This window comes from Herpailurus yagouaroundi, unplaced genomic scaffold (genome assembly GCF_014898765.1).
Source record: "Herpailurus yagouaroundi ecotype Mexico unplaced genomic scaffold, PumYag 182, whole genome shotgun sequence".
In the NCBI taxonomy this organism is placed as follows: Eukaryota; Metazoa; Chordata; class Mammalia; order Carnivora; family Felidae; genus Herpailurus; species Herpailurus yagouaroundi.
In genome coordinates, this window is record NW_024412413.1 from 52,672,316 (window position 1) to 52,744,404 (window position 72,089).

Below are 72,089 nucleotides of genomic sequence, written 5' to 3' on the forward strand. Positions count from 1 at the left end.
GTTTTGTTAGTATGGCCTGAGTTAGTTTATTTTTTTTTTAATTTTTTTGATGTTTTTATTTATTTCTGAGACAGAGAGAGACAGAGCATGAGCAGGGGAGGGGCAGAGAGAGAGGGAGACACAGAATCTGAAGCAGGTTCCAGGCTCCGAGTTGTTGGCACAGAGCCCGACGCGGGGCTCGAACTCACGAGCTGTGAGATCATGACCTGAGCTGAAGTTGGACGCCCAACCAACTGAGCCACCCAGGTGCCCCCCGAGTTATTGTTTAAATCATCTGTAAGAACTCTTCTTGCGTGTGTGTGTGAAAAAATATATATTTTTGCATCTAAAGTTCCTCCTCTCTCCTCCCGGAGGAAAGATAACCAGCCTTCGATAGTGATAATTGTACATCTGTGTCCAGCTTGTTCTCTCTCAGAGTCAGGGTAGTCTTCATTTTCTTTTTTTAATGTTTATTTATTTATTTTGAGACAGAGAGGGAGAGAGAGAGGGAGAGAGAGAGAATCCCAAGCAGGCTCTGCACTGTCAGTGCAGAGCCCAATGTGGGGCTTGAACTCACGAACTACGAGATTATGACCTGAGCCAAAATCAAGAGTCAAATCAAGCTTAACTGACCGAGCCACCCAGTTACCCCAATTGGTTGCTTTTTATAAGCCACTAAGTACAAGACAGGCCTTTTTGATTTTGTGAAGTCCTCTTGATGCACAGAATAAATGCTACCAGGAGGTTACACCCTACTCTTTGCTCTTCTGCTTGCAAGGTTGGGGGGTGTCCTTACCAGGGTTCCAGGGAACCATGGAACACTGGCAACAAATGGGATGCTATCTGGTGAGCAGCTCTCCCCTTTGTCCTCTTCTCCATGGGAGGGAGGTGGTTTTCTGGGTATTCCAGATGTGCTCACATCTGCCTCCTTATAGGAAGCTAAGACTTTTGTTCAGTCACCAAATTTCATTGAGTTAACTGCTAAAACCTGGGGCAAAAGGGGTGACAGGGAGAACCAGAGAAGGTCTTTAGTATAAAAGACCCCCCTGGGGCCCCTCCTTCCCTGTGATTCATCTCACACCTTCTTACGTATGGAGAGTCTAGATCTCGTATTTGTTTAAAAAAAGAGCGTGCGTGCATTTGGTGTGGAAGCTCCTTAAATAGGATTTTACATAAAGTCTCAGATATCGGCAATCAAACAGCGATATGCTGTTTGATTTCAAGAATCCTTCCTCCGTTTTTGCTCTCTTCAGCAACTATTCAGCTCTTCGTCTATATTACCGTATCTTAGGGTCATGGCATTTACAAAGCTGGAAAACTGGAAGGAGTCTTTGAGATCAAGTCCAATCCATACATCTTGCAGATGAGAAATCGTGCATCAGGGAGGTCGAGTGACTTGCTTAGGGCCGCAGCAGCAGCAGAAGGAGCAAGGTCTGACGCCCAGGTCCTCGGCTCTTCCCTTCCGAGCCCTGCTCCTGAGCTCGGTAGTTTCCACTTATAGCTGAGGTTTCTCAACTGGATTAGAAATGGCTCCAGGCCACTGAGTGTGGATTTCCTCACATGCCCCTCCCTGTTCTTTCCCTTCCAGACCGTACATTAGTGAGGTGCTTACGACATGTACTGAGTTCAGATTTGTTGACTTTCTACACTTCTTCCTAGTTCATGCTTTGGTGTAATTTACTGCTTTCTAAGGTGGGGAGACGGAGAAGAAGTAAAGGAGAGTTAGCCAATGTGACCTGGTGATAAAGCTACTACTTGAAGGCTTTCACTTATTGGTACTAAAAGATCCATCAGGGGTGCCTGGGTGGCTCAGTTGGTTAAGTGACGGACTCTTGATTTCGGCTCAGGTCATGATGTCACAGTTCGTGGGTTCGAGCCCTTCCTCGGGCTGCGAGCTGACAGTGCGGAGCCTGCTTGGGTTTCTCTCTCCCTGTCTCTCTGCCCCTCTTCTGCTCACTCTCTGTCTCTCTCAAAATAAACTTAAGAAAAATAAAATTAAAAAAATCAATCATTTGTCTTGCCTTGCCTTGAGACCATTTAAGTTTTCATATGGAGTTGGTTAGGAACCCTTGGCTTATTTCTGTGGCACCTTTAGAGTATAAGATATCAATAAGTGACAGAAAGAGTATAATCCTGAAGAGGTAACCTGATGTTAAGCAATCTTTTGTAGGTGGCCACAATCCATCAGTCTACATAAAAGGTTGGAGGAAAGATCCCAGGGATTAGCTTATTTCTAAGAGTCAATTCATTCTTTTTTTTTTTTTTTAAGTTTTTCGATTTATCTTGAGAGAGAGCACGAGTGCACAAGTAGGGGAGGAACAGAGAGAGAGGGTGAGAGAGAGAATCCAAAGCAGACTCCGCACTGTCAGTGCAGAGCCTGATGTGGGGCTTGAACCCACGAAGATCAGATATGTGCGAGATCATGACCTGAGCTAAAATCAAGAGTCGGACACTTAACCAACTGAGCCACCCAGGCGCCCCATGAGTCAATTCGTTCTTAATTCATCTAACTCAGATCCCACAGGGCTGTATTCATGTCAATTCAATAGGACAAACAGTTATTAAACTGCCCAGTACACAAAATCCTGTTTTAAGTATCGGAGACAGGATAGAAGATAATTCTTGCTTTTAAGGAGATGTAATTCTGTAAGGCATATATTTAAATAATCTCCTTAGGATGGGGTAATATCTCATCAAAAGGCTGTATTTTATAAGATCATAAGTAAAATGATTTCTGGATACAGGCTATTAATCTCCAAACTAAAGCGGATAGTAGCAAGTTCTGCTTTGGAAATAAATAACCAAACTTCCCAAGGATAGATGACCCACTAAAGAAGGCTATCTGTAAAATATGCTGTGAGGGCTTATATGTTCACATTCTCTGATGCGCACACCCCATAGCACTGTGGTGCAGAAATTAGGAGTGCTGGGTCAATAATTATGATGTAGGATAAACTTCTGGTTCTTCCCATATAATAGTTTTGGAAGGTGAAGTTACTTAACCTTTTGGAGGTAATTTACTCATCTTTAAAATGAAGGGATTGGAGGGATGCCTGGCTGGCTCAGTCAGAAGAGCATGGGACTCTTGACGTCAGGGTCGTGAGTCTGAGCTCCACATTCGGTATAGAGATCACTTAAAATAAATAGAATTAAAAAATAAAATAAAAAGAGGGGATTGGAGAAGATGATTTTTCTAAGTTCCCTGGGGGCTCTGACATCCAAATTATGCTGTTCCATATCTGAAGGATGAGATATATATATATATAAACAGAGGGACTTTTAACTTATTTTGACAGTAAAAGAGAATAAAATAAAATCTTTTTTTTTTTTTTTTTTAATTTTTTCTTCAACGTTTATTTTTGGGACAGAGAGAGACAGAGCGTGAACGGGGGAGGGGCAGAGAGAGAGGGAGACACAGAATCTGAAACAGGCTCCAGGCTCTGAGCCATCAGCCCAGAGCCCGACGTGGGGCTCGAACTCATGGACCGCGAGATCATGACCTGGCTGAAGTTGGACGCCCAACCGACTGTGCCACCCAGGCGCCCCTAAAATAAAATCTTAATTCAAGGGAAAATACATGCTTGAAATGTACTAGGCCTTACATTTTGTAAGTTTCTTAATCAGATACCTTTCTTCCTGATTATAGATCACAGTCATTTCTGGTTTTGGTTTTTATTTTAGAGAGAGAGCAAGCGCGAGCAGGGGAGAGGAGGAGACGGAGGGAGAGGGAAAGGGACAGAGAGAGAGAGAAAGAGAGAAAGAATCTTAAGCAGGCTCCACAATTAGCACAGAGCCGGACAAGAGGCTTGATCCCATGACTCTGGGATCATAACCTGAGGAGAAATCAAGAGTCAGACACTTAAACAACCAAGCCAGCCAGGTGCCCTGTCATGTTTTCGTTAAAAGAAGATGTGGGGGCGCCTGGCTGGCTCAGTGGGTACAGCATGCAACTCTTGATCTAGTGGTGGTGAGTTCAAGCCCCATGTTGGGTGTAGAGCTTACTTGAAAAAAAAAAATAAGAGAGGATCTGCTTCTAGATCATCGACTGTATCATCAGATTCTGTTTGATAATCTACCAGTGAAGGGGAAAATGTTAAGTACTCATATAAGACACAGAACTATATGGGCGTCAAAGGACACGTGATCACAACCGTAATCCTGTTGCAGGATGGAACCTGATAAAGAAAGTTTGCTTACCTTGCTCTAGGTGCTGTACTGGACCCTCCTCCTGCCCCAGAGGACAAAGGTGAAAGCCAGCTCCGGCTTCAGACACCAGACCAGGACTCCTTCCTTACTCCCTTCATTCCCTACCCCCTCCTCTGACCCTTTTAAAATATTTTTTTTTGTTTTGTTTTGTTTTGTTTTGTTTTGTTTTTACATTTATTTTTGAGAGACAGAGCATGAGCAGGGGAGGGGCAGAGAGAGACACACACACAAAATCAGAATCAGGCTCCAGGCTCCGAGCTGTCAGCACAGAGCCCAATGCGGGTCTCGAACCACAAACCATGGGATCATGACCTGAGCCAAAGTCAGACGCTTAACCAACTGAGCCACCCAGGCGCCCCACAACCCTTTTAAACTCCAGTCAGGCAGGGCTGAATAGAAAATGCAGAGTTTTATGGGGCACCTGGGTGGCTCAGTCGGTTGAGCATCCGACTTTGGCTCAGGTCATGATCTCGTGTCTGTGAGTTTGAGCCCTGTGTTGGGCTCTGTGCTGACAGCTCAGAGCCTGGAGCCTGCTTCACATTCTGCGTCTCCCTCTCTCTCTGCCCCTCCCTCTCTCTCTCTCTCTCTCTCTCAAAAATAAATAAACATTAAAAAAAATAAAGAAAATGCAGAGCTTTATATGGTAGTGTATTTAAAGTGTTTTAAAATCTCACATCAATACCTGACTATAAAACAAAAACAAAACCCAAAACCTGACTAAAATATGCTGCAGAAACTGACCCAAACCAAAGAAATATAAAGTCCATTGACCTTTTTAGTTTTCTAGGAAAAGGAGAAAGTCAGTCATTTAATCATTCTTTTCCGTTTGTTCTGAAGGATTTTAATTCTACAAGCAAATTAAGGTTCATTGAAAATAAAAGCTATTTTTGTTACTTTTTTTTTTAAAGCTAAACATTCTCCACCTTTCTCTAGAAAACTTTTCTGAACTTACATGCCTATGAAGCATAAAATTGGAATTACAGAAATGTTCATGGTTTTTAATCTCTCACCTTCAAATTGCTTTCATTTTCTCTGTTTTTCCTCAAATGACCATGTTAAATAATGCCTTAAGAGCTTTGTTTTTTTCTCCATAGTTGAGGGAGGCCCCACACTACTAACAGAAAAAAAAGTATCTGTAATGAAGCATTAGCTTGAGAAAACTTACCTCTACCTTGGCTCCAGACCAACTTGGATTTCCGATTCTTTGAGCAGGTCAGTGATTTGGGGAACCAGTAAAAGAGCCGGGCTATTCTTCTGAAGGTCTTGTTGAAGTCACTTCTTGTGGCCATAGCTAGAACTATGCATGTTCCAGAATGACTCCCTACAGAGGGCATGCATGGATGAGGAAAACACAGTAACACCCACATATGACACTTTGGCTGTGAACTCTATTCCAGCCAATATGTCTGGGGACCACCTGTTAGCCCTAAATCCCCTTCCCCTGTCATTCCTTTGGTTTGTCCTTTAGACCTTAGCCCTCATAACTAGAAACTGTATTAATAGATGTTCTTTCTAAAGAAAGAGTTTTAAGCTTCAGAAACTCTAACCTATTGTAACACTTGGTAATTTTTAAGCACAGACTCCCCACACCCTCCCGCCCCTCCCCCTTCATAAGAAGTTACATTCACAGAGGAACAAAGTAACCGGTATCCACTAAACTCAGCATCCGGGGGAATCTCAGCGGCAATCTGTGGGACTTGGTGGTGATTAACAAGCTGCCTCCCAAAGCAATAGCCTAGGTCACGTTTCCCTGTACGAATTAAAACATGTTTTATTTTGTACAAACTGAAATTTTTTTCCAGTGAAAAAACGGTATGTGTTTTAAACTGGGGCAGGAATGGATCCCAGAAAAAAAAAGTTTGACGGATCCTTACAAGCCAAGAAATGTGTAAAAGAACAAGATTTTTTCCCAGGGTCCTATTTTAGAATTTAGCCCTTTGGTGAATCTCTCTCTAGACCTTTGCCCTTATTGCATATTAGCTCAGCAGACACCAATGTCTAGCTGTCTATCAAGCAACTGGCACTGACGTTCCCGTCATCACACCTGAAGACACCAGTCTAACCACTGGTCCTTGCGCCTTCTGTTTATGCGGAAAGAAGCTTATCACAGCTTGCTTAGTCCCTAAACATCCTGATGTAACGTCTAGGCTGTGCTTGTTTGTTTTTAATGTTTATTTTTTGAGAGGGAGAGAGGGACAGAGCGTGAACAGGGGAGGGGCAGGGAGGGAGGGGGAGACACAGAACTTGAAGCAGGCTCCAGGCTCTGAGCTGTCAGCACAGAGCCCAGTGTGGGGCTCAAACTCACAAGCCGTGAGATCATGACCTTAGCCAAAGTCAGACGCTCAACCGACTGAGCCACACCAAGGCGCCCCTGGGGTATGTTTTATACATCACACTACATTTCTGGTGCTGACTTATACTCTAAGTAACCCAAATGCTATTACCAACTTTTATTTCCAGGTCGGTGTCTTTGTTTTCTATCCCATTTTCAGTATTCCTTAGGAAGTTGGATTTTGAGTGCTTCTCTAGGTGACAAGTGGGGAGGAAGTCCAACTAAAAACAACAGTGTAAGACTTTTGCAGGTTCTTCAGTTTTTTTGTTTTTGAAGTAATCTCTACTCCCAACATAGGGCTTGAACTCACGACCCCAAGATCAAGATTTGCACGCTCTTCCAACTGAGCCAGCCAGGCGCCCCAACTTTAGTCTTCTTAAAAGTGGGATGTAGGGTGGTGGATCCAGCTAAAACAAGAGTTTTACAACTTCTTTATATTTTCAACACTTCTCAGTTTTAAACATTTGAGTAAATTTCCCTCAACACCTCCTGAAAGACAAAGCATAATGCGTAATAGGCACTTCTGAGTGGAGTGAAATCAGAAATAAAAGGTTAGTCCTGATTGTGACTGTGATTCTGAAAGGAGAACAGACTTTTTTTTTTTTTTAACATTTATTCATTTTTGTGAGAGAGAAAGAGAGAAAGAGAAAGAGAGAGAGACAAAGTGCCAGCAGGGGAGGGGCAGAGAAAGAGGGAGATACAGAATCCAAATCTGAAGCAGGCTCCAGGCTCTGAGCTGTCAGCAGAGAGCCTGATAAGGGGCCCGAACTCACGAACTGTGAGATCATGATCTGAGACCAAGTCGGACACTTAACCCACTGAGCCACGCAGGCGCCCCAGGAGAATAGATTTTTGATATTTCAGTGGAGATTGTTTATTCCTACTGATAGTGCCTTTAATTCCAAACAACTTACTTATTTTTAGCATAGAACACGAAAGTGAACCTAGTCACTCAGAAACCTCTCTCTCAAAAACAAACAAACAAAAACAGGAAAACAAGAAAAATCCAAGATTATTATAATTTCTTTCTGGTTAATTTACTGACAAATATATTTTAAAGAAGAATTTTGAGGAAAAGATCTTTTGTATCTAAGAAGAGGCACCCTGCTTGACAAAGTGTAAGGAGGTCTATAAGCCACTAATACAGTATTTGGCAGTTTCCAAAATAATTGAACCTGGAACTCCAGAAGATGTTATGGGATTATTTTTCACATCTCTTCCCTAACCACTAATTCCTTTTTTATTTACTCAAAAATATCTTTTTTCCCATATGCTTTACGTTCACTTATTTCATTTTTATTTCTTCTGGTGTTAGAACTATAACCTGAGGCACCTGGGTGGCTCAGTCAGTTAAACGTCCAACTCTTGATTTAGGCTCAAGTCACATGTCACGATTTGTGAGATCAAGCCCCACCTTGGGATCTGCACTAACAGCACAGAGCTGCTTGGGATTCTCTCTCTCCCTCTCTCTCTCTGTTCCTTCCCAGCCTTTTCTCTCTCAAAATAAATAAATAAACATTAAAATAATAAAAAAAAAAAGAACTATAACTTATGTGAAAAACTAAATCCACTAACTATATACCGTTTTTATATCATTAATCCCTACCGTTTGAAAATATATCCTAATATGGAAAAAAGACTACTAGACTGGAGATGCAACTTATTAGGTTATTATTAGGTTAGCAGAGTAGCATCACCATGTATTTATTAACTTAAAATGTTCTGAAAGAGGGTTATATTTTTGAAGGTAAAATATTAAAAAGCAAGAATGCTTGGTTTCCATGTTGCTGTAATGGGGAATAAAACCTTAACTCTTGACCAATATTAACACGGAATGGATTTGCTCTTAACAATACAGCTCCTAAAATTTCAGTCCCCGCAGCAAGAGTTTGTTTATTGGAGATCTTTTCCAGAGGTGCTGAAAACTAAATCTGCAAACATATTAAGGAATCACATAACCTGGTGTTCAGTGATATGCAGATTTAAAAATGATACAATTAAATACACGTGTGTCAGATAGTCGGATGGAAAATTAAAATCAAGAGGGATTTAACAGATAGCCCCTCCCCCCCCACAAACTCTAAGCCCGGACAGGTGGTTGACAGAGACCATTTACCTACTTGTGCATGTATGTCTAGAATGCATACAGATGATGCTTAAAATTCTCCACTACGATAATGCATTGCGATTTCAAATTAAGTCCTAATCCATTTTCAGTTTTCCAATGCTCATGGGAGTCGAATTTATTCAGTCTTTGGGACGTGGTATCTTTGTGATACGCAGGTTGTGTACATGCACACTTCAATCATCTGGTAAATCAGAACCCATAACCAAAACCACACCCTTGTTGGAGAAATAATTCCTTGCTGAACATACTGGGTAGATTTTTCAAAGAGAATGTTCTGTTTAGATTTGTATACATTTATGGGAGAACTTATACTAAACTTGGAATCAGACTTAGAAGAGAAACAAAACTGTCCATATATCCAACAGTCTGAGAATAACTTACCATCACCATCGATATTCTTTCTTTCAAAAGACACCTTTTGTTTCTCAAACTGTTGTACACAGAAAAATACAAATTCTTTACATTAAAATTGAGAAATTTATTGATATTTTTTCATGATGGAGTAAGCAGAATTAAATTAAACAAGAAATATACAGCTTGAAACAGTGGAAATAACCCTAAAATTTTTTATGACAGTCATACACTTATGGCCAAAATAAAATGAATAGTTTTTAATAATTAAATCACTTTAAAAATTTTGCTCAATAATTTATCTGAAATTAAAGAGACGTGAGGATAACTGGGATCTGGGCACCTTGTAAAATGAAATAATGTCACTTTATCCTTCCCCCAAAATTGTGATCCTAGTAAAACAGTGGTTTGGTTCTGCTCTTCGCCCAGAGAAGCCACTTCTCCATCCTATCACTTACAAACCCGTCAACTATCAGTCTTTTCTGATTTGTAAGGATGACAATTTTGGTTCCATTTAAAAAATGTTTCCAGTAGGCAGGCGGAGAAACAACCCAGTTAGCCTTACTCCAGTATTTCAACATATCAGTCATGGCTTTCTTCTAGTGCTCACTGAGGTCAAATGTCCTCATATAATTATAAATGTTAAAAGGTAAAATTACATCTTAACAGCAGCCAAAAATTTATATATTTTCTTGTGTATTTACAATATTGTACATATTTACATGACCACATCAAATACTGAATTGTAGAAATAAGAGACCACTTATAGAGGCACTCATTTAATGAATGTCTCAGCATTATTTTCTTGTGCAAACTAAAACTGTTCTCGAACTTCCCAGAAAGCTAAAGACAGTCAACATTGCGAAGGCCGCCATCCATGGTTAAAGAGCCAAACCTAAAACACAGAAGAAAACAGGAAATCTCAGAAGATTCATTTATTTGGCCTGCAACATTTTAAAGAGTATATAGGGTACTTTTCAGATGAATAAACTGTTATTTAAGAGTTTAAGCAACTGGGGTGCCTGGGTGACTCAGTCGGTTAAGCAGCCGACTTCGGCTCAGGTCATGATCTCACGGTCCGTGAGTTCGAGCCCTGCGTCGGGCTCTGTGCTGACAGCTCAGAGCCTGGATGGAGCCTGTTTCAGATTCTGTGTCTCCCTCTCTCTGACCCTCCCCTGTTCATGCTCTGTCTCTCCCTGTCTCAAAAATAAGTAAAACGTTAAAAAAAAAAAATTAAAAAAAAAAAAAGTTCAAGCAGCTATGATGTCCCCAATTTTTACTGAAACACGGTGGTATTATTATAAATATGTGAAAAAAATACCAATTAGTGGCTTGGGAGACTTCTTAGGAGAAAAGGCTGAATGATGTGATCTAGAAAGTATTAGAAACAATTGGACAACTTCCTTTTGGTGGGGTGGGATTTAGAAAAGCGAAGATAAGGAGTTGGGAGTAGGTGAGACATACTTAACGGAGAGTAAATTATGTAAAGTTAAGTAAAGCGACCTTGCTACAATGGAATGTTATTTTGGGGACTAGTGGGAAATGAAGGTGAGTGAATAGGCTGGCCAGAGGATTATATCCTGGGATTTCAAGTATGAATTTAGATTTGACCTTTTAGGTAAGAAGAGTTTAGAAATTGTTGGGCCAAAGGAGTGGCATGGCATGATTAGACCTTTGGCTGTACTAGCCCATGACAGATGGGAAAGGCCTGGGCTTAGGAAGATAGATAATATGTTATCACCACAGCTCACATGTGAGGGGGAAAGGGGGTCTGATGAGGCTGAGAGGGGGAAAATGGAAACATTTTGAAGGAAGATCACCAAACTAACGAAAGGCAATAAAAAACAGTGTCTAAAATGACGTATGTTCACAGAAGCAGAAGGAAAGGTGGTTCCTTTGAATAGAATGAGGAAATAGGAGGGGAAACTGAGCTGGGAAGGGTGGTATTATGTGATTTTTAGATAGGAAAGAAATAAAGTGATAAGGAGATACCCATGTGGAGACAGTGCTCAAGACCCGGATTCCATTATTAGTTCTGGCACTAATCCGTACATAGTCCTTTAACATTTAAGTTACGATTACACCATGTCATATCACCCATATTGTTACATAAACTTGCAAGTAAAACGGGAAAGTGACTTATGGGACTTGCTTTGGGCAGTGGGGATTCCATGTCATACGACATAAGAAAGTGAGTATAAAAGCTTGTTAAAAGCATTACTTAATAGTCTCTTCTCCTTGCTGATATTTAGCTAAGGTTGTAAAGAAACTAAATCGGGCACTAAAAAAAAAAAATTACTATGTAATTGCTATAAACTAATACAAAAAAGATTTTAAAACCAACAGGCAATTCACACACACATATACATTTGAATAAACAGGGGCGCCTGGGTGGCTCAGTTGGTTAAGCGTCCAACTCTTGTTTGGGCTCTGGTCATGATCTCACGGTTCATGAGTTTGAGCCCTGAGTCAGGCTCAGTGCTGCTGGCGTGGAGCCTGCTTGGGATCCTATCTGCCCCTACCCCACATGCTCTCTCTCTCTCTCTAATATATAACCTTAAAAAAAAAAAAAAAAGTGGGGCGCCTGGGTGGCTCAGTGGGTTAAGCGTCCGACTTCGGCTCAGGTCATGATCTCACGGTCCGTGAGTTTGAGCCCCACGTCGGGCTCTGTGCTGACAGCTCAGAGCCTGGAGCCTGTTTCGGATTCTGTGTCTCCCTCTCTCTGACCCTCCCCCATTCATGCTCTGTCTCTCTCTCTCTCAAAAATAAATAAACATTAAAAAAAAAATTAAAAAAAGAAAAGAAAAGAAAAAAATTTGGGGTGCCTGGGTGGCTCGGTTGGTTGAACGTCCAACTCTTGATTTCGGTTCAAGTCATGATCTCAGTTTCCCGAGTTCGAGCCCCATGTCAGGCTCAGCTCTGACAGTGCGGAGCATGCCTGGGTTCCTCTCTCTCCCTCTCTCCCATATGCATTCTATCTCTCTCAAAATAATAAAACAATAAAGAAAAAAGAAAAAATTAATACTTATAAAAATTTAAATGTGATGCTCTCTGACCCAGCAATTCCACATCTAGAAACATCTAGAAATTGATCCCTCAAATATTCTTTTTTTATTTTACTTAAACTAAAAATAAAATTTTTTTAATGTTTTTATTTATTTGAGAGAGAGAGACAGACAGAGTGCAAGCTGGAGAGGGGCAGAGAGAGAGGGAGACACAGAATCTGAAGCAGGCTCCAGGCTCTGAGCTGTCAGCACAGAGCCCGATGTGGGGCTCAAACTTGTGAACTGCGAGACCATGGCCTGAGCCGAAGTCTGATGCTCAACTGACTGAGCCGCCTAGGTACCCCTATTTAAACAATTTTTATTTATTTATTTTTTAAACTTTATTTATTTATTTTGGGAGAGACAGAGAGAGTGTGAATGGGGAAGGGGCAGAGAGAGAGAGAGACAGACAGAGAATCCCAAGCAGGTTCCGCACCATCAGTGCAGAACCCACGAACCGTGAGATCGTGATCTGAGCTGAAACCAAGAGTTGGACACTTCATTAACTGGGCCACCCAGGTACCCCAAACAATTTTTTTTAATATTTGTTTTTGAGAGAGAGAATGTGAGCAGGGGAGAAGCAGAGAGAGGGAGACAGCTGTGAAGCAGGCTCCACACTGTCAGCACAGAGCCCGAGGAGGGGCTTGAATCCACAAACTGCGAGATCATGAGTTGAGCCAACGTCAGACGCTCAACCGACTGAGCCACCCAGGTGCCCCTAAACAATTTTTTTTACCAAAATTTATCTATTTTGAGAGAGTGAGCAAGCAGGGGAGGGTCAGAGAGAGGGAGAAAGAGAATCCCAAGCAGGCTCCTCACCGTCAGCACAGAGTCTGATGTGGGGCTTGAACCCACAAACTGCAAGATCATGACCCAAGCCGAAACCAAGAGTCAGACGTTCACGTGACTGAGGCACTCCAATCTCTCAAATATTCTTACACAAGTACATGAAGGTATACATACAAATAAGTTCACTGAAGCATGGTTTATAATTGTGAAAAATTAACACAACTTAAATGCCCAACAAATAGGACAGCCAAATAGATACGGCAGAGCCATACACTAGTCTATTAGGCAGCTGCTGAAAATGAGAAAAAAGAAGCGCCTGACTAGCTCAGAGCATGCAACTCTTGATCTTGGGGTTTTGAGTTTGAGCCCTACATTGGGTGTAGAGATTACTTAAAAATAAAATCTTTAAATGGGGTGCCTGGATGGCTCAGTTGGTTAAGCATCTGACTCTTGATTTTGGCTCAGGTCATGATCTCAGGGTTGTGGGACTGAGCCCCACATCAGGCCCTGTGCTGAGCATGGAGCCCACTTAAGATTCTCTCTCCCTCTCCCTCTGTCCCCCCTCTGCTTGCTCTCCCTCGCTCTCTAAGAAAGAAAGAAAGAAAGAAAGAAAGAAAGAAAGAAAGAAAGAAAGAAAGAAAGAAAATGAGAAAAAAATTGAGCTATATATATGGACATGAAAAAGTACCGGTGATATAGTCTTAGATGAAAAAAGACTAAACCAGTATGAACAGAATGATCCCATTCACATAAAACGTACATGCACAACAAACTGTTAATAGTAATTACTTCTGCAGGGGTGGAAGGGGATCATGAGAAAAGGCAGGTAGAGCCTTTCATTTCCAAATTTTTACAATCATATATTGTAGGAAATCTTTATAGAATGTATTCTAAAAACTAATTCATTGAGAAGAAATTGATAGCTAAGTGAAATTAGTCAGAGAAAGACAAAAATCATATGACTTCACTCATATGAGGACTTTAAGAGACAAAACAGATGAACATAAGGGAAGGGAAACAAAAATAATATAATAAAATGGAGGGGGACAAAATGAAGAGACTCATAAATATGGGGAACAAACTGAGGGCTGCTGGAAGGGTTGTGGGAGGGAGGATGGGCTAAATGGGTAAGGGGCATTAAGAAATTTACTCCTGAAATCACTGCTTCACTATATACTAATTTGGATGTAAATTAAAAAAAATAAAAAATAAAGTTAAATTATAAAAAATAAAATAAATATATATATGTATAAAAAAAAAGAAAAACTTGATAATACTACAGAAGTGAATAGGTCACCTGGCTGGCTCATGGGTAGAGCGTGCAACTTGACCCCAGGGTTTTGGGTTTAAACCCCACATAGGGTGTAGAGATTACTCAAAAAAAAAAAAAAAAAAAAAAAAAACACACCAAAAAACAAGTGTCAGGGCATCTGGGTGGCTCAGTCAAAGTTGAGCGTCCAGATCCTGATTTCGGCTCAGGCTGTGATCCCAGGGTCATGGGATCAAGCCCTGCATTGGGCTCTGGGCTGAGTGTGGAGCTGCTTAAGATTTTCTCTCTCTTTCTCTCTCTTCTCTCCCCCTACTTGCGCTCTTTCTAAAATAAAAAATTAAAAAAAAAAAAAAGAAAAGAAATGTCAAATAACTTTCTGCACATAGCTAAAAAATCATGTGACTTTCTGACAATCTTTCCAAACTACAGGAAACTTTTTTTGGTTCTTTTATTTGCGAGAATAGTTCCAGGGGGGATAAGACTGTATGAGGAAGTAGGAGGCTAGATTCCAGCTCCAGCTCACCTCTTAGGGTGTGAACTTCAGTACCTGTGAAACATGGATAGAGACTGTCTGCTTAGCTACTGTACGAGGCTGGAATGCATGCTGAGCAAGCTTACGCAGTGTGAAAGTGCCCTGCAAGCATATAAAACGTCACACAAGTGTGAAGTACTTTTATTAGTATGCTGGGAATTAGAGAACATATCGATAAGCACATAAGGGCTTCAAAGAGAAGGGTTCTTACTAGAAAGCCAAATATTCCTTAACTTCCCTGAGGAACTGGGACGAGGAAATAGCATTCAAAAGTGGGTTTACTGGCTCTGGGTGTTTTCCAATTCTCTCTCTCCCTGATCTATGAGGATTTTTTTTTTTTTTTTTAAGTTTTATTTAAGTAATCTCTACACCCAATGTGGGACTCAAACTTACAACCTCAAGATCAAGAGTCACATGCTCTTCTGCCTGAGCCAGCCAGGTGCCCCTCCCTGATCTATGAGGATATGTAGGAAAAATGTTCTCTCTCTCTCTCTCTCTCTCTCTCTCTCTCAAAAATAAACAAACATAAAAACATTTAAAAAAAAAAAGAAAATCACAGAGCAGAATGGCATTTCCATTACTCACCTTTCTAAAATATGATTATTTTCAGCAAGTTCTTTAACCACTCCTTCCATCTCTTCCTTTAATTTCTTCATACTATACAAACAAAATAAGAATGTCTCTGCTCAAAAAAGTATGCAAATGTTTTAGAATTACACCATGTTTTAGTTCTCTTGATTGAAGTAAGCCATTAAATACATTAGCAAGTTGGGGCGCCTGGGTGGCGCAGTCGGTTAAGCATCCGACTTCAGCCAGGTCACGATCTCGCGGTCCGTGAGTTCGAGCCCCGCGTCAGGCTCTGGGCTGATGGCTCAGAGCCTGGAGCCTGTTTCCGATTCTGTGTCTCCCTCTCTCTCTGCCCCTCCCCCGTTCATGCTCTGTCTCTCTCTGTCCCAAAAATAAATAAACGTTGAAAAAAAAAATTTAAAAAAAATAATAAAAAAAAATACATTAGCAAGTATAGTCACCACAAATACCAAAAATTTCAAAATAAAAGAGCAAGATCACAAACTGAAATAAAAATGAACAGAAACATAATAGTTACCAAATAATAAATTTCTTACCCAAGAGTCATTTCCACTAATGTATTAGAACATGGATAAACTGGGGTCATGGTATGTTTGATTCCACTGGAGGCTGCAAACATTTTTTGAGGCAAAGTTTCTTGTAACTAAAACATCGAAAAAAATTCACATCAATCACTGAACGAAGTACAAACTACAGATCTTACATCAAATGTTCCAGGTTTATTAAGCCCTTTATAGCTTTTAAATTTTAATTTCAAAACCATGAATGATACAGTACTTAAGTGAATACTCTAAGAAAATCTTCTCTTTTCTTTTGAAAAAAAATTTTTTTAATGTTTTATTTATTTTGGAGAGAGAGGGAGACAGAGTGCAAGTGGGGGAGGGGCAGACAGAGAGGGAGACACAGAATCCGAAGCAGGCTCCAGGCTGTGAGCTGTCAGCACAGAGCCAGATATGGGGCTCGAACTCACCAACTGTGAGACCACGACCTGAGCCTAAGTCTGATACTTAACCAGCTGAGCCACCCAGGAGCCCCTAAAGAAAACTTTTCTTATAGATAAAAGAATGTTCTAACATATGCTTTAAAATTTTTTAAAAAATATTTTATCATAGGCTTTTAGGGGCGCCTGGGTGGCTCAGTCAGTTAAGTGTCTGACTTCGGCTGAGGTCATGATCTCACGGTTTGTGAGTTCGAGCCCCGCGTCAGGCTCTGTGCTGACAGCTTCGGATTCTGTATCTCCCTCTCTCCCTATCCCTCCCCGACTAGTGCTCTGTCTCTCTTTGTCTCTCAAAAATAAATAAATGTAAAAAAAATTTTTTTAAATATTTTATCATATGCTTTTAATTGTAAGACATCTAAGTTCTGAAAACTTGGCTCAAAACACATATTACAAATGAGTAAACAGAACTGAATACAAGGCAATTTATGTCCTATTTCTCCCTTTTCAATCATTTCAAACTGAGAAGAAATACATTTTTTTTCCTAGTAGGAAAAAGATGTTTTCTAGATACTTTTCATAGTCATACCTCATTTGTATAATCTTGATACTTCGACACTTCTTCTTCAATATCAAAACACTGATTAGTTAGTGATAATAACTGTTTCCTAAGATGAAGCATCTTTCTGAAAACCAAAAAGAATCAATAAGCAGTCTAATATCAATGTTACTTAAAAAATACAACATTCACTGAATTGTACATTGTGCAGTCAACCACAAAGCTTACTTACCTCATCCATTCTTCTGACTTATCCAAAAATGCCTCGTATTTTTTAACACATTCGTCTGTAAAATGGGTCATAGCTTTTGTTGCATGGTAATACAGTTTTTGCCTATAATTTAGAAATAATCATAGGTTTAAACCAATGTCACGATTTCTACTTCCAATATTAAAAACTTTTCAAACATATAAAGCTTATGTTTCTTAATAATGACTGTTACGGCTTTAGAATATTTATAGTAGAAAGCCAAAGGTTTCTAAAATCGACATTATAGCAGCAGGAAGCAAAAGAGAAGGTTCATAAAGGAGAATGGTCACAAATACTTATTCAATGAAGTCAAGGTAAGAAAGTGGTTAAGCCTGGCCTTGTCTATGTTCTTCCTTATTTGTCCTTCTGCAATCAGAGCACGTGAAGCAGAAGACCACCTCCTTATTCTCCCTTCTCTTCAACCTCTCTATCAGGGACCAGACACATGGACCTCAAATATGTACATACACAGTAACAATTCTGTAAAGCTAAGATGAAAATGTATTTTTCATTGTAATTAATTTCAATTTTAAGAGGAATTATATTAATAACATAACCCTGAAAACAATTGTTAAACATAATATGGACACTTACTTATCAAATTTGTGGATCTGTTCTTCATTATAAGCTAGTCCTACAAATAAGAAATATTGCTTCTGTAAATGTAGAATCACAGAGTCATGCAAAAGTTTTTATCTTTTGAAATTATGACTTCAAAAAGGGTAAGAGGGTTTTCTTTTTAAGATTTTATCTTTAAGTAATCTCTACACCCAATGTGGGACTCACAACTGCAAGATCAAGAGTTGTATATTCCACCGACTAAGCCAGCCAGGCACCCCAAAAAGGCAGAGTTTAGAGTAGATGTCACAAACTCATGACTCATGGCTTAGGTATGTAGCCCAATGCTTTCATTTGATCTATACAGTGTCAACATCAAAAAAAAGAAAGAAAAAATTAACTGCCAATATTTAAAATCAGGACATTTTTTTCCTTTAAAAAAAAAAAAAAGATTTATTTATTTATGTGATCTCTATACCCGACGTGGGGCTTAAACCCATGACCCCAAGATCGAGAGTCACACACTCCACCAACTGAGCCAGCCAGGTGTCCCCAGGGTTTTTAATAAGATCTGTACTTCCAGCTTCCCTTGAGAACAGGAAGATTGGGCAATGAATCTGGTGAATCTGAGTAGTGGCACTCCTCCTTAGACGGGGTACTTCCTCTCCTGTCCTCCTGTCTCCAGTGGCCAATCATTTTCTTTTCTATGACTGGCCTCTAGAGATTTTGGAGTTCAGGACCCCTGATTTAAAATTTTCAAAAGATTGTTTTTAGGAATAATTTTTAGTATATTCAACCTCTTTCCCAACAGAATCAAGTCTCTGAAATAAATAACTTAAGGAACCACCCTCAGAAATATACCAAATGAATTCAATTGAATTACAACTAGTAGAATTGATTCATTAGATTAACAAATGGCAAATTTTACTCACTACGTTCTGCTTTGTCTTTTTTGAACTGATAGTAAATCTCTGTGATGCAATTTAGCAGGACTTGTAGCTTTTCTACACTATATAAGAAAAAAAATCCAAGTAAATTATATAAGTCAATGTGAAAAAGGACATTTAAGAATAAGAGCAGAAACTACCAATAAAGTTATATAACCTACTGTCTATCTTTTGGATGAGTGCCTTCTTGATGGGCCCACACGTCTGCCAACAATCCACCTGGAGATAATCTGCTTTCGATATCCTGAAGACTGGTTTCTATCGTTCCCTGAGAACTGGAAAGCTAAATAAAACCAGTGGGTTCAGATGCAGATCAGCAAAATACAGAAACAATAATCAGAATACCATGAGATCATGACCCGAGCCAAGGCAGGCTGCTCAACTGACTGAGCCACCCAGGTGCCCTGCCCCCACTTTTTAAGAATAATGTTTATTTATTTGAGACAGAGAGAGCACACAATCAAGTGAGCTGGGGAAGGGAAGAGAGAGAGAGAGGGAGAGAGAATCCCAAGCAGGCTCCACACTGTCAGGGTGAACTCATGAACAAGATCATGAGCTGAGCTGAAATCAAGAGCTAGACGCTTAACGACTTAAGCCACCCAGGCGCCCTGAGCATTATGGATTTTAAAGGGAGACTTGAGAGAGACTTTAGAGAGAAAAGGACTTAAAGCAAAGCAGGCACTTGGAAACATCATGAAGAACTTCATGTCAGTAAGGGAATTTAAATATTGTAAGTAGTTCCTAAAGATGGGAAAAGGCTACTCCTTCTCTGGAAATCCTTTAGGTATATCATCTTTCTAGGAAAGCTGAGATCTAATCTGACTAGCAAAGGAATAGGTTATGAACCAATGACTGTCATAATTGTGTAAATACTCACTCTCAACAATTTGGTGTGTATGTCTGAAATTTCACCTAACTCTGCTGCTTCTAGGTTGATCTTCATCAACTTTTCGTATCTGTATGAAAACAAGCATGGAAAAATTCAATGAGCATAATCAATATACAGATTTTTGAATATAAAGATTTTAAAAGATGTTTTATAAATTATACCTGAGTTTTTATTATCGTAACTATTTAAGAATAAAATATTGAATGCAAAGCCTACAAGCAACAGCTTCCAAGAAAACTTGATGTCTCTATAAGAAGGAATTTTATATACTCCTACTTATAAATTTTTATACAAAATATAAAAGACAACTTAATTTCCAACAGTCTTACGCCATGATAATGGTCAAACTACTAGATTACAGATTGGAGGTCATACTGAATTCAATTATTGTATTTCTTCTGCAGTACAAATAATACAGCCTAGAAAGAGAGAAGTCTAAAATACTGTTTCAAAACAGTCTCAGGGAGAAGATTAATAAGTAAGAGTAAACTAAAAGTAATCCCCAAATTCTACAACTACTAAAATACAGTTCTAGAATACCTCTTCCCGCTTCCTTTGTTGACTCTAGGTTCTATATTTTCCTATTCAGAGTGTCTGCTTTGCAAAATTAAAAACTGAGACGTTTCTGTCAGATTACCTCTTCCTTTGTAAGGGGAAGGAGAAATGCCGCCAAATGTTCACTTCGTACTGAGACAACTAAATAATTTTGGCTTTGTGAGGAAGTAACTCAATCGAAAGTGGTGTCTCGACTCAAACACTTGCACAGCATGTTCTACTACGCCGAGGATAACGACATAAGTGAATGTTTAACATTTTCACCACTATTAGTAAGGAAGTAATCTACTTACACTTTCACAGTTTTTTCAATGTTTCTGATGCAGAAATCCAGTGTGATCACAACTTCTGTCTTTTTGTGAACAGTTTCATTATAATCATCTTTAACTAATTCTCTAAAAAATAATAATACCCTCATTAGTTTACCTAAGGAATGATTTGTTTCCTCTTGTCCATCACTAATTACACTGCTGTTACTACTCTTCAGACAAGTTTATTAACAGTCTTATATTATGAAAGCCAATTCATTTTTGTCCCCCTTGGCCTGAGTCTCGCCAATTCACTTTTTATTACTGAAAGCATCTCTGTAACCCTTATACATATCTAGGGCACGGGCCATTAGTTACTACTTATTGGATTAACAGTTTAGAAATTTAAGGCATTAAAATTATATTAAAGAGTGTAAACTAAACTACAATCATACAAATAAGCCATATGTGTTATGCTTTATACCACCAGAATTAATTTTTATTGCTCATAAATTATGATCTCTGAAGGAGGAAGATGACATAATTAATAATAAAACTGGAGGGCTTTTGGTCTACATTAAGGGTCAACAAACTAAGGCCTGATGTTTGCTTTTGCTAAGAATGATACTTATATTTTTAAAGGCTGTAAAAAAAAAATAAGTAAATAAATAAGAGACCTTATATGGCCCACAAAGTCTAAAATATTTACTAACTGGCAATCCCTATCAAAATACCACCAAGCATTCTTCACAGACCTGGAACAAACAATCCTAAAATTTGTATGGAACCAGAAAAGAGCCCGTATAGCCAAAGCAATCCTGAAAAAGAAAATCAAAGCTGGAGGCATCACAATTCTGGACTCCAAGCTATAATCATCAAGACAGTATGGTACTGGCACAAAAGCAGACACATAGATCAATGCAACAGAATAGAGAACCCAGAAATAGACCCACAAACGTATGGCCAGCTAATCTTTGACAAAGCAGGAAAGAATATCCAGTGGAAAAAAGTCTCTTCAGCAAATGGTGCTGGGAAAACTGGGCAGCGACATGCAGAAGAATGAACCTGGATCACTTTCTTACACCATACACAAAAATAAACTCAAAATGGATGAAAGACCTCAATGTAAGGCAGGAAACCATCAAAATCCTAGAGGACAAAACAGGCAACAACCTCTTTGACCTCAACCACAGCAACTTCTTACTTGACATGTCACCCAGAGGCAAGGGAAACAAAAGTGAAAATGAACTATTGGGACCTCATCAAGGTAAGACGCTTCTGCACAAACAATCAGCAAAACTAAAAGGCAACTGACGGAATGGGAGAAGATATTTGCAAATGACATATCAGATAAAGGGTTAGTATCCAAAATCTATAAAGAACTTATCAAACTCAACACCCAAAAAACAAATAATCCAGTGAAGAAATGGGCCAAAGACATGAATAGACACTTTTCCAAAGAAGACATCCAGATGTCCAACACATGAAAAAATGCTCAACATCACTCATCATCAGGGAAATGCAAATCAAAACCACAATGAGATACCACCTCACGCCTGTCAGAATGGCTAAAATTAACGACTCAGGCAACACGAATATTGGTGAGGATGCATAGAAAGATGATCTCTTTTGCATTGTTGGCGGGAACACAAACTGGTGCAGCCACTCCGGAAAACAGTATGGAGGTTCCTCAAACAATTAAAAATAGAACTACCCTTTTACCCAGCAATTGCACTACGGTACAGAAAGAGCCCAAATGTCCATCAATAGATGAATGGATAAAAGAGATATGGTACATATACATACAACGGAGTACTACTCGGCAATCAAAAGAATGAAATCTTGTCATTTGCAACAATGTGGATGGAACTAGAGTGTATTATGCTAAGCAAAATAAGTCAGAGAAAGATAAATATCTTATGATTTCACTCATATGAGGACTTTAAGATACAAAACAGATGAACATAAGGGAAGGGAAGCAAAAATAACGTAAAAACAGAGAGGAAGATAAACCATAAGAGACTCCTAAATACAGAGAACAAGTTGAAGGTTGGTGGTGGGGTGTTGGGTGGGAGGAAGTGCTGAGGGGGTACTGGGCATTAAGGAGGACTCTGGGATGAGCACTAGGTGTTATTAAGTGATTAATCACTAAATTCTATTCCTAAAAATATATATTTTGATTTAAAAAAAATTAACAACAAAGGAGTATGAGAGACAGGAGCTCAAGTTCATAGACCATCAGAGGCTTTCTTTGGTCACTCTCTGTCTCTTTGGATCCTTTTAATTTTGGTTAATTAGCAGGGCAAATATCCCCCATAGTTAGCGGCAGAGAGCTGTATTTCTAATACAAAACTGTCGTGTTTGAAACATGGAATAGATACAGATTTCAAATAAAGTCCTTTATTGGTGAAAAAAAAAAAGGAAAAAAAATTACTAACTGAAAAAGCTTGCCAGCAGTGGTCTACATTAAAAACCATTTTCGGGGTGCCTGGGTGGCTCAGTCGGTTAAGCATCCGGCTTCGGCTCAGGTCATGCATGATCTCACAGCTTGTGGGTTTGAGCCCCACATCGGGCTCTGTGCTGACAGTTCAGAGCCTGGAACCTGCTTCGGATTCTGTGTCTCCCTCTCTCTCTCTGCCCCGCCCCTGCTCACACTCACTCCCTCTCAAAAAATAAATAAACATTAAAAAAATTTTTTTAAATAAAAAAATTAAAAAAAAACAAAACCCATTTTCAAAAAAAAAACCCCAAACCAAAAACCAAAGCAAAACAAAAAACTATTTTCTCATGATTTATTAAACTAAAAGTTAATAGGTAAAAGGAATAAAAGCTTCACGGAGCAGTGACTGTGGTACATAACAAGAACAAGAGAACACGAGAGCTATTAGTTACAATACCACAAAAGTAAATGGAGTCAACACTCAGATTTTTCCAGAAATTATTTAGTAAAAACAAAAAGCCTTCTTAATGGAAAGAGAAAAGCATAGGCTTATAAGCTGGATATGTGAACACCTAAAAAAAAAAACCCATAAATTTATGAGTTTAACAAAAAAAGTGTCATTCTTTTTTCTTCTTAAAGCACCAGCAGAATGAGAATGATGACAAGCTTTCGTAAGAAGGGAAGGAGAGGCGTGAGGGAGGTACATATAAACTGTCACAAGCACTAGGCCAAAGGGCATTATGATCCCAGGGAACACGAGGCCATTGCTGTGTGCGTATAAAATTCAAAAGCCTTAAATGATGGTGTACAGAAACTAGAGGCATGATGTTCAAGAGAGACCATTTATTCTCCACTTCTATCAGATGGAAAGAACATCTACAAATCATGAAAAGTAAAAAAAAAAAAAAAGGGGGGGGCAAATCATATTCATCCACAAAATATTTCTTAGGGTCACTTTCAGGAAAGAGAATACTTAATTAATCAATATTCTGACCCAGAGTAACTATATTAACATGATTTACTAAAAAAAAAAAAAAAAAAAAAAAAAACAGCTCCTATTGCTTGTCAAGGTGAGTGTGTACTCCACTGTATAATTTCATTTATATGAAGTGTGTCGAATAGGCAAATCTATATAGACAGAAAGCATATGAGAGGTTGCCTGGGGCTAGAATTCTAGAACAAGTCCAGACTATCTTGGATTACAACAATGCCAAAGCCCACCCACCAAGAGAGTGAAATGACAGCTGAGTCAAGTCCTTGGAAAAAGAATTCATTTACCATCACCCTGTACGTACAGTGTGGCATAAGTTTTAAAATTCAGATACTATTTGTCCTATGTATCTCACAAGCTGCTGCAGGAATCAAATAAAAAAATAGTTGCTAAATGTTTTGTACACCAAATGTGAAACAAATGTATTATAATATTACAGAAGGGGTGCCTGGCTGGCTCAGTAGGTGGAGCATATGACTTTGGATCTTGCGGTAGTGAGTTCGAGCCCTACACTGGGTGTAGAGATGACTTAAAAATAAAATCTTTAGGAATGAGCCTGGGTGGCTCAGTCAGTTGAGCATGTGACTCTTGACTGCACCTCAGGTCATGGTCTCACAGTTTGTGGGATGGAGCCCTGTGCTGGGCTCTGCACAGAGCATGGAGCCAGGTTGGGATTCTCTCTCTCCCTTTCTCTCTCTCCCTCTGCCCCCTCTCCTGCTCCCATTCTGTCTCTCTCTTTCTCTCAAAAAAATAAAATTAAAAAAGGAAAGATAAAATCTTTAAAAACCAAACCAAACCAAACAATAAAAAACCCCAAGCACTTGATGCTTCTTAGTCTGAAGAGGTAAAGTATCAATGATGGAGCGGTTACCACTCATTTTCAAATTTCAGTCTATTACTTACATCAACCATCGTATCCCCTTTCGCATTAATTCCTGATAAAGCAGCAAGGTATTGGCAATTTTACAAGCATAACATACAACTCCTGTTATTGCCTAATGAAGAAACACAAATGTCAGTATTTGGTGCAAATTGTGGTACAGGATAAGAAAAACTTTTACATAAAAATTTTCAAGCTTATATATTTTTATCAGGTTAATTTAAAAACACAAACGACCAATTTCTAAAAGCTAAGGACAGATACAATAAATATTTCAGCCTTAACATGATAATGTTAAACATGTTCTGCCTCAATAGAGAAAATTTTCTTAGGAATTTAACAAAAGATATAAGGAAGAAAGAGGGGTGCCCAGGTGGCTCAGTCAGTTAAGCGTCTGACTTCGGCTTGGGTCATGGTCTCTCATGGTCTGTGGGCTTGAGCCCTGCATTGAGATCTGTGCTAACAGCTCAGAGCCTGGAGCCTGCTTTGGATTCTGAGTCCCCGCCTCTCTCTCTTTGCTCCTCCCCCACTCATGCTCTGTCTCACTCTGTCTCTCAAAGTTAAATAAATGTTAAAAAAAAAATTAACAAAAAAGAACAAAATAATCTGCATTGGGTAACAATTTTTTTTTTTTTGAACATTATATTTTTGAGAGACAGACAGGGATAGAGCACGAGCCAGGGAGGAGCAGAGAGAATGGGAAACACAGAATTGAAGCAGGCTCAGGCTCCGAGCTGTCAGCACAGAGCCCGACGCAGGGCTCAAACTCACAAACTATGAGATCATGACCTGAGCCTAAGTCGGACATTTAACCGACTGAGCCACCCAGGCGCCCCTGCAATGGATGACAACTTAAATGAATAATTTCCTAAATCATATAGGCGTATGTAAAGATAATACATTTTATTGCTTCCATTGTTGATAAGATAATTTTAATTCAGATGTTTACATAGTAACTTAATTAAACACTAACCTTAGCCATGCTAGCATCCCCATCTAAATCGTAACGTGGATGTACTTTAGGAAGGGAAACTGAAATATGAAGTAAAAAAATTAAAATCAGAAATAAAGTATTTTGAATAAATTACTATAGCTTTTATATAGCAATCTCTAAATTAAACATTAACATCTACATTACCCCCAAATTAAACATTAGTAACAAAACTCTTTTATGTTCTTTTCCTGGTTAAAAAAAAAAAATCACTTGAAGCAAAAATGCTCATTCCTTAACAACTAAGAAATTACCGAAAATATTTCTAAGGAGTTTAGTTCTTTTCTTAGATATATTCCAATACAACACAAGCTCAATGATTCTCTTTAAATCTAAATCAAATCCCAAAGATCCAAACAGAAAAGTAAAAATCTGGGTAATTTTTTTTTCACCAGTACAATTAATAATTTAAGATTCCAAAATGTAGATCTAATTTTTCATAGACTCCAAAGCCTGACAAAGTGTCCTATTCACAGTGGACACAATAAATATTGGCTCAAACTTGTGATATAAAAGGTTATTTTGAATGTTAGTAAAATACTAAAAGCAGAGAGCTACAGTAAAACATACATGACAAACTACCATTTTATGACACAAAATATTTAAGGTCAAATTATGTTCCTACAAGGCTTTTCAATTTTATTACTAGTCTCATTCAACTTATTTACAAAATTTTTAAGTTTATGAAAATTCTACCTTACTGTCCTCATCAATCAACTTTATGAAGATGCCAATCATTTTTACAGGTCATTTTTTTAATGGCTATGAAGAACACTAGAAAAATTCCAACTTACTTTTCTCATATATCAATCCTATGGTACTCAGAGGTTCCCGACTCACTACAAAGATGGGATTTTCCTCAGTAGTTTTAGGAAAATGCTGTGCCAGTCTTCCAGGTTCTATAACTAAACGTCGTCCTTCATATATAAGTTCTTGATTTGAAGAAATAATTTTGGTTTGTTTATACACCAGTTCATGAAATACAGTAGCACTGTGTGAGAAAAATGCAAAGGGACAACATTACTGGGATGGAGTAAGAAGTAAATCTGTGTGTGTTGGGGGAGGGAGGTACAACATTTCTTTCTAAGAGATACTTCAGATCACGGCAGGTCTATAGAAACACTGTCTTGTTGATGTGGATACTATAATGTCTATTAAACTGAAAATTGCACAGACCTGTCTATGCAGTAATCCATTCTAGAATACTTTTATGTCTGAACACCTATACTGAATATGTATAAGATACAGGATTCTTCATGTTGAATAATGGGGAGCCAACATAACACAGCACTTTAGAGCAAGGACTCTGGATCAGACTACGTGGGTTCAAATTCCAGTTATACTGACTTACTGAAATACCTTAAGTTACTTAACACCTCTATGCTGTTTCCTCATCTATAAAACACAAGCGATAGTACCCACCTCACAGAGCTGCTGTGAGGATTAAATGACAAAGAACTCACAGTGGTATCTGTGACGTGACTATAAATATTTGTTGAATGAATTAATACAACCAGGTATTTTCAAAATGATGTTTTAGGGGAAAAAGTAGATTCTCCCTAAACAGATCTATGCAATCAAAGAGACATTTCAGTGGAAAGGCTGTGATCTGGCTCAGGCTTGGGTGGGCTTTTTAATGTTCACATGTGTTCTTAAAATGAAATAGTTGCCAACACCTAGCTCTGACACAGATTTATTCACGCTATTACATAAAAAAATAAAGAGGAATAATACACATTTAATCTGATTTTATATTAATATTATTTTATTCATTATATTGTATTTTTATGTTTATATTAACAGTATATTATACATATTACATATTAGTACTTAAAATATTACTTTATCTAATTAATTTTATTCCTGAATACATTAATTGCCAGTAAAGGTTTTATAAGATATCAGAACTGCTATTTGACTCTTGTCAAAACAGACATTAAGGCACAGAGAATGGGTGCAATGTTTTTTCCCCTTCATTTTATTTTATTTTTTTCAGTACAAAAGGTGTTTTTATTATAGCACAGGGACAGGACCCGAGGGCAGAAAGAGCTGCCCCCTTCATTTTAATTTTTTTTTTTAACGTTTATTTATTTTTGAGACAGAGAGAGGCAGAGCATGAACAGGGGAGGGGCAGAGAGAAAGGGAGACACAGAATCCGAAACAGGCTCCAGGCTCTGAGCGGTCAGCACAGAGCCCGACGCGGGGCTCGAACTCACGGACCGTGAGATCATGACCTGAGCCGAAGTTGGACGCTTAACCAACCGAGCCACCCAGGCGCCCCGTGCCCCCTTCATTTTAAAAAACATTTGAGGTCACTGTAGACTGACATGCAGTTGTAAGAAATCATACACAGTGATACCATATACCCTTCACCCAGTGTCCCCCAATGGTAACATCCTGCATATGATATATTATTATATTATATAAATAGTATATGTTTCCTATCCAGGATATGGATACTGATATAATCCACCTATGATATTCAGATTTCCTTAGCTTTACATGTAAGTGTGAGTGTATTTAGTTAAATGCAGTTCTATCACATAGGTAGATTTTTTTTATAATATAGGTACAATGTGTTTTTGTTTAGGTAAAACAAATGATTACTTCTCCAGCACCTAATAAGGGGTTTATGCCACATATGCAAATAATAACTACGCTAGCTATATTTAAGACTTACGCTTTAACGTTTTTTAAATGATAGGATAGTACTCGTAAATTTTTTTCTTTCTTTTTTTTTTTTTTTTTTGTAAGTCGGCTCTATGCCCAACATGGGGCTTGAACTCAGGGTCGCATGGTCTACTGACTCAGCCAGGTGACCCTGACCATAATACTCTTAATAAAACCCAGCCCATTTATGGATTTGTGGATGTTATTTGTGGTTATGTGATTATGTAAGAGAGAAGGCATAGAAACAAAAATAGTCTTGTAAAAGTTGCAGTTTAAGAACAAGCTAATTTACCTGTATGTTTTATAAAAGTAGAAAATTGATCTTTTTACTCCAAAAATAAGCAAAAAAGAATTTAGTAAACACTCAAACATAATTTCCCATCCAAGTACTAACCAGGCTCAAACATAATTTCCTAAGTGAGAAGTGGGTAGGTACCTTTAGAGAAGCTGAGACATCTTTTCCATTTCCTCTTCTAATTTAGGAAGATAATTACAAAACAAAACACAACATTATGATACAGGATGAAAGTATAAAGAGGTACTTACGTATTGTAGCTATGAATATAAATCTTATGAGCTGTCATTTGTTGCAGTGAAAAAACATGAATTATCATCCGATGAAGTATATCACTAGTTTCTGCAAAAAACTGGTCAAAACCCCAACACTTTTCCTGATCTGCCTCAAGGATGTTTGCAAGAACAGGGGTAAGTAGAACTTGAAGACCCCTAAAATAGTATTGAAAAAGTTACTTGAAGAGTGAATGTTACATTCTGTCCAGATACAAAATCATAATATTTACCAACAAATCAAAGGAATTGCTATTACTTAGATTAATTTAAGATTTAAAAAAATCTGCCAACTTTTCAGAATGTCAGGTAACCTTGGTTTAAAATTACTTGTCAATGCATCAGGAGTTATGGTATTTTTTAAAAAGTTTGTTTATTTAGAGAGAGAGGGAAAGAGAGAGAGAGAGAGAGAGAGAGAGAGAGAGAGAGAGAGAAAGAGAGAGAGAGAGAGAATATATTCCAAGCAGGCTCTGTGCCACCAGCACAGAGCCTGATGTGGGGCTCAAATTCATGAACTGCGAGATCATAACCCGGAGCCGAAACCAAGAGTCTGACGTTTAACCAACTGAGCCACCCAGGTGCCCCTGGGATTATGGTATTTTTATGTTAACTTATCTTTTATTGATTATTCTCTTTGATTCGTCCCTTCCCAAGTTTTCTCATTTTTCCAAACACAATCTATATATGTATATATACATGGCTATCCAGGTGAGATCAGTTGATTAGAATCAGGCAGTTATGAGGATAAGATAATGTTTTAATTTCAGGGTTTTTAATGTCCTTTGTTTTTTTTTTTTTTTTTTAATTTTTTTTTTTTTTGAGAGAAAGAGGTATAGAAGGGGGAGGAGCAGAGAGAGAGGGGAGGGGAGAGAGAATCTTAAGCAAGCTCTGTGCTCTGTGCATTTAGCAGGGCTTGAACGCAACGAACCGTGAGCATGACCTGAGCTGAAATCAAGAGTTAGATGCTTACCTGATTGAGCCACCTAGGCGCCCCAGGTCAGGCATCCCTTTAATGTCTATTTGTCCATCTACTTATCTAATCAATCTATCAATCTATTTATTTATTTATTTTTGAGAGAAAGTGCATAGGCCTGAGCTGGGAAGGGGCAGAGGGAGAAGGGGACTGAGGATCCAAAGCGGGAACTGTCTCCACAGCAGAGAGCCTGATGTGAGGCTCAAACTCAAGAACTACGAAATTCAGATGCTTAACTGACTGAGCCACCCAGGCACCTCTAATGTCCTTTTAATATGCCTCTCCAATATATAATTTTTTTAAGTTTACTTATTTTTGAGAGACAGAGACCGAGCGCCCCCCCCCGCCCCCCCCCCCCCCCCCCCCCCCCCGGGGCACGCAGAGAAACAAGGAGAAAATCCCAAGCAAGCTCCTTGCTGTTAGTGCAGAGCCCGATTTGGGGCTCGATTTCTGAGACCATGGGATCACGACCTGAATCAAAATCAAGAACTGGAAGCTTAACCAACTGAGCCACCCAGGGTGTCCCTCAAATCTATAATTTTTAATGCTAAATTTACATGCCTTTTGTAGTATACTGCTATTTTTTTTGAAGTATACTTCTTCAGTAAGTAAAATTAATGTAATCATCTGACAATCAACTAGTGCCAATTCAACTAGAGATAATCTTTGACTAGTAGGCTTAGGTTTTTTTTTTAAGTTTTAAAAATGTTTTTATTTATTTTTGAGACAGAGAGAGACACAGCATGAGCAGGGGAGGGGCAGAGAGAGAGGGAGACACAGAATCTGAAGCAGGCTCCAGGCTCTGAGCTGTCAGCACAGAGCCCGACACGGGGCTTGAACTCACATACTGTGAGATCTGACCTGAGCTGAAGTCAGATGCTTAACCAACTGAGCCTCCCAGGCGCCCCTTGTAGGCTTAGATTAAAAACAAAAAACAAAAAACAAAAAAAAAAAATGGAAGGACCTTTTTTCTTTCTCATGCTTTCAATGAATTACACAATATATTCAAATAGACTCTCAATTATGGATAATTTCAAATAGTTTTAAAAATATATTCTTGGGGCGCCTGGGTGGCTCAGTTGGTTAAACATCCAACTTCAGCTCAGGTCATGATCTCATGGTTCATGGGTTCAAGCCCTGCATAGGGCTCTGTGCTGACAGCCTGGAGCCTGCTTCAGATTCTGTCTCCCTTTCTCTCTCGGCCTCTCCCCTACTTATGCTCTCTCTCTCTCAAAAATAAAAAATAAACATTAAAAAAAAAAAAAAGTAAAAAAAAGTACATTCTTGACTATATAGCAGACACTGGAAAAAATCTTTGTTAAGAGTTTTTAAAGTAGGTAGTGGAGATCTTATTTTTTTTTTATTTTGGACAGAGAGAAAGAGAGTGCACATACAAGCGGGAGAAGGGGGCAGATGGCAGGGAGAGGAGTGGAGGGAGAGAGAATATTAAGCAGGCTTCATGTTCAGCGTGGAGACTAACACACATGGCCTAGAGCCATGACCTGAGCCGAAATCAAGAGTCGAATGTTCAACCGACTGAGTTGCTCAGGTGCCCTAGTAGTGGATATTTTAAGTTTTGACTAACAGGTATCTATTCTCCCTCCTTTTGTAAGCGAATCCATACCTCTCCTCTACTATCTCCCTGTGCAGAGATGGGCATGACAGCCAGGTATGGTTATTATGATTAGTTGGAGGTGAGCAGGTGATAGCATGCAGGTTAGTGAAGTGAGAATCAACCTAGAAGTCTTTGTTCAAACTATCAGGCAAGAAAGTCTGTCTTCCCACTGGGCTTTCAAAGCTTTGAGAGTGTGAGTCTGGGAATGGTAGCAGCCACCTTGTGGCTGACCTAAAGTAAAAACAAATCAGACAGAAGCAGACCTGAACAATTTGAAGAGACCAAGTCTTGACGACACAGTCTGAGTCCAAGGATTCAGCTGGGCTTTGAGTCACATACATATGTATACTTTTAATTACAAGGCCAATCTATATCCTTCTTTACTTAAACCAGCTGACTTAGGTTTTTCTCCCTTGTTATCAGTCTTGGCTAATACATATAAGAAGTGATGGTTATCTTTTTTTATAGTTGCTTTATTTTTGATAGTCGTTTTCACTGCTGATTTGTAGTACTTGAAGTCCTTACTATTAAAAAAACCCCGTAAGATTATATAATATGCTGTTACCTAAGCAATTTATATCAAAGAATTTATAACTCGGTATGCTCAAGACTAATTAGGCAGGTTAAGACCTGCTACCCTCCTGAAATATGTAATCTACAGTTCAGATTGTGAAATTACTGATTCTAAGTTTCAGCAATTATTAAAAAGCCAGTGTTCACTTCCTGACCCCTTTACATTTTATGTTTTGCCTGAGATTCCAAAAATGAGTATTTTCTAAATCAAAAGTTAACACAAATTACTATGACAATATGCAATTTCTGTTCCCGAATGAAATGAATGTCTCTTCATAATGCTGGCTGCATGACCCAATTTTGTTTTGGAGACTTCTTTAAACAACACACAAAAATGAAACTGTCAGAATAGTTTTCAAAAATGATTTTAGAATTAGAACTCTTAGTTTAAATGAGTTTCGCAGACATTGAAATACAAAATGATAGGTGATATTTTATTAGCTTATGATATAGATGATTTAAATAATAATATTCAATATTTAAAATATTAAATATTTAAATTCTTTCTTTTTTTTATATGTAGAAAATCATACAAAAAGCACCCACAAATTATAATAGGTAGTTAAGCCAGTAAATCATAACCTGTATTACTTGTGGATTATATAACTGCCATACTCAGGAAAAATGGAAGTTAATTCAATAATCAGAAATTCTTTCTTCTTTCTTTCTCACTCTCTCTCTTTCTTTCTGAGAGAAAGAGGGTGCATGCACGCATGAGCAGCAGAAGGGCAGAGAGGGAGGGTGAGACAGAATCCCAAGTAGGCCCCACACTGTCAGTGTGGAGCTTGATGCAAGGCTTGATCTTATGAACTATGAGATCATGACCTGAGCCAAAATCAAGAGATGGATGCTTAATTGACTGAGCCACCCAGGAGCCCCAGGAATCAGAAATTCTGAATATTGATGAGTGTTTTGGCTTTATTTCCAGAGTAAAATCTAAAATAATTTACTCTCTACTTTTAATTTCTTTCTCCTTAAATTTTTCTTTGTGATAACAGAATTCATGTCTGACAATAATAACGTTTCTGAGTTCTGGCTACTAAGTTAAAAAAGACCAATCTGAACATTTGCAATGCTGAAAAATGTAGTAGAAAACTATTAATTCTTACCTTTTCAATAATATGAATATTTTTTAAAAATGAAGATAATACTAAATTTCTCGAGTGTTTGGGGCACCTGGGTGGCTCAGTAGGTTAAGGGTCCACTCTTGCTTCCAGCTCTGTCATGATCTGAGGGTCATGAGATCGAGCCTCACATCAGGCTCTGTACTGAGCACAGAGCCTGCTTAAGATTCTCTCTCTCTCTCTCTCTCTCTCTCTCTCTGCCTCTGCCCCTCTCCGCCACTCACTCTCTCTCTCCAAAATAAAAAAAATTAAACAAAACTAAATAAACTTCTTGAGGGTTTGTTTTTTACAACTCTAGTTATTCCTATCTGTATCACCATTTGTGGTCCATCAATATGAATGATCAATATAAAAGATACAAAGGTCCCTAAGCTGGATTCCTACATTGGACAGAATTCTAAGACTAATGATTAGCAATCCTGAAAATGTATGCCTTCTGCCCTAACAGACCTCTGGCAAAATTATGCATATAGATCAGAATCCATCTTTACATTGCCACAAAGACTAAAATCACCTACCAAAGCACATCTAAAACATAGTAAAATCTTAAAAACAACAACAACATACAAACAAAAAAACCCCAAACCAAACTACACTTCAGTATCTGTGACTTTACTCAACGAAGATCCCAAACACCAAAGTGCAAAAAAAGAAGAGCTGCATACACCACACTGACCGAGAAAGACTGCAAGAAATAGGCATGTCTCCACTCCAGTCGATGGGTCCATTTTCTGCTTTCTGTACTCCAGATATTGCACCAGAAGGCTTTCCAGTAATTATTTTGTACCTTGGGAGGAATAGATGGAGAATAAATTAAGCAGTTCCTCATTGCAGAGCCTATCAATGGGCTTTGCAAAAATATTTCCTCAGTTGCACCTACAATTATCTACTAGACGAAACTTTGTGATTGATGTTCACAGGATCCATAAAACAATCAAAATACTTTGAATCTGACTGACTGAAGTAGAATAGTGGTTGTACGATTATTTTATATATGCCATAATTAATTTTCATTGGGATCTCAGAGTGCCATATAACAGCAGCTTGATGTTCACAACAAAAATATTAACTTTTTCCATCTGAAAAAATCGAGCAAACACAAAAAAAGTTATGTTACAGAATATCTCTAGGCCATTAAAATCCCTTTTACCCAAATTATCCACAGGCAGTCAATTGGACTGTGAAATTACTGCAGAATGAACAACAGCCTGATTTTTTTTTAAAGAAGACAAAACTATACACAGCATAGTATCAGAAAGATTCTTTGCATATTGAAAAAATATATACACATACAGGAATAGGTGTGTGTACCAAAATTAAAAGCCAAATTGAATTTGATCCTTGAGGTAGGTGATAAAAATAAAGATGACCGGAAGAAAGAGATGGATGGGGAAGCAAACGAATACTAGAAAAGATGCAGCAAGTCAATAAAAGCAGCCTCTTAGGTTTCAGCACTTTCCTAAACAAAACCTGAGAGTGAGAGAGAAATAAAAGTTCATGCCTTCTGGAATACTTTCATCCAGGTGAAAATGTGAAACCTAATACAGTTGTCTTCGATGAATTTATAGATATTATTTTGGGCATAATTTTTTGTTTGTTTAACGTCTACATAAATGTGCTCTGAGAAAAATCATTTTTTCTCTAAAAAGTACAACAAACCAGTAGTACCACTGATTTGGATCGCTTGCCTCTTTCCTAAAGAGGCAGCTGGTGGGGTTTCTGCCTTAACAGAGTTTTCACAGAAGAAGGAAATTAATGTGAAAAATAAGGTACATTCACATGAGAAAGGCCTGATTGTGGAGGAGTAAGTAGAGATATGTGAGTTTATGCAAGAAAAAAGAAATGAATAGAATGAAAACAGAATCCTTAAAGGAGTGCTTAACATTCTTAGAAAAGCTTTACTAATGTTGATAAGATCCATATAAAAGTACATTGACAACATGTAAATGAGACACTGAGGGGGCAACACAGCAATAATGTGAGGCAGATGCATCCTTTGAAAGTAAAACAGGTGTTATTACTACTTCAAGCACCTCTCAACGTTCATTATCAGTGTTCCCCAAAACCAGAGTTTCTGTGCATATAAAGAAAGAAAACTCTTCTAATGGTGTATCTGTGCACATGATGACAAAGTTATCAGGTATTTCTAGTTGCTGATGGGTCACATGTTTCCTTTATTAAGGAACATCATGCTTTTATTTAATCCATTTTTAGGACAGCAAGAAATGCCTCAAATGCTTTAAAATGTATGTACGACAATAAAAACATGGTAAACTGTTAGGCACAACTTATGTTCAATGCGAAAAACACGAATTTACTCTCAGCCTTCATTAATGAAGAGATTTTACAAAATGGACGCTGCTGCAAAGCAGGCTCAAAATGATGTTACACCAAAATCATCACTATAGTAATGGATGTCTTCTTCCCATGAAGAGGTGCTCTGTCCTTGCTGAAAACAGGTGGATATCCAGGTTTTAGCAAAAGTCATTATATCAGCTGGTTTTACCTCCTGAAATCAACAAACAGAAAAATATGCTTCTCCCTCAATTTCCTGAGATGAGATTAAAGACTGTATTTTTACAGTTGTGATTATTTAAGTCGTGTTTGCTTACAAAAGGCCTGGTCAAATATAAAGGTCTGAGGGAAAAGGTAAGATTTAAAGAATGATTGTATACACTGGGCTGTCAATGAGTTACTGTCCCCAAACATTCTCTAAACAACATTCATAACCTCGTAAGTTTATGTGTACGTGGAATGGCTATTTCTCAGGAAGCAAGGTCATTCGCTAATTTCTCTCACAATAAAAAGGTGCGTGGTCAGTGTACAGATGTTATATAATAAATTTCACATCTAGAATTCCATCTCTTTTCCTCCATTATCTGGTTTACAACAGTGATTTTACACACAGCAACTATTTTCTAATAATTATGGCAAAACATAAAGGTATCATGTACTAGTAAAATGCATTCAGTCTTTGGACTGAAACCACAACATTAGAAAAAAATTTGATAGTATATTAAATGTTATTTTTGAAATGGTAAAAGAAATCAGATCAGTTCAGGGTAAAAATTTTATTTCTTTTACATCTGGTAATGGTTCTGGTACTCCACAGAAGTACAATTTTTTTTCAGTTACATAAAAGAAAATCCCTGATAAGTAGTACACAAAAAGAAATAAACATATATAACATTTCTGAAATATAATCCAGAAAGCAGTGTATTTTTAATGATGGGCCAAAGACTGGATGCCATTTACACTTTGTACATAAGATATTTTAACACAATAAGAAAAATTATGCCTATGCACTTTATAAGGCTGCACTCTTATTCAAAACCAAATAGCTTAAAATATCAGAAATGATGGCTAAATCAATTTTCATTAGCATACACCTCTAACATATGACAAAACAAAATAAAGCAAAAATACACTTTGAAAATTATTTCTAATTTTAGATGGAGAAATCACTTACATCACTTCCTTATTCCTACGTGGCCCTTCAAATGGTCTGAATGGCAGTGATCCAGTAGCTGCATGGTAAAACGTTACCCCAATGCTCCAAAGATCAACTGTTGCTCCGTATTTCTTCTGATGATCTTTTCTTAGCACTGCTCTCTCATACATATCAGGATGCTTAAAAAAAAGGATGAAGGAACTAACTTGTGTTCTATGGTAATACATTACACACAAATGGGTATTTAATAATGCCTACAAAGTCCTTCAAATTTCCCTAATAATTTCACTTTCCCAATCTGAAAAGACTACTTCATGTCGTCTTTTCCCTCCTCAAACCTCCAACACCACCCTCTTTTGACTCTCAATTTCAATGACCTCACTTTGTCTTTCAATGAGGAAATGTAAGCAAAAGAGATCAATTCTCCCTTATGCTTTTTACCAAACACCAACCTTCTTGAATCTGTGTCTACACAGATGGAACTAGTTATGATGGAACTAGTCCTATCTTTCCAGTTATGATGGAACTAGTCCTATCAAGGGCTAACTTTTCCATCTGTGCTACAGAACCCATACTACTAATGTCTCACCAATTCCAGAAATCAATTCCTGCAATTACCCTTTTTATTTTATGCATCAATTTCCTCCTACTGGATCAGTCCTTTTAGCTTACATAACATGCTTTAAGATCTCCTATTTTTTAAAAACCTAAATTGACCTCACGACCCTTTCTAGCTATGACCCAATTCTCTTTCCCACGATAGCAAAACTTCTCAAAGTAGCTGTCCACACTTATAACTACCTTATTTCCTCATCTCCCAAGGAGGCCTATGGTATTAATTACCCATATACTTTAACTCCCAAAACTATTTCCTGCCCTGAGCTCCAGATTCACATATTCTACTGTTTTCCTGAATGTCTAAAAAGTAGCTCAAACTTGGGGTGCCTGGGTGGCTCAGTGTGTTGAGTGTCTGATGTCAGCTCAGGTCATGATCTTTCAGATTGTGAGTTCGAGCCCTGCCATCGGGCTCGCTGCTATCGGTACAGAGCCTGCTTTCCATCCTCTGTCTCCCTCTCTCTCTCTACCCCTCCCCCACTCACGCTCTGTGTCTCAAAAGTAAATGAACATTAAAAAAATAAGTAGCTCAAACTTCACATGTCCAAAATAGACTCTTCTTGGTCTTGCTCTCAAACCGGTTTCTTACTAATCTTTATCCCCTAAGTAAGCTGTACCACCATGTATCCAGTTACTTATTCCCCAAACCTATCAGGTGGCCTTGACTCCTTTTTTCTCATCTATTAAATGCAATCCATCAGAGCAAGTCATAAGGACTCCAAGATAAAAATTAAATTTTTTAGAATTATTTCAGAGGACTAGTCGGACTGGGTTGATTGGGGACCTAGTAGGCCAGACAAGTAACTAGTATGATGTTAAACACATGACTTTAAGTCCAGAAGATGCTACACTACAGATGTATGGAGTACAGATCAATTCTTTTTAATTAAAAAAAAATTTGTTTTTAATGTTTATTTTTGAGAGACAGAGAAAGACAGCGTGAGTGGGGGAGGGGCAGAGAGACAGGGAGACAGAGAAACGGAAGCAGACTCCAGGTTCTGAGCTGTGAGCACAGAGCCCATTGCGGGGCTCGAACCCACAAGCCCTGAGATCATGACCTGAGCTGAAGTCGGATGCTCAACTGATTGAGCCACCCAGGCGTCCCCCCGCCCCGCAATTTTTTTTAATGTTTGTTTATTTATGTTAATTTTTTAAATGTTTATTTTTGAGAGTGAGAAAGAGACACAGTGCAAGTGAAGGAGGGGCAGAGAGAGAGGGAGACAGAATCCAAAGCAGGCTCCAGGCTCCGAGCCATCAGCACAGAGCTTGAACCCATGAACCGGGAGATCATGACCTGAGCCGAAGTCAGACCCCCAACCAACTGAGCCACCCAGGCGCCCCTATGTTTACTTGTTTTTGAGACAGAGAGAGAGAGAGAGAGAGTGTGTGAGCAGGGGAGGGGCAGAGAGAGAGGGAGACACCGAGTCCAAAGCAGGCTCCAGGCTGTGAGCTGTCAGCACAGAGCCCGACGTGGGGCTGAAAGCCACGAACCTCAAGATCATGACCTCAGCTGAAGTTAGACGCTTAAACGACTGAGCCACCCAGGCACCCCTGGAGTACAATAAATCTTGTATGACATGGCTTAGCAGCTTACAGGTCTAGACAGAGATTCTGACGGACATTTAGTTCTGCAGAGTACAACCAGAAGTCATACTTGCTTAGCCTCCTGACATCTGCCTTCACAGAAGTTACACACCGAAACTTTAAAATTCTTGGAAGATAAAGCTACAAGAGTGTACTCAGGACCAAAGTAGAGTCATCATCCAAATCAAAACAAATGCCTTACGACACTGTGGCATGTGGCTGTGGCCTAAGAGACTGGGAATGAATGCAGGTAACAAACACTATGGGGAGGGTGCTTCTAAATGATGTGGTCTGTGAATATGACTCCAAAGGGTCACCATCCCTAGATTTTCTGTGTGTATAGCAGGGTGGGAGGTGGGGATGGGGGAATCACTCTTTTGGGAAATACATTTTAACGAGAATCAAGAGGTGATTAGCATGAGGGGTTTGAAGTGAGTGTCTAAACAGATGTCTACCAGATATACGGGGTCTCAGTGGTTTTGCTGGTTCCGGGGCACAGCATATAAACTACTAGCCAAAGAAGCACCAGCTAGACCTTTGACACAGTAGCTGGTACTCAGTGTTAAATGGTGATGTGAACAGACCAAGAGCACCTGTGTATGCCTGATATCCCCTACCACACGAGGGTGCCAAGCTGGGAAGAGAAGATACAGTGATTCTAGAAGAAGACAGGGAAATTTCCACAAAAGGTGCAATAAATAATATAATTCTCCCACAGAGTGACTAATACTGGCTTAATATATGCTGGTTACACATGAGCTCTGCTCATTGGCTCTCTCCTGAATGTGCTACTTGTGTTTGTGTAGGGCTTCATATTGTTGGGCCTAGGCCTCCACATCTGGAATAAGAACATGAGAAGAAAGCTACTGTAAAGCTCTCAGGTTACATTATTAAGATATCCATAACAGGGGTGTCTGGGTGGCTCAGTCGGTTAAGCATCCGACTCTTGATTTTGGCTCAGGCCATGATCTCACGGTTTGTGGGATCATGCCCCACGTCGAGCTCTGTCTGTGCTGACAGCATGGAGCCTGCGTGGGATTCTCTCTCTGCCCCTCCCCAGCTTGTGTGCATGTACTCTCTCTCAAAATAAATAAATAAATATTTTTTTAAAAAAGAAAAAAAAAGATATCCATCATATTGAAAATGGTGGAAGAAAGAATGTTGAAATTTTCTTTGGACTTTTACAAACAAAGGGGAGAAGATTTAACATCTGGTCTAGGAATTCTGAAATGAGAAAAACTTTCACTTAAATATAAATACTTCTAGATTGCTGAGCTTCAGGCTATTATTTACCTCTTTTTATAACTTCTGGTATGCTGTATATGAAAATAGGGCTGGGCATAATCTGAAATAGGAAATAGATTAGAGTAAAATTTCAGCCTAGAGTACAGCATGAACTTGGGAGTTAATTTAATGTTTTGTTTTTTTCCATTTTAAAAGTCTGTTAAGAAGCAAAAGTTAAACAATGATCCTAGGATATGTGAAACATTAATAGTTGATAGTGGACGATCAGCTTCATGAAGGCTGGTGCGTAACGGTTGTTTGTTTTGCTCATCACAGTTACCGGGAAGGGCTACTGGTATTTAGTGGGCAGAGACTAGACGGGAAAGACATCCTGCTGACTAGGGAACAGTTCTGAAAACTAAGCTTCTGATATCCAGCATGACTTCTGAATATTCTGCCAGACATTTGTGGAGGTGGTAAGTCTATTACTCCATCTTATAAATAAATGTAAAATATTTTTGTACACAAAGTATTTTGTGGCTACAAGAATGTACCTTTATGTAAATCTATTTTGTTTAGTTACAAAATACTAAGAATTATTCACTGGTTTGGAAAATCCTGTCAGTGACGCCACCACTTGTGATGTGGGACTCATTAACAGAACATACAAGTTATCACTGCACTTGCGCTGGAAATGATAATACGTGCAAGTGTAAGCATTGGATTATTTAATTTGTCAGTAAAGTTATTCCTAAACTTTTATATGTTAAATATCTCTGATATTTATTATAAATATTTTCTTTTATGTTATTATTGAGGTGATATGTCATTCTCTTAATTAGGCATACAAGTTGATTACATCTAAGAATTTCATTTCAAGACACTGAAGGGAACACTGCAAAACATTTGCTACAAAAAGAAGTGACTGGGGCGCCTGGATGGCTCGGGTGGCTGAGTGTGTCCGACTTTTGATTCTGGCTCAGGTCATGATCCCAGTGTTGTGTGATTGAGCCCTGCGCTGGGCTCCAGGCTAAACATGGAGCCTGCTTAACATTCATTCTTCTCTCTCTCTCTCCCCCTCTCCTTTCTTCCCTGTCTCTGCCCCTCTCCCCTGCTGGTGTGTGTGCTCGCTCTCTTAAAGAGAGAGAGAGAGAGAGAGAGAGAGAGAGAGAGAGAGGTGTCATACAGAGTTGAAACCACTAGGTTGTATGTTCTGATGTTCTGGCTGGCCTCTGCTTATATCTCCAAATTCAACTCCTACCCCCTGCCCCTTCACTCATTAAATTCTGCCAAACTGCCATCCTTTCTGTTTCTTAAACTTCCAAGGTCATTCTTGTTTCTAAGCCTTTGCAGTTCCTGGTTCCCTCTGCTTGTCATGCTCTTCCCCCAAATCTTTGCATGGCTTGCTTCTTTTTAATCATCTAAGTATCACTTAGGATTGAAAGGAGGCTTTCCCTAGCTATCTTTCTCCTGCTAGTTGTTGTTAATCTTACTACCTTATTGTCTTCCCAACACTTTAATTATCTGAATTTATCTTATTTACTTATTTAATTATTAACTATTTCCCCACTAGAATGTGGGTTCCCTAGGAGCAGGAATCGTGTGCATGCAGTTCACGGCTGAAGTTCCAGGGCCTACAACACTGCCTGGCACATAGTAGACACCCCATAGATATTTGTTGGATGAATCTAATCCACTTGTAAGTTTTTGTATTAGAAGATTATCAAAATATAACTAAAAATTAATTTGGGGTTATATACTGTTATATATAACAGTATATACCAAACAACTTAAGACACTAAATTCAGGGCAGACTTAGAATAATATGAATAAACCTATAGGGGCAGTTAGATTTTATTCTCCATGTTATAAATTACAATGGCAGAATCTAATTGGAAAAAAGTCACAGAAACCAAGACTTTTTTTTAAAGTAATCTGTATACCCAACAGGGGGCTCAAACTCATGACCTCAAGATCAAGAGTCAGATGCTCTACTGACTGAGCCAGTGAAGTGCTCCCATAATCTAAGACTTTTAAGATAAAGTCCAGAGCTATGAGCAGTTAGTAATAGCTATATATTATAAACTTCCTGATTACATGTCAAACGTACTGACTTTTTGCTTTAAATTTTTATTAGTGAAATATAATTGACATACATTGTTATATTAGTTTCAGGTGTGTAACATAGTGATTCAACAATTCTATACATTACATAAAACTCACCACAGTAAGTGTAGTTACCACAAAGGAAATGAAAGCAAAAATAAACACGAAAATAAAAAGCTTTGCACAACAAAGGAAACCACCAACAAATCGTTAAAGGCAACCTACTGAATGGGAGAAGGTAATTGCAAATGATATCTCTGGTAAAGGGTTAATATCCAAGACATATGAAGAACTCATATGGGGGCGCCCAGCTGGCTCAGTTGGTGGAGCATACGACTCTTGATCTCAGGGTTGTGAGTTTGAGCCCCAGGTTGAATGTAGAGAGGTTACTTAAAATCTTAAAAACAAAAATCAAAAAACAAAAAAACTCCTACAGCTCAACACCAAAAACCCAAAAACAATCCAATTAATAAATGGGCAAGGGACCTGAAAAAACATTTTCCTGAAGAAGACATACATATGGCCAATGGTCACATGAAAAGATGCTCAACACCACAAATCATCAGGGAAATGTAAATCAAAACCAGGAGATTATCAACTCCTACCAGTCAGAATGGCTAGTATAAAAAGAGAAGAAATAACAAAGGGCCTGGGTGGCTCCCTCAGTTAAATGTCCAGCTGCTTAGGTCATTATCTCACAGTTTGTGAGTGCAGAACCTGCTTCAGATTCTGTCTCTCCCCCCTCAACCTCTTGCATGCATGTGCACATGCTCTCTCTGTCTCCCCATAATAAATAAACATTAAAAAAAGAGGAAATAATAAATGTTGGCAAGGATGTGGAGAAAAGGGAACCCTCAGGTACTGTTGGTGGGATAATAAATTGGTACACTGTGGAAAATAGTATGGCGGTTGCTCAAAAAAGTAAATGTACTTACTTTAAAGTATATTTTCTTAACTTTTCCAAACGTTATACTAACTTCACACAAACACACCAACACAAACAGTTTCAACACAGGGCTTTTCTAGCTTTCTAGAAGTTTAAGTTAGATCTTTTCAAAAACATTTCATTTTTGTGTGCTTCTATTAATGGTCCTGTCTTTCAATAACCAATCTCCCTGAATAGAATCTTCTGCTTCAAAATTATAATGAATTTTTGCTCTACAGGGGATATTATAACAAACTTGTAATATATTAACTGCTCTGATCCAAAAAAAAGGAGCATTTACTAGCTAGATGCTTCTTAAGTGTACATACAGCTTTTTTCTTTTAATATAGATCCACAGCATTAGTAAATTAAAGAACCTAGGAGTGTTAAAAACTTATAAGAATTTTTTTTAAGTTTATTTCTTTATTTTGAGAGAGAGAGAATGCGCAAGTGAGGAAGGGGCAGAGAGGGAGAGAGAATCCCAAGTCGACTCTGCTGTCAGCGCAGAGATTGACGTGGGGCTCGAACCCATGAACCGTAGATCATGACCTGAGCCAAAGTCAGACGCTTAATCAACTGAGCCACCCAGGTGCCCCTAAAACTCATGTAAGAATTTTCAACAGAAAAATAACAGCATCCTTAGAAGCCAATATCTAATTCCCTCATTACACACCAAATTCATTAGAATAAAAAGTTTAAGTTTTGTCCTAAAAGTTACTAAGACATTTTATAGTAAACTGGTTAACCAGTTACCTGTATTTATAACCTATTCATCTTTAAATAAATTACTGATGCATGACTTACCAAATATTCTTCTGTGCCATACAAAGAAACAAACTGTTCATCATCTTCTAATTCTCTAGCTGCACCAAAATCTGTGAGTTTGTACACAGACTGTCCATCTTCCCCTATAACACGCATGATGTTTCCTGGCTTGATATCACGGTGCACTATGCCATTCTCTCGTAGATGGTTCATTCCACCCACTTAATAAAACAAAGGAAATCATAATGTAGGCATCTATGTGTGTGTGCATCAAATTCACTGACATCATTCACTCATATTCACTCAATAGGTTTTTCCATAAGTTGGTCCAAAGTCATTTTTACCAAAGAAGAAATAGACAGTATTTATGTTTATATTATCTCATATTTGAGTAATAAAAGTTTTAGAATAAGGATCAATATGGTCTAAGGAAGAGTGCAATCTCTCTTAATTAAATATTATCAGGAAAATGGAACAAAATGATCTTAAGCATATGACTTCCTGAATTACTTTTGATTACATACATGTGGGCAATCTGCCTAAACTTAAGAATAATGATTCCTGAGAAAGATACCAATCTTTCATCATAGTTTCATATTTCTCTACCTTGGGGAAAGAATTCCATAAAAAAGTAAACTGGACTCAATACATAAAACAGTAAAAAAGTAACAGAGGCAAAGTGTCAGACTAGCTTCCAAGAATAATATTTCTCATATGCTTAAAGCTATTCTAAAAAGGCCATTTCCTTTTTTTTTTTTTAAGGGTAGAGGTGGCTACAATGCTGAAATTAACCTGTTTTGGGCGGTAGGCAGTGCCCCTAAATGCTAGTTTGAAACATCTGACAGCTGACAGATGAATGCCCAAATATAACCTATGAAAATAAGTTTAGAGGTATCACATTTCATTATGAAAACTCAGGGCTACCAGTATACTTGGGAAGTCATCGATTATCTATAACTTCTACTAGGTTAAACAGGCTGCAGCATATATTTTCTCTCATTTTATCCTCACGGAAAGAATCTCTACACTGCTTCCAATGCCAAGTTCAAGAACTCCCACTAACCTTATGCCTTCTTTATCACTGGGCTTTACTCATTCCTCAAATACTGATTCATTTCTCTCCAAGAAGATATTATTCTCTTCAGTTGCTATGTATATATATTTATATATTTATATTTTTAAAATAGCTTTCTTGAGGTAAAAGTCACATATAAAATTCAGCCTTTTAAAGTATACAACTGAGTAGTTTTCAGAAGAGTCAAAGTCAAACAACCATCACTAGTTTCAGAACATTTTCATTATGTCAAAAAAAACCCCACACCATTAGCAGTTACTCCTCAACTCTGTCGTCCCCTCAAACCTCTGGCAATGACTAATCTGCTGTCTCTCTGGATTTGCCTATTCTGGACATTTCATATAAATGAAATCATATAAATATTGTGACCTTTTGTTGTCTGCCTTCCTTCACTTAGCAAAATGTATCCATGTTACAGCATGTATCACTACTATTTATCTCTCTGTTTTTTTAACGTAAGCTCTAGGCCCAACGTGGGGCTTGAACTCATAACCCCAAGATCAAGAGTCGCATGGTCTATCACCTGAGCCAGCCAGGCACCCCTATGTCTTTTTTATGAACAGATAATATGCCATTGTATAGATATACCACATTTTGTTTATTCATCAGTTGATGGATACTTGGGCTCTTTCCATTCTGTGACTGTTATGAACACACGTGTCCAAGTTTTTGTGTGGATATGTTTTTAATTCTTTTAAGTAAATATCTAGCAATGGAATTGCTAAGTCATATATTTAATCTTTGAAGGAACTGCTAGACTGTTTTCCAAAGTGGCTGCACCTTTTTACATCCCACCAGCTATATAAAGTGCTCCAACTTCTTCACATCCTTGCCAACACTTTTGTTTTGTCTTTTTGATTTTGGCTATGCTATTGGGTATGAAGTGGCATCACTTTGTGGTTTTGATTTGCATTTCCCTACTTACTTATTTTTCTCCATTGCTCATTTTTAAATTGGGCTATTTGTCTTTTTATTAAGTTGTCAGAATAAAAGTTCCTTATTGGGACCTCATCAAAACAAAAAGCTTCTGGACAGCGAAGGAAACAATCAGCAAAACTAAAAGGCAACCGACAGAATGGGAGAAGATATTTGCAAACGACATATCAGATAAAGAGTTAGTATCCAAAATCTATAAAGAACTTATCAAACTCAACACCCAAAAAACAAATTATCCAGTGAAGAAACAGGCAAAAGACATGAATAGACACTTCTCCAAAGAAGACATCCAGATGGCCAACCGACACATGAAAAAATGCTCAACATCACTCATCATCAGGGAAATACAAATCAAAACCACAATGAGATACCACCTCACACCTGTCAGAATGGCTAACATTAACAACTCAGGCACAACAGATGTTGGCAAGGATGTGGAGAGAGAGGATCTCTTTTGCACTGTTGGTGGGAATGCAAGCTGGTGCAGCCACTCTGGAAAACAGTATGGAGGTTCCTCAAAAAACTAAAAATAGAACTACCTTAGGACCCAGCAATTGCACTACTAGATACTTATCCAAAGGATACAGGTGTGCTGTTTTGAAGGGACATGTGCACCCCCATGTTTATAGCAGCACTATCAACAATAGCCAAAGTATGGAAAGAGCCAAAATGTCCATCAATGGATGAATGGATAAAGACGATATGGTATATATATATGTATACATACAATAGAGTATTATTCGGCGATCAAAAAGAATGAAATCTTGCCATTCGCAACTACATGGATGGAACTAGGGGGTATTATGCTGAGTGAAATTAGTCAGAGAAAGACAAATATCCTATGACTTCACTCATATGAGGACTTTAAGAGACAAAACAGATGAACATAAGGGAAGGGAAACAAAAATAATATAAAAACAGGGAGGGGGACAAAGCATAAGAGACTAATAAATATGGAGAACAAACAGGGGGTTACTGGAGAAGGTGTGGGAGGGGGGATGGGCTAAATGAGTAAGGGGCATTAAGGAATCTACTCCTGAAATCATTGTTGCACTATATGCTAATTTGGATGTAAATTAAAACAAATAAAATTAAGTATTACGTTGGAAAAAAAAAGTTCCTTATCAGATACATGATTTGCAAATATTACCTCTCATTCTATGGGTTGTTTTTTCACTTACTTGATGTTGTCCTTTGAAACACAAAGTTTTTAATGTTGATGAAGTTCCAATTTATCTATTTTTTTCTTTTTGTACTTGTGCTCTTAGGGTCAGATCTAACAGAGCACTGCATAAAGGTCTTTGGTTTTGAATAGGAGATTACTTTTTAAAAATTCTTGTATGATTAAATTGTATTTACACAGATCTATAAAATCATGTAAACAAACGTACCCACGTCTCGCAAAACAATTAAAAATTCAGACTCTGGTAGTCCATAAGCATTAGATGGCTCTTCTAAAACAGTGTATAAACTTCCGCATGGACAAAATTCCATAATAAGTACTTTATGTCTTGTTGTTGTCTGAAAAAAAAAATCACTGATTGGGACTCAATATAAAAATAAGTTTTTATTATATGCCAATAGTCATCTAATTTCACTTAAATGTGGAATTTATTACAAATGATGAAGGCACTGTGAACTGCTTTACCTGGGATTTGTTAAATATTTACTGACCATACACATATAACAATCAACATCTTATAAATTCCTACTGGATTTATTTTTGAAGACAATGAAAGCTGGCTAAATCTGAATTAGAAAAATCACTGGTATACCATTATAATGGTTCTTTGAAAACTATCTTTAATTTCTAATACATAACAGTACATTCAGGACACTAATCTTCTAACAAATCTCTTAACACCTGAAATTCTTCTCAGGACAAGTACTTTTACTTCAAGGAATAAAGTTCTAGCCTTAAAAACAAAAAGATGGCAGGATGGCTGAGTGGTCCCTCTTGTAGCAAAGTTCTAGTCTGCTCATTTGTTTTAAATGTTGATTTTCATGTACCACCGACTGTAAGATATACCATCAATTTCATAACAGCTTCAGAGGGAAAAACAATTCATAACAATTCATAAACAATTTCATAACAGCTTCAGGAACTTGAAAATGTGATCATAAGTCTTAAAATCCAGTATTTATCTCTAATTTTGTATCCTTTTTTTTCTTTTTTAATTTTTTATAATGCATTATTTTTAAATTATTTTTAACTTTGTTTTTTTTTTTTTTTAATGTTTATTTTGAGAGCGCGCAAGTGGTGAAAGGGCAGAAAGAGAGGGAGGGAGAGAATTCCAAGCAAGCTCTGCACTGACAGCTTAATCTCACAAACTGTGAGATCATGATCTGAGCCAAAATCAAGAGCTGACACTTAACCGACTAAGCACCCCAAGAATGTTGTTTTTATTTTTATTTATTTATTTATTTATTTATTTATTTTTAATTTTTTCTTCAACGTTTTTTATTTATTTTTGGGACAGAGAGAGACAGAGCATGAACGGGGGAGGGGCAGAGAGAGAGGGAGACACAGAATCGGAAACAGGCTCCAGGCTCCGAGCCATCAGCCCAGAGCCTGACGCGGGGCTTGAACTCATGGACCGCGAGATCGTGACCTGGCTGAAGTTGGACGCTTAACCGACTGCACCACCCAGGCGCCCCAAGACTGTTGTTTTTATTTTTTATTTATTTTTTTTTTTTAAGACTGTTGTTTTTAGACAATGAAATAATATATGTTGATTGCTGAAAATCTGGGAAATATCCATAATTCCATCACCAGAGATAATTACGCTAATATTTTGGTGCACTTCCTTTTAGCCTTTTTCCTATATATCGAACCACACTATAGATGCATAACACTATTTATACATGATACTGCCGTACATTCAGGATCATACTGCATGTATGTTTTAATCCTATTTTTCTCACGTAATATTATACACAAACATGTTCCCGGGTGATTCAAATTTTGGTAAACATCTCTTTTCATTACTGCTTAACTACTGTGTAGCGAAGAATAAATTCTACCCCAAGAAATGTCAGGCCTTTGTCTGCCCTTGGCAACTGGGAGGTGATCACTAGACCTCTGGAGTATCTTGTGTGCCAGAAGTGTCTTTCTTTGGGAGCTCTGGCCACATAACAGTCTAATAATGTAATTTATAATGGAGGTTTTAGGATGCACACATCCACTTCAACTTCCAGAGGAAATGGAGACTGAAAGGGTTGGCCTGAAACTCTGGAAAGGGCTAAAGACGAAAGGGCAGCCAGGTAGGCAGTATGTGATGGAGTCCCCAAAAAAGTGTAGACATCAAAAGCTCTAGTGAGTTTCCAAGGCTAGTGACGCTCTGTGCATACTGTCATACATCAAGGCCAGGAGGGTAATGTATCCACGAGGACAAGGAAGACTCATGTTTGGAATTCGCCTACGAATTTCTTCCTGTGACTAGTTCTAAGTCGTATCCTTTTCGCTACAATAAAACGAACTGTAAGGATAGAGCTTTCCCGAGTTCTGTGAGTCCTTCAACCTTCTAGCAAATTACCAAACCTGGGGACAGTCACGGGGAGCTCCAGACTTGACCCGGTCAAGTGATGACCAAATAGCCTCAGGGACCCCTGAGTTCACAGCCAGCGTCTGAATGAGCACAGTCTTGTGGGGACTGTTCTCTCCAACTGTGCAGTATGCCAAACTCTTCTGCAGCAGCTGGGGTCAAAAAGTCTTGAACAGAGGAGGCAGTCTGAAGGGCTACGCTCTTAGCATGGAGTGTAGCAAACTGAGTAACTATCTATCATATATTCTAAGTTATTTAACCATTCTTTATTATAAACAGGGCAGTATGAACATCTTTGTCCATAAAACTGTAATTTACATTTCTGATTAGTTCCTAAAAGGAAGTACTCACTAAAAATGAAATCACTATTATAAGGAATATAAACTGCCAAACTATTATTCAAAAGGTGTGATTTTATTGATTACCATGTCTAAGGGCATTAAACTAGATTTCTATTTCCATTACTTCTAATTTTCCTAACGACATTCTTATTTTCATTGTTTCTCCCTAAAGTCAGTCCTATCCTTAACATACTGTATTAATATATACAGTATATACGCTCTATGTTATATAAATTTCTGGATTCCTTGGATTTTTATCCTTTTACAAAGTCTTCTTTGTATTGACTCATTACTTTAAGAATTATGTTGATTTAACGGGGCACATGGGTGGCTCAGTTGGTTAAGTGTCCAACTTCAGCTGAGGTCATGATCTCAGGGTTCGTGGGTTCGAGCCCCGCATCGGATTCTGTGCTGACAGCTCGGACGCTGGAGCCTGCTTCGGATTCTGTGTCTCCTCTTCTCTCTGTCCCTCCCAACATTGCACACTCTCTCTCTCAAAAATACATAAACAGGGCGCCTGGGTGGCTCAGTCGGTTAAGCGGCCGACTTCGGCTCAGGTCATGATCTCGCAGTCCGTGAGTTCGAGCCCCGCGTCGGGCTCTGTGCTGACAGCTCAGAGCCTGGAGCCTGTTTCAGATTCTGTGTCTCCCTCTCTCTGACCCTCCCCCATTCATGCTCTGTCTCTCTCTGTCTCAAAAATAAATAAACGTTTAAAAAAATTAAAAAAAGAAAAAAGAGAAAAAAATACATAAACATTATAAAAAAAAAATTATGTCAATTTAACTTCACTTAGTTTTTAGTAAAATGCTGGTAACCATATTCTATACTCTTATTTCTTATGCTACCTTTTCTGATTCCATGATACTTCCATCGTTATATCTCCTCAAGAATCTTTGAGGACACAGTATTTGGTTATATGAACTGTAATTTTCACCATTAACAAAAAACTCATTGTTTATAAAACAATTTTTTACATTGGGTCATTTCTAAATTGCAATAACTACAACAAACATGAGAAGATTAACTAAAGTGTTACTACTTACCTCCTCTTCAATAGCAAATAATTTGACAATATTTTTGTGATTGAGTTTTTTTAACACTTCAAATTCTCTCATTTGAACATCCACTGGACGAAGGAAGCTTATGTTATTAAATACTTTGATAGCAAATAAGTCACCAGTTTTCTAAAAAAAAAAAAAAAAGAGAGAGAGAAAAAGGTTTTATTTAAAATATAAAATATATTTAAAATATAAAATATAAATGTTTTATTTAAAATAGAAAATATAAATATTAAAATATAAATAAAATATAAATAAATAAAGCTGCCATCAGAACTAGATAGCAATTTATCTTTCTTATAGAACACCTAAATATATATATATTTTAAGTTTATTTATTTTTGAGAGAAGGGGAGGGGAAGGGGAAGAGAGAGAGGGACAGAAAGAATCCCAAGCTGCCAGCACAGAGCCCAAGGCAGGGCTCGATCTCACGAACTGTGAGATCATGCCCTGAGCCGAAATCAAGAGTCAGATGCTCACCAGTGGAGCCACCCAGGTGCCCCATAGAACAGTTAAATATTTTTAAGCATAGGTAATTCTATTAGGGCTCTTCACTTGTTTTTATTTTTATTTATTTTATTTTATTTTTTTTTAAATTTTTTATTTTTTATTTTTTTAACGTTTATTTATTTTTGGGACAGAGAGAGACAGAGCATGAACGGGGGAGGGGCAGAGAGAGAGGGAGACACAGAATCGGAAACAGGCTCCAGGCTCTGAACCATCAGCCCAGAGCCTGATGCGGGGCTCGAACTCACGGACCGCGAGATTGTGACCTGGCTGAAGTTGGACGCTTAACCGACTGCGCCACCCAGGCGCCCCTATTTTATTTTTTTGAGAGACAGCAAGTGAGTGAGGGACAGAGAGAGACAGAGAGAGAGGGAGGGAAAGAGAGAGGGGGAGAGAAAGAGAGAGATTGAGAAGCAAGGCTCACCAAAGCGGAGCCTGAGCTCACCTGATGTGGGACTCAAACTCAGGAACTGTGAGATGGTGACCTGAGCCAAAGCCAGGTGCTTAATGATTGAGCCACCCAGGCGCCCACTTCACTTGTTTTTAAAGCTAAAATCAGTCAATCAACTGCTCCAAATTTCTTTCAAATGGTATGCTTTGGAATGAAGAAAAGGCTATTTTCTTTCATATTAAAACACTTCCAGAGGTGCCTGACTGGCCTAGTTGGTATAGCAGGCAACTCTTGATCTTGGGGTCATGAGTTCAAGTCCCAATTGGGCCTAGAGCCCACTTAAAAATGAATGAATAAATGAATGAATGTTGGGAGAAAAAAAGCTTCTGTTATGATATATGAGGCAAACATAGTCATTCACATGTAAGAAAAAAAGAGCTTTAATAATACCAAATGTGAAAGTATATTTTAGATGAGAAAGTGGGGGTGGGGGGCGCCTGGGTGGCTCAGTCAGTTGAGCATCCAACTTTGGCTCGTCTCATGGCTTGTGAGTTCGAGCCCCGTGTTGGGCTCTGTGCTGACAGCTCAGAGCCTAGAGCCTGGAGCCTGTTTCAGATTCTGTGTCTCCCTCTCTCTCTGCCCCTCCTCCACTCACACTGTGTGTGTGTATCTCTTTCTCTCTGGCAAAAATAAATAAACGTTAAAAAAAAATCAAAAAGAAAAAAAAAAGGGAACTCACAAGGGTTTCTCCTGGGCCTCATAATTTAAAAACTAAACAAAACAGAAAAAGAGAGATTGAAAACCACATTCCACATAGGAAATTTCATTAGGATCTCAAAGTAATGAAATTAATTGTTAAGAAACACCCCCTCTATGCAACACTGTGTGTGTGGATGTGCGAGTGGAAGTAGGAGTTGGAGTCGGTCGGGTTCAAGTAGCGTATCGTCATTGGATTGCATCACTGCTGCCTTGGAGAACTTTCTGCGACTTCACCTAGATGACAAGGGCAGATTGTTTCTTCACAAAGCCTTCTCTTAGAGGATCGAAGGTATTTCCTTTTCTCTGTGGATGTACCTGCAGCACCCACTCTCACAGCACACTGAAGTAGATTACACAGAAAATGACAATGCACGGTTCTGGCTGGGAGGGACTTTTCGAGGTACAAACATAAGCTTCATTTCAGATACACATTACCTTATGTTCTTCATATTAACCTGACTTTAAGCCCTCTTCCAGACCCTCCATCTCCTTCCAATCACTCTAATCTAAGCAATCTCCTTGGTGGTCAATCCAGATTCTCTGAGTTAAATCTTACTTTTCCCATAATGCAAGGTTGAACTTCCCTGGAGCAAGTGGAAAGATCATTTCCTCTTTGACTCTGGGGTTCGAGCACCACCTGCCTAAAGATATTTCATGGCTTCCCATCTGTCAGGATCTCTGTGCTCTCTCTATAGCTTTCCCACTGCTGACAGCCATGATCACCTCAGAACCTCATGATCTTTTTTTTTTTTTTTAAGGTTTATTTATTTTGAGAGAGAGAGAGAGCACGAGCAGGAGAAGGGCAGAGAGACAGAGAATCCCAAGCAGGCTCTGCACTGCCAGCACGGAGTCCGATCTCACCTACCAGGAGATCATGGCCTGAGGCAAAACCAAGAGTTGGATGCCTAACTGACTGAGCCACACAGGCAACCTAGAACTTCATGACCTTTTTCTCACTCAGAACTTCATGATCTTTTTCTCACCTCAGAACCTCATGATCTGTTTCTCACCTCAGAATCTCATGATCTTTTTTTCTTAAAACCATTTAACTGCTTCACAATCTCTCTTCAAGATCACTATTTGGAGACTAATAGTCTCCAAATATCTATGTGCCGTGATCAAAAATCTATGTGCCGTGATCACAACTCCCTAACCCTTGTCCTCCCCTCACACCAAAGACACATATATTTTTTCCCAGAGAAAACGTCCACTGACCATCTTCAGACAATATGAAAAGAGAATAACAACTGAACCACATCAAATTACAGTTTTTCCATTTGTTCAACCAGAGTAAGAACACTGCCAAATCTATACGACCCAACATGTACCACCAAGATTTTGCTTGAGGATTCCTGTCTTCAATGTAGTCTAAAATTTAGGAGAATCCTATCAGAGGAGCAATCAGGGAAAATAATATAATGTTGCAAAGTGCCCAGAGTTCAAGGCTAGCATTTTCCAAACTTATGTAGTCTATATCATAACTGTGAGATTATTGGCACAACAGTTGGGAATCTATTGTTTTCCATTTATTCAACTGCACAATCATCTATCATTCACTGTCCCTAAGTCAAAGGGAATATGAATAATATTTAGAGATCTACGTGTATATATAAAGTTGACCTCAGAAAGACATGAGGGTTAGAGGCATCAACCCTCCAGGTGGTCGAAATTCCACGTATAGTAAATAGTAAATTTGGAAACCTTGTCATTCTAGGCAATAACATGAAAGGGCTTACCTAATATCATGGTTAAAAAATCCTTAAGCAGTTATTAAAAGCAAGTAGGATTTTCGCGTATAGCCCTAATTCTTTGAAATTAATGTCACTGAGAACAAACACGGTTTCTTAAAATATATCCCTGGGAAGAGTATTATGGACTGAATACTAAGCTGAGTCTTCATAATCTTTTAAGTAAATTCCTATGCCTCTCAAATCCTTATTTTAGGCTTTCTGACTATATTGGATAAAGTACATTTTTGTTTCCTTTGAGGAAGAATTTGGGTTGTTTTAGGGTAGTCTGATCTGTCCTCATTCATTCATTCAACATTTACAGAATGCCTACTATATATAGGAACTTAAAAGGAGGACACTGAGTATCTAAGTAGGGAAAGAGGACCAGAATCAATGAAATATTTACGAGCACCAGGCACTTTAAATATGCCTCACCCAATCTCTATCACTATTGACTACCTATCATTCCATCAGTTTCCAACTGACAACCCTTCTAATGGCAGCCTTGCTACTAAACCCAAAGCTCTCTGTGGGAAGGAACTGTGCATCATTTGCAGTTATGTTCACCAGGTTCATCACAGTGCTTGTCACATACCAAGTGACTATTAAAATCTGTTAATGTGGGTCACAGGAAGACAGACAATCAGATGTAGTCTCAACGCTAAACCCTGTGTCGCCACCCACCTCTTCTTGGCACAGGGCACAAAGCAAAAACAATTTCTAGGATAGGAATACCCAAAGTTGATCACAATGGACACAAAGACAACAAATTTGATCAAGGACTCAGTACCAGTGGGTAATTCTGGAAGAGAGAAAAAGGCTAAAAGCTCTCTGTAGGACACTTCTGATTCATTCTCTATGAACCACAGAGACTGTTTACAGTCATAATCTCTCCCCAGGGGAACAGTCCCTCCCCTCTGAATGCTTATCTCATCGTTACTGACAGAACTGATTGGTAATCACCAAGCCTACAGGAAAATATGAAGAAATTCCTCCTTACTAAAATACTTAAAGCTCTGGTTTCTCAAAATAAGAATTTAAAAGGCTCTGAAAATCAAGCTCAAAACAAATTCAAAGTGCTGAAAAATTAGTGGATTATTTGCATTATAAAGGAATTTTCTACTCCAGCTTCCCTCCCAGAACAGCTCTAATGATCTTAAATTTCTTCAACTTCTTTATTTTCTAATTTTTAAAAATTAGCATTTATTTATTTTTGAGATAGAGAGCGTGTGTGCGAGCAGGGGAGGGGCAGAGAGAGGGAGATACAGAATCTGAAGCAGGCGCCAGGCTCTGAGCTGTCAGGGCAGAGGCTGACAAAGGGCTCGAACCCACAAACCGTGAGACCATGACCTGAGCCCAAGTCTGATGATTAACTGACTGAGCCACCCAGGTGCCCCTTACATTTCTTCACTTTAAATTATATTAATTACCTTTAATTTCATCCTCCAATATCGAATCTGACAGAAAATCTTTTTGGTTCTTGAAGTGCCTCCAAGATTAGCCCTCTTATTCTATTTTCACTTCCACTAACAAGTTCTGGCTACCTCATACCTTTTAAACGTGGACTCCTTGCTGATAATCTCATTTGATTCTAAGCTACCTTGTAGGGTGCTGTTTACCGGGGCATGAAGCTATAGGACAGCATATCAGCATCATCTGTGGATTCCCCTCAAACCCTACATCTGCCTCCCAGTATTTCTCCCTCATCTGTAGTCCAGTCCAGTACACCGACATACCCAACTTGTTAGGGAGATCACTCACTACCACCGGAGGCCTAGCTTGGGAAAAGAATCAGAAGGTAGAACATGAATCTTCCTAGTCTCTTTATTTTCCCCACTCTCAACACATAACCTCTGCCACCACTGGGCAGACATCACTGACTCTGATACAAGCTATACTTGAAATACTTGAAATAACCACACGAACAGGTACTCTCTTTAGACAGTATGACCAAAAACATCAAGTCTCACATCTTAGTACAAGAGTGCTTCTCAGAAGAGTACATACACAGTGCTAAAAAGTCTTCACGGTTTTCTTTGAACCAACCTTATGCCTTCCACGAAAGACATTTGCAGTAGCTCCTTGGCCTAAAATATCAGACAAAAGCCACAGATGATTAGAGGTGCTCTGCATCTCGGCTTGGTCAGGAGATCTTCTTATTAAACTAAGAGAAAAAAAAATTTGCATGTTTGTTTTAAGGGAATAATACATTTGAGGAAAACAAACGTTAGATCCTTTTAGTCTCAAGTAAGATCACCCCTTAGTTATTACTAACTTGAAGTGCACAGTCTAATGTAACAATCTGTTTCCAACAACATTAAAGGCTACAATGCTGGGTGGGCTCTTGAAAAAACATTAACTGATGACATATATTCACTTTAATTCATTTATCACAGGGCTACCGAAACATCTATTTCCCTTCTAATTTTACCTCTGTCAGAGTGATACTGGCCACTTCTCTCCTTCAAATGTTTTGAAAGATTGATCAATGATGAATTATAAAGTGTTTTAAAATAAAGCAACAATGTACAATATAGCAGACAGTAAAAGAATTACTTTGTTTCCTTAAGGGCACCGTTACACAATGAAAACAACTGTTGCCATGGCATAACATTTCCATAGCTTAAAATTTCATCTGCATAGCACCTGACAATCATAATGGAAAGGTGCAAGGTTTTTTATACCTGAAAAGTTACTAACTCTTCTGAAATTAAAGGACAGTTTCTCCAATCTCCAAGTATAAAAACAGACACATATTAAGTGTATATTACTGAGTCTTAAAAAATGAGCAAGTGGAAGCTATCTATGCATGCAAGTGCAGGCTATTATATATTAAGTAAAATCTCTGTACCTTCTGCTTAATTTTGCCATAAACCTAAAACTGCTCTAAAAAGTTGACTTAAGAAAAAAGCATCACCCCTAGCCTTGTCCTTTAATACTGGAAAGCTATATAAGGATATTAAAATATTTGAGCTCCCCGTTGGAATAAAAATCAGGTATGCTAAGTAACATAAACCCTAGTCTCACCATGCCACCTTAAATCTGCTGTAATATCAGATCAAAACAGATCTTAATACCCCTCTGAACTCCTTTAGAATTCGGTGATGAACTAATGACTGCCAATATTCCAAGGATTAGGAACATAAAGAATGGCCAATTTTCAACGATCTTTGATACTAAGATATATAATTTTACCACCCATCTAATTCAGATAAGGAATGTTATATACAGCACTTCATTGCAAATAAGCAATAAAAATAAGATTCGTTTTTTACAAGTAAGGGATACACCTTTGTCAGCTGAGGTAATAACAATAAACTCCTCAACTATCTTTTCAATATTTACAAATACTTGTCAATAATGAAAACCCTTCCCTAATTGCTGTAACTGTGCTGAGATAACTGTAATGGAAAACAGTGTCGTTAGGTACCTATATGTACCTAGTGAATAAATATAAACACATTGATCAGCTCAGATATCTGCTTCTCTACACGAAGATAGCAGACTAGTTTCACAATCATCAGGGGGAAATGAGTTTGGTGACTACTTTCCAATAAACCCACAATAACAGCATGCTAAAACATGACTCAGCACATCCACAAGGTGTATGCTTTATAAATCTTGATACACGACAGGCAAGCACTCAACAAGTATGTTACTAGTGACTCTGCCTTAAGCCTACTTCCTTACACCGTGCAAAAACGAAAGTTATTATTCGTCCATAGATGAGAACAGGTTTGGTGACAGGCATGCGGACAAAGTTCAAGGATTTTCAAACTCAACCACTATGTTAAATAATTCAGCGTTCTAGAGTGGAAAACAAAAAACAAAAAACCAACAACACTCGGTTTTTGGTTATGTACTGGACAGTTAACGGGTAGACCTTGTTTTGAGGCCACCTACTGAAAAACACCTGGGAAACGGACTGGAAAACAATCCCGTAAGGCATTTCCCAAAGGGAATGTTTGGGAATTTACATTATAGGTGTATATATTAATAAACGTCTGCTTCCAGCTTCCGGTTAGTCAATCCCCGCCGTCATCATCACTAAAACCCAAACGAAACGTCTCTTTTTAATCATCTAAAAATTCAATCCATTCAAACGGTGACGATCGTGTCAACGCTCATAAAGAGGGGTAGAAGCGGTCCAACTCCAAGGAAAAGAGGAATCCGTCTCTGCAGCGCGGCCAGGGCCCAGACCCGGTAACGGGCACGGCCTCTTTCTTCCTGCCCAACGTCGCTACACGCTGACCCGGGAGGGCCCCGGTCAGAGGGCCGGCCAGGGGGCGAGGAGTAGAGATGGAAGGGACCGGGCCCGCGCGACCATTCCACCGGGTTTCGGACGCCCCAGACACCCGGGGGCGGGGGGGCGTCCACCTAGTCGAGGTCCGGGGAGGGCCGGCCTCGGGTCGTGCAGGGCTTGTCGGGTCGCCCGCCCCGCCCCCGCTCTGACTCAGCATCCCCCCTGCCCACAGGGGGCGGAAGCGCTCGGCGCGAGCCCGTGCCCACCTCGCTACCCGTGCCCCGCGCGGCTCGGCCCCTCCGCCCGCACCGCCCCACTTACCGCGCCCGGTCTCCGTCGCGCCACCGCCAGCGGGCTCCCGCGGCCTCCTTACGCCTCGGGACACTTCCGGCTTCGCCAGCCCTGGCCGCGGGCCACGTGACCGACGGCCGGCGCGCGCCGGTGCGCGTGCGCACGCCCGCCGGACCGGCCCCGGCCTCGGCGGCGTGACGCTGGTGCTGTGCTGTGTGTCTGGTGCGGCGGCTGGCTTCCCGAGCCTTTCTAGCGAGGGGTGGGGAGGCCGGTGGCTGTCTGGAGTCCGAGCCGGTCCACACCCTCTGCTTGTCCCCCCTTGCTTTCCGGGTGAAGCCGGGGGCGGGGGGGGGCCCTGCGCAGTGAGCAGTTTCAGATTCCCACAACTGCAAATCCCGCCCAGTTCTCGAGAGCCAACGGCAGAGTGCGGCGTGCGGTGGTAGTAGGGAACACAAACAGCGAACTCCCGATCGCAAACAAAGAGTCACAGGTGTGCAGACTGCTGGACACGAGAGAGGCTGTCACTGGGGAATATCATCGTCTGGAGGGATCGATCTGGAGCCGCTTTAAAGACCGTAGGCCGCCGTGGAGCCCCGTGATCGCCTCAGAATAATCCGGACGTAATTCTTAGTGTAAATGAGCTCACTTCTTATATATTTGGCGTTGTGGGGTGAGGGAGTCCGCAATGTCTTCATTCTCTCTTTAGGCGGTATTTTGGAAAATGGCGATATATTTTGGAAATTGGCAGTATTGGAGAACTCGGTTAAAATCGGGTCCTGAATATTCGTGCCTCCAAGATCTGAAGCAGCTGTTCCCTAAAGAGTGATCCCCTCTGCCAGCTGACTGCATCGCAGCCTTTCTCAACAGATGGAGAGGCCACAGAGACTCCTGATGATCCAGGGCTAAACTTCTGAGAGAGGGGAAGAAAAAGGATTCTTCCCAGATGAGAACTACGGCAACCGGGAATGAAATAGGAAACCAAGGCAGAGTGGTGAAGAGCAGGGTCTTTTGAATGGAACAGATCTGGGGTCGCAGTCTCCACGCTCCCCACCAAATACTGACTCTAAGCATGTTTTTCCAAGTCAGTTGTGTCCTTTGCACAATGGAGATAACAAAAGCCCACAGTAATGCGTTATTACAAAGGAAATTACTTTATTAGACTTTTAAACAATGCTTAAGTCATGGAACCATTCCAACAAATGTTTATTGCTTACAATTGCAACCAATTTCAGTTCTCTTGTATCTAATGACAAGAAGGGGACCTGTTCAGGTTCCTTACAACAGTAAAACCCACAGCTCAAAAGTTTTATGGGAGAAAATGTGATTAGCTGAGCCAAAGGCCTTGATTCACATATTTAACACATAAGTGATGCATATTGATATACAATAGTATTAAGTGAGCCAGCTTATGGTTAACTAAATTTAAGACTTTAAATAAACTGTTAGGCACAGAACTAGACCAGGTGTCTTAAAATCCTTGTGGTTCTGTAGTCAAGTCACACAAATCTGTCTTTTGGCTCAATGACCCCATCTGTTAAGAGGTGAGATTCACTCTTGTGACAATTATTTGGGTGCTTGTTTTTGGAAACTACAAATAAGGTAATTCATGATGAAGCAGAGGTGCCTAATTGCTATGGTACTCCCTACATAAAGTGCTCTGGATAACTTCAGGGAAAAAATGGGAATTATTATACATGATTATAGAACATGAAGTTTAACTTCTGTTGCAGACTCTTAATTTCCATGTCTTGATTTTGCTTGGCTCTGAACACACGTGAATCTTTTGAAGGGCTTTAAAGAGACAGGGGAAAAAGAGGTGTCACCTTCACATATACGGAACTAATAGTACAGTGGCCATAGCTAGCATGAAGCCTTCATGAGCAGGTACCATAAGCTCATTTCACACTTTCACAGATGCAAAAACTGGGGTAGGGAGAAATTTAACTTGCTTAAACTTCTAAAAACCAGTGACTGGCAGAACTGTTACCTGAACCTACTTACTCTGGATCTGGAACCTGTCTTAACTCTTAACCACTACACTATGTGACTTGTTAGTACTTTGAAAAATTAGTGCTGATAACAGATGCCAATGGTCTTTCCCACCATATAGGAAAGCTTATCAATGAAACACTCAAGCTTTCACTTTTTAACTTTTATGTATTTTTTTTTTAAGTAATCTCTATGCCCAACATGGGGTTTGAACTCATGACCATGAGATCAAGAGTCATATGCTCTATATGATTGAGCCAGCCAGGTGCCCCTCACTTATCTACTTTTGAAGATATTTTTATTGAAATATACATTTCACTGATCTATTCTGACAACTGTTAATTTACTTTAGTACCTTTGTCCTATGATGAAGGAAAATGTTTAAAATCACTTATGGAATTAACCCTAGAAAAAGATTTACGTATACCATTCAGAATAGTTTAAGGGAGTTTATAGACCACACTGAAGCCCATCGTGAAACCCATAGGGGAACCACATGGGCCAAAGTTTGAAAAGAAAAACCAAACCACCAATCCCCTAAAATCTTCCTTAGGCTTTTAGAATTTAAACTTATATGACTACAGCAATTTAATTCTCCTGTTCAGTTTGTCCCTCCTTTCTTAGTTTTCCAATACTACTTACTGATACTTTTCCTCTTGCTTTCTTGCATAGCCATGAATAAAAACAGCGGTAAGTACTTTTAGTAACTAAATGGGCAGCTACTCGTAAGCCTCATTAACACATAGGTATAGTGTCCTAAGTAAATCCAATAAAGGAGGGGGAAATTGGATTTAAATTCTATTGACAGATTGAAACATGCTTTTTCTAGCATCTTAAAAAAAAGTCTAACAGAGGCACCTGGATGGCTCCATCGGTTAAGTAACCAACTCTTGATTTCAGCTCAGGGTTTGTGAGTTCAAGCCCCACAATGGACTCCCATGTTGACCATGAAGGGCCTGCTTGGCATTCTCTCTCTCCTTCTCTCTCTGCCCCTCCTAAACTCATTTTCCCTCTCTCAAAATAAGGAATATAAAAACAAACAAAAAAAGAGTCCAACAGAACTATGTTGCATATAATGTTTTGAGAGCATAAATAATCATCCATAAGCCTAAATGTGCAATCTTTAAATGGGAAATCAGGGAGAGATAAGAAAATAAGACTATTTATAATAATTCCAAAAAAGACATGGTAGATTTCACTACGTAAAATTTATTTTTTTTTATAAAAAGTGTGTAACACTGACACCTACTCTTAAATCAGTTAATTTATGAAACCATTCTCTTTTGTAGAACACACATTGGCATCGAAACAGTTTAAAGAAATGTAATGGCTATCTACAAAAAGTTAGTTTTGATTTGTTGTATTCTCCCCATATTTGGAGTCTGCACACATAAAAGGAAATTAACATGTTCAAACATATTTAGCAATTGAAAAAAAGTACACTGTTTTCCTGCTATGTGGTCTTTATAAAGGATTTAACATTTCCAGTAAAAAAAAAAAGGGGGGGTACTAAGATAACCGTGCTGTATCTTTTAACAGCATTTTTATATAGAACAATTTGAACTGGCATGCAAGCAACTTCTCTTGTTGTCACATACCTGTATTCAGAGAAAATTACACCCATTTTACAGGAAAAGTTCCAATACATATACTGCAATAAGCTTAAAGCAATGTTAAAAAGACCAGTGTGAATGGCACACAAAAACTGCTTCTTTATAAATTATTAACTGGAATTCTTGATCATAAAGTAGGCACAGGGAGATCCAGTCCTTAGGGCTTTGCTCTCTGGAAGAATACCTGGAAATAAAGTATCAGTACAATTAGCACTGGTGTCAGAAGGTATCACGTGAAGAATGGCTCCAACTCAGTAAGGCCAGTCACTCTTTTACGAAATACAGTCAATACTCAGAACATTTTACATGCTTCATAAATCCACACATGGTACAAGAACTTTTTTTCTGGACAATGTGACCAAATCTAGTGGTAACTTATGTTGACGTTGGCCGGGAAATTAGTGAAACTATGGTATGAACTCTAAGGCTAGGAGAATCAAGTGTGCGGAAGAAAACATGCTCGGACACCGTTTGCTGACTGGCACACTGTCAAAGGCAACGCTGGGAAATTAACTTCTTAGGAAGAAATAAACACATCAGCTAAAGATAACAGCTGTTATCCCTTAAGGAATTTATTATTCATTGGATTATAAAACAATACTTGCAATTCACCATTGGAGACAATGAATGAATAGGCTAGAGGCTGCTTTGGGGACCGGCCCAATAGTACATACTACCTTCCATATTCCACAGTCAGGTACATGCTAAGTGAGCACTAGACAGACTAAATAGGCAGCAAACTCACTAAGGATAAGGACTGTAGTCATCACTGCATCCTTAGCACCTACCAGATTGGGCATTCATCGAACAAATCTATTGACTAAGTGAAGAGAAGGATTGGTATATGAGCAAAACAGAGCCTTATAAAGAGGCCATGCTTGAGGTAAGCCTAAAAAAATGGGTAGAATTCATAAATGAGGGTTGCTAATAAGGCAGAACTGTTGAAGAATAGCAAAGACCACTCCTGCAAGAGAAACTAGAAAGACAGTCTGAGATCAGAATATAAGAAAACAAAATAAAAAAACAAAAAGCCTGAATGTCAAACTAAGAAACACGAACGTGTTTTGTAGTCAACTATATGGTTTATGAAGAATGAGGGGAATGGATTTCAGGGGACTATTCAGTGTTTCAAATAGGCTTGGCTACAAGGGAAGGGAGATCAGTGTGAGGTAACAAACACATACTGGAGTAGCAGCAGGGGAGACAAAGTGAGAGTGAGGAGGAGAGAATCTATAAGATATGAGGATCAATCACACCTAAAGAGAGTAGGCACACAAGAAGGAATCCACTTTTCCCAACAAGAACAGTGCTCTCCCAGAGATAATGCTTGCACTGAAGAGATGCTGGGCTTGGGAGCAGACTTTGTATAAATGCAGCTGCATGAATTAGTATTTTTGGAGCACAAGCCTGCCACTGTACCTGCATCTGCTTACAGATACCTTTAATAGCCAGTTACAATTTGTTTTAGTCCTTTTATCCAGTTTGATCAGTTATTTAACAGAGATTACCTCTACAGGCACTTTGCTTTTTACAGGGACATGGGAGTGGGGAGGGTTCCCAATGATAACCAGTAGCTCCCAATCATCTTCTTACAAAACTCTCGTCAGTTTAAGCTGACAGACCACTACTAGGGAAAAAACTGGCAAGGGAAGATGTTATAACCGGAGCCCAAGCATGACACACTTTACTTCCTCAGCAAAGGCCCTGACTTAGGAATTTTACTGAATGCCTCGGACAAAAAAAACCTGGTAGCCATTCATTAAGTCACTTGCTACTAACATATTTAGCATAGTGTTCTGCTCTCCAATTTTCTGAATGAAGGCAATAAAAATAAAGAACACGTCTTCATCCTGTCACACTGGAATTTTATTTCCAGAGCACAAGCTCTTTATAGGCAAGAGAAGTCACTCGTACAGATATCTGCAGCAGTTAGCACAGTACCTGTTACGTGAAAAGTCATGATGCAGTACTGAATGACTACCTGGGTGACAGCAAGACAGTTCTGCCTTACAAATTTAAATTGTCAATATGAATGCCAAATAAGCATTTGGTACTTCTTGCCAACTTGGCGTGTTTTTTAAAAAATTCACTCATTTTATGAATGTGAAAAGAGCCTTGACTGCCAAATCAGAGAGTTTGTTCTCTGATTTGAACTCAGAAGTTTGAAACTCAGAAGTTTCAAAATAAGATACACCAAGTAATTCTAACTTCTGTTTTTATATTTTTAGTTCCTTTCTTTCATTTCAATAGGGTCACATGTTCCTTTTTTTTTTTTTTTTATAATATATTTATTTTGAGAGAGAGAGAGAGACAGAGAGTGTGCATCCCAAGCAGGCTCCATGCTATCAGCGCAGAGCCCAATGCGGGATTCGAACTCATGAAATGTGAGATCGTGACCTGAACCGAAGTCAGGAGTTGAACACTCCTGGGCCACCCAGGCACCCTGGGGGCACATGTTCTTAAACATGACTTGTCCCAATCCTGTAGCTCCTATCTAATTACATCACACACTATAAAAAGGAAACTGGCATTTTCATAGTGCGTTCAAGCATATACACAGTGTGCTTACCTCACTTTTTATGATCTTTTCTAAGAGCTTAGTTGAAAGGGACTTTATAGAAAACTCTGAAGTATTAACATCCAAAACCTCATGTTTTTGGAAGTCGGTTTCAGAACAAAGAAATCCCCAAACAAGTAATAACTGGTAAGACTACAGTATGACACAGTATCCTGTAATATGTATTCTCTCAGCTCTAAAATATTACCTTATGATATGAATATGTGTAAGTTTTCCAAATACCTACCTTTAAGTAATTTTTAAAAACTTTAGCATCAGGCTGCTGAAGCGCTTGACAAAACTCCTGGGGGGCCCAGATGGGAGGGGAGAGAGAGAGAGAGAGAGAGAGAGAGAGAATGAATGTAGTTGTATTAAATTCACTGTAAATCAAATCCACAGTTTTCTTTTTTAAACTGTGATTTAAAAAATCCATATAACTGAGCATCTTAACCACCATAATGCTATACATTAGCATTAACTCTCTGCACACTGTTGTGCAGCAGACCTCTGGAACTTTTCATCTTGCAGAATTGAAATTCTATACTCACTGGACATCAACTCCCCCTTTCTTTCCTTACCAAGCCCCTGGCCACCACCATTCTACTTTCTGTTTCTGAGAGTTGGACTACTTTAGGTACTTCATGTAAGTGAAATTATGCAGTATTTATCTTTTTGTGACTGGCTTATTTCGTTTAGCAGAATGTTCTCAAGGCTCCCTCAAGACTGTGGCATGTGACAGGATTTCCTTCCTTTACGACTGAATAGTATTCAATTGTATGTAAATACCACATTTTACTCATCTAGTCATCGGTCATAAGGTGCTTCAAATCTACAGTAGTCGGATAACTTAACAGGTCCTCAGCAAAAAAGGTTCTATGGCGTTTCAAATGTGATACTTTTCAGAGACTGCTTTCACTTTTGAGAACATGGTTCTCCCACAAGATTGACTCACGCCTGAGAAGGGAGAGTGGGACAAAAACTGCATTGCTGTGGCTGTTCTCACCCAGTAAGAGCAGTAACTGAGCAGAGCTAGACCAAAAGAAAAAGAGTTAAGGCGCTCTAACAGAATTCTGAAAAAGTGTTGTCATGAGACATATGAAAAAAAAGGAAAACTGGGGATGCTTATCTTCTGTGATCAAATTATTAGACAGAATATAGTTTTCCTTTACTTAACCTGGTATATTTCTATTTTTGATGTGCAAGAAGGTCACTGCTTTCATTAAAACATTACCTTATACTTATATAACAAGTTATAGCTAAGAAAATTCATTAATACCTCTAAAGTTAAAGATAGCATGTTATGAAATGAGACCATAAATTCATTAATGATTACTCTTATGTGAGATCTATCCTATTTTTCATTCAATTTTTTCAATGCCTTTCATAAAATAGCATGATAAAAACTTAAAAAAAATTTTTTTTAAACGTTTATTTATTTTTGAGACAGAGAGAGACAGAGCATGAATGGGGGAGGGTCAGAGAGAGAGGGAGACACAGATTCCGAAGCAGGCTCCAGGCTCTGAGCTGTCTGCACAGAGCCCGATGCGGGGCTCGAACTCACGGACCTCGAGATCGTGACCTGAGCCGAAGTCGGACACTCAACCAACTGAGCCACCCAAGCGCCCCTAAAACTTTTAAAAAACACTGTTGCTGAAGGAACAATTCTTAGAATCCCTTCAAGAGAGTCTAACTCTAGTTGTAATCAAAACTCTGATACCTCAATTAGACCTATGTGCTACGAGGTAAGTTGGGGTAACTACATGCCAAGAAAATAACTGAATACCATTATAAAAATTACTTTGTAATATATAAAAATGTAAGACTGCATTCCAGATACTTACTTCAAAATACAGTTTCAGATTTTAAAAATTAAGCATTGATAAGCTTGGCACATGTAAAATGAACCACCCAGCACAAATCTTCAGAACAGGTTTGTGTGCTAGGGTGCCCTTTGGCAGTCTGGGGAGCCCACTGGACTTTTAGTTTTTTGTTTTTTTTTTTTTTAAAGCATTGTGTTTTTGTTTTTAATTCATTTTGAGCGGGGGTGAGGGGCAGAGAGAGAGAATCTCAAGCAGGCTCCACACTGTCAGCATGGAGCCCGATGTGGGGCTCGAACCCAGGAACCAGGAGATCATGACCTGGGTTAAAATCAAGAGTTGGACACTTAGCCAACTGAGCCATCCAGGCACCCCTAGAATGTTTTTTTTAAAATACGGGGTGTCTCAGTTGGTTAAGCGTCTGACTTCAGCTCAGGTCATGATCTCACGGTCTGTGAGTTCAAACTCCTCATCGGGCTCTGTGCTGACAGCTCAGAGCCTGCAGCCTGCTTCAGATTCTGTGTCTCCCTCTCTCTGCCCCTCCCCTGCTCACGTTCTGCCTCTCTTTCTCTCTCTCAAAAATAAATAAACATTAAAAAAATTTAAAAAATATATACATTTATAACACATGGGATTAGAAAGGAAACTAATTATAATGACTTCTGGTTATCAAAAATATTTTTGATATGTGGTGGAACAGTTAAGAGATGCTGACTGAGACAACAAGGTCTAGGGGTGTTATCTTAACTTAAAATTTCAAAATCTTGGAGCGTACACAGTATTTTGAGATTCCTGGAACAACTAATGTGAAACGAAAACATCTGTGATTTCTACCGGGGACAAAGTCACAGGCAATGGGAATGGTATTATGATCTGTCACCTACACCATGGTAGGAAATTAAATTTCTGGTTAAAGTTTAGTGAAAATAAAAATACAATTTTTTCCCATTCAGTTTCACATACCCCCAAAGTTTCAACTCTTACTATCCTGTATACAGTAAAACAACAAGTTGAATGCAGCTTGACTTTCTTGAATCCAAATATAAACTGAACTACACAGTCATATTTCTTTAATTAAATTAAAAGGAATCTGCTGGGACAACTCTTACCTGAATTATCTCTGGAGCTACTTGCAAGGAAGGCAGGTATTCTTGTTGAAGATACTGAACACATTCTGGGCCCTAAAAATTAAGATAATTAGAACTCAATTATTTTCTTGATATTAAAATAATGCATAAAAATGAATTAGAACAACACATGTATACTTCAAACACAATATGGCATTGTGATTAAGAACAGAGAGTCTGGAGTCAGACTGCTTTGGTTTGAAGTCCGACTCTGGCAAATTTCTAGTAACTTGAGGTTACTTAACCTCTCTGAACCTCAGTTTTCCCATATGAAAAATGGAAGTTATTGTGAGGAGTGGATGAGTTAAGAAATATAAAGCTTTTGAATAGTGCTTGGCAGAGTGCCTGGGGGGCTCGTGTCCAACTCTTGATTTAGGCTCAGGTCATGATGCCAGCTTGTGGAATCAAGCCCTATGTTGGGCTCAGCACTAAGCGTGGGGCCTGCTTGAGATTCTCTCTCTCTCCCCTGCCCCTGTCCCGCTTGTGCTTTTCTAAAAAAATAAAAATAAAAAAAAAAAAATCCCAAAATGTTAACAAATCTATGTGTAAGATGAAAATGAAGGGGCATGGAGTACAAAGCTTACCCGTTTGAGATGAATTGTTTTCAATGTCACCGCACATTCAGACAAAGCCTATGAACAACAAGGTTGAGAATTTTAATACAGTCAATTTTTGGTTAGTGATCCCACTTGTCTTTTTATTTCCCTGGCCACTGCTCATTAACAATTACTTCCAAACAAGAGACAGAGGAAGGAAGGTGACCAGCATGTGGAGTAAGTGGGTTGGAGAGAAAAAGGGAAAAAATACAAAAATGCTGTCTTAATGCAGTAAATCAAATGACAAAAACTAGCTTTTACTAGGTTTTGGGGAAATGGTTAAAGGGCACTGCTTGAAATTAAGTATTTTGAAAGTAAGAGCTAGGGAAACTATTACTTGAGCAAGAGAAAGTTACTTTTAATGGTTAGGAAAATACCATTAAGAGCAAGGTTTAGAATGAAAGCAGTGGAAAAGTATAACTTAACCAAGCTTTAAAGAATGTTTATATAATGTATCCTTTCACAGTCCTTGAAAAAGGACTGTTAAAGTTGAAGGAGCTGGATTTTATATTCTAAACTTCAGTATCAGGATTCAGTAAGAACCCACAAAAGATCCAGAAGAGATCAACCTTTTAAAAGTGAATCCTAATTTGAAATTTAAAAAAAGGTGGGGGTGGGCCAATGAGACTAATAGAGTCAATCTGGCATTAAGTAAACTGTGAATTAGAATACATGAGATGTACACAAGGTGAACAAAGATTCTGAGGTGCTTACCAATACTGTTTGTGCATCTGCCAGGTCAAAGGTCTGTTTTAAAGGTGCTAGGAAACAGGCAGGGACAATGTGCTTATAAACAAAATCAGCAAATCCCACTGGTCCATCTTTACCTCCTGTCAAGAAAAGTCAAATGTTCATCTTGCATAAAAAGAAAGTCAACTATCATGAGGGGAAAATCAACTCCCAGCTCTCGTCCATGATATAGCTGGGGTTCCACTTCATCTCTAAGAGTCTTAGGAAACAAGCTGTGGAATGAAGTGTTTTGTTTTGCTTTAATCATCTTACCCCAGAGTTCTACCAACTTGGAGAGGATGATAAAACACGTTTTCTGGGCAATTGGATCTGGATATTCGACTGCTCCTTGGATAACAGTAACCAGAACTCGTTCTACATTTTCTGCACCTGAAGCAAAATAAAAACTTGAATTTAATTTTTAAAAGACCTAGAAAAGCAACCTGAAGCTTTCACTTCATATAGCGTAACAAGACAAAAGCATTTACAGAATTGGTAAGATCCCTCAATTTTTATTAACTTGGCTAAATTTTAAGCATAAAACATTAAAAAGTAATTATTCTCTTGTTATCCTGACCTCTGGATTTCTTATATAGCAAAATTCTCTATGTTGATCCATACAGTCCCATTTATTTTTAATTTCAAGATGGCAAGCTGGCCAGTGAGACTCAATTGTCAGGTCAATGCTGGTAAGTTGCCACAATGCTATTTATACTACTAAAGAACCAATTAAAGAAAACTGCCCTAGGGGGCTCCTGGGTGGCTCAGTCAGTTAAGCATCTGACTCTCGGTTTCAGCTCAGGTCATGATCTCGCTGTTTTGGGGGTTTGAGCCCCATGTCGGGGTCTGTGCTGACAGCGTGGAGCCTGCTTTGGATTCTCTCTTCCTCCTCTCTCTGCCCTCCCCCGCTCATACTGTCTCTCTCAAAATAAATAAACTTAAAAAAATAATTAAAACTACAAATATTAAAAAAAAAATACTGCCCTAGGAAAAAGGGAACTGAATACAAATTAATTTTAAGGTCCTCTGCATGAAATAGATTTTCACCCTGATGATAATAAATTGTCAACCCAGGTGCGAACATACAACCACCTTAGAAGTTTGGTATTCACTTCAATGAGCTCTTACTCCTACAGACGTGCAACTGCAACTGTGACAAGGCCTCGAGCAGACAGTATCAGCACCCCCACCTTGATTTGCTATGACTTCGCTCATCCCGCTGCCTGTGACTGTTTGCAGGAAAGCAAAGTAACTCCTTCGCAACATTTGCTTCTCTAAAGCAGCAGACTGGTCATTTTCTTCTGCTGGTCGGAGCAACACTTCAAAAATTGCATGAAGCAGAGGCATGAACATTTGCTGTAAAAAAGGAGATACCTGTATCTGAAGATAAAAAAAAACTATTACTACTTCAGAAATGAGTAGGATAATTTATATGAAACAGAAAAAACATGTTTTATATAGTCTTTATCCAGAATTTAATATATTTACATAATTTTGTTAGCAAATACCAATGTCAAAACAAAAATCTACATTGAACATGTGCATTATTGAAATCTTCAAAATTGTTAGCTCATTGCTTACAGCCCAAGATTCAGGTTAAAATAGGGACTCAGACGTATTTCACCATCAAGTATCGCCATGGAATATATTCAAATTTAAATTCTCAAGAAACGAATTCTATTTTGCTAAATTTTTAGCAGAATTTATATGATTGGGCTTTCAAGGCTTTACATGCTTTTTGGCAAACTCCTTAACATCTTCATCTCAATTTCCTCATATATAAAATACAGTTATCTCTAGGGCTGTTAGGATTGAATGAATGTACAAAAAAAGGCTTAGAACAGATTTTGAACACAGAAAGCACCGTTAGTAAATTTTATTACGCGGCTTATATTTGCCTTAAATCTCCTGTACAATAAAAGTGACTTTAGTACACTGAATTAATTTCAAACTCCTGCTTGGGTACCCAAGTTACAATCCTTTTCATTTACCCCTAGACCGTTAGTACTCAATGTCATTTTTATTTGCTCTTCTAAAAGAGCAGACTAATAGTTTTCTTTTGCAAAGAGCAGAAAAAATGTTTTTACTAAAACATTTATTAAGGATGTCCTATGTGTCAGGCAGTGTGCTAGACAGGGGTTGACAACAAGACCTATGGTCCATGCCCTCAAGTGACTTATATTTAAAGAAAAAATAAGCCAAGGGGCAAATGCCAAAATATGTCTAATTTGTAAGTCAGGTGATTCTCTGAGCTCTGAAGGTCTGTGGTACCTTAAACTTGGCTGTAATCTGGTTGATAAGAGGAATGAACTCCTGGAGGTCTTTTGCTTCACAATCTTTGAGCATGTGTTCTGAGGCAGACGGGATGAATGGAAGAACTTCTTCCTCTAGGCAAATAATCATTCGATGAAGGAAAGTCCGAACTCCACTTCTGAGAATATCCTTTTGTAAGGGGCAACTGAGTGCTGGCAAGAACGTCTGTAAGCAGTCCAGATAAACTTCGGAACAGCCACATTGTTTCACAGTCTGCTTGTTGCTGAAAGCTTTGCTGGTTCGACTACATAAGCAAAATCAAGCAACTAGTTTTAGCTTTATTCTTTGGAAGTTTTATGGAGTAATTAAAAATAATGCACAATTGGGGCGCCTAGGTGGCTCAGTCGGTTGAGGGTCAACTTCAGCTCAGGGCATGATCTCGTAGTTTGTGGGTTCGAGCCCTGCATCAGGCTCTGTGCTGACAGCTCAGAGCCTGGACCCTGCTTTGGATTCTGTGTCTTCCTCTCTCTGCTCCTCCCCCACTCACGCTGTGCTTCTCTCAAATATTATTTAAAAAAAAAACAAAACACAATAAATCACACAACTGACAGAACTAAGAAGCCAATTCTTTTTTTTTTTTTTTTTAAGTTTATTCATTTATTTTGAGAGCAAGCGAGCAGGCAAGCAAGCAGGGGAAGGGCAGACAGAGAAGAAGAGAGAGAATCCCAAGCAGGCTCTACGCCGTCAGCACAGAGCCCAATGCGGGCTCGAACTCACAAACCATGAGATCGTGACCTGAGCAGAAATCAAGAGCTGGACACTCAACTGACTGAACTGCCCAGGTGCCCTGCCAATTATCTATTTTCTATGTCACAA

General features: G+C 38.8%; 2 protein-coding genes across 4 annotated transcripts in view; both read right to left on the minus strand.

Moving 5' to 3' along the window:
* Nucleotides 1-6,620: 6,620 nt before the first annotated feature.
* TBK1 (TANK binding kinase 1) lies at nucleotides 6,621-58,688 on the minus strand. 2 transcript variants are annotated; one of them, XM_040491523.1, is made up of 21 exons: nucleotides 58,563-58,688; nucleotides 56,045-56,162; nucleotides 50,597-50,737; nucleotides 47,059-47,188; nucleotides 43,696-43,877; nucleotides 36,456-36,616; nucleotides 33,663-33,773; nucleotides 28,681-28,860; nucleotides 26,259-26,455; nucleotides 25,447-25,505; nucleotides 24,497-24,588; nucleotides 20,208-20,309; nucleotides 19,348-19,426; nucleotides 18,632-18,753; nucleotides 18,456-18,532; nucleotides 17,560-17,599; nucleotides 16,948-17,049; nucleotides 16,746-16,842; nucleotides 15,756-15,862; nucleotides 15,217-15,288; nucleotides 6,621-7,006 (listed from the first exon to the last, which is right to left on the minus strand). In XM_040491523.1, the coding sequence occupies exons 2-21, from the start codon at nucleotides 56,129-56,131 to the stop codon at nucleotides 6,997-6,999; spliced, it is 2,148 nt and encodes a 715-aa protein (XP_040347457.1). In that variant the 5' UTR covers nucleotides 56,132-56,162; nucleotides 58,563-58,688; the 3' UTR covers nucleotides 6,621-6,996. The 2 variants fall into 2 exon arrangements, with proteins under 2 accessions (XP_040347457.1, XP_040347456.1); XM_040491522.1 differs by lacking the exon at nucleotides 6,621-7,006 and adding an exon at nucleotides 9,109-9,891.
* A 3,022-nt stretch (nucleotides 58,689-61,710) lies between these two features.
* XPOT (exportin for tRNA) overlaps nucleotides 61,711-72,089 on the minus strand; it is a 37,888-nt gene continuing 27,509 nt past the window's right edge. For both annotated transcript variants that reach the window (XM_040491510.1, XM_040491509.1), the window contains exons 18-25: nucleotides 71,232-71,517; nucleotides 70,151-70,340; nucleotides 69,234-69,350; nucleotides 68,946-69,061; nucleotides 68,220-68,267; nucleotides 67,618-67,689; nucleotides 64,939-64,995; nucleotides 61,711-62,318 (exon numbers count right to left, since the gene is read on the minus strand). In XM_040491510.1, the coding sequence (XP_040347444.1) occupies nucleotides 62,292-62,318; nucleotides 64,939-64,995; nucleotides 67,618-67,689; nucleotides 68,220-68,267; nucleotides 68,946-69,061; nucleotides 69,234-69,350; nucleotides 70,151-70,340; nucleotides 71,232-71,517 (913 nt within the window). In that variant the 3' untranslated portion in view covers nucleotides 61,711-62,291. The remainder of the gene's footprint in view (nucleotides 62,319-64,938; nucleotides 64,996-67,617; nucleotides 67,690-68,219; nucleotides 68,268-68,945; nucleotides 69,062-69,233; nucleotides 69,351-70,150; nucleotides 70,341-71,231; nucleotides 71,518-72,089) is intronic.

What these genes read in the sequence shown, in the direction of transcription:
- TBK1 (XM_040491522.1), bottom strand. Translation starts at nt 56,131, where the DNA reads ATGCAGAGCACCTCTAATCATCTGTGGCTTTTGTCTGATATTTTAGGC. An exon ending in AATTGTTTTGCGAGACGTGG is followed by an intron (nt 43,878 to 47,058) that starts GTACGTTTGTTT and finishes TGTTTTATTAAG; the next exon opens with TGGGTGGAATGAACCATCTA. An exon ending in AAGTCAGAAGAATGGATGAG is followed by an intron (nt 16,843 to 16,947) that starts GTAAGTAAGCTT and finishes TTTGGTTTTCAG; the next exon opens with AAAGATGCTTCATCTTAGGA.